Source organism: Suncus etruscus, chromosome 12 (genome assembly GCF_024139225.1).
Source record: "Suncus etruscus isolate mSunEtr1 chromosome 12, mSunEtr1.pri.cur, whole genome shotgun sequence".
In the NCBI taxonomy this organism is placed as follows: domain Eukaryota; kingdom Metazoa; phylum Chordata; class Mammalia; order Eulipotyphla; family Soricidae; genus Suncus; species Suncus etruscus.
Window position 1 is genome coordinate 3,737,659 of NC_064859.1, and position 62,739 is coordinate 3,800,397.

Genomic DNA, 62,739 nt, shown 5'->3' on the forward strand with positions numbered 1-62,739 from the left:
GGAACACCCTTCTTTGGCCCCACAACTCAGCCCTAGGGACAGCATAATCGGTGTCCCAGAGACACAGACTGTCTCTCCTCCATCTGCCATGTCGGCGCGACCTTGCAGCTCTTTTACTCACTACATACAACCAGGCTTCAGCCCAAATGCTCAGCTCTCTCCTCAGGTGACTCTTACCAAGGACTAGGAGGTCGCTCAGATAAGGGAGTCCTTCTTCCTTCTCATCTTGGTCTCACTCTCTTGGCCTTGTCAAGGTTTTCTGCGCTCCTTCCATCAGCAGCTCACCACTTTCCCACTTCAAGGCCACTACCCATTTTGGGGTTTGTTTTCTTTACACCTCAGGCACCTCTTTTTCAGGTTTCTTTGCTGAAACTTGATCCTCTAATGCTACTGTTGTTGCCTAAATGATCTCATTCAATACCAGGGTTTCCATATGTGCATTGAGGCTCAGGGAGATGGTTCAGTGGTAAAGCACTTGTATTGTATTGGTGAGGATATAATCCCAAGCCTCCATTAAAAAAAAAAAAAAAGAGGCACCGAAGAGATAGCATGAAGGTAGGGCATTTGCCTTGCATGCAGCCAATTCAGGATGAACGGTGGTTCAAATCGCAGCATCCTATATGGTTCCCCGAACCTGCCAGGAGCAATTTCTGAGCGTAGAGCCAGGAATAACCCCTGAGCACTGCCAGTGTGACCCAAAAACAACAACAACAACAACAACAACAAAAAGAGATAAAAAAATTGGAGCCAGGGGCCAGAGAGATAATAGGGCAAGTAGGTTGCTTATCTTGCACGTAGCCAACTCAGGTTACACCCCCAACATCCCATGTGTTCCCTCAAACACTATCAGCAGTAGTTCCTGTGTGCAGAGCCCAGAGTAACCCCAGAGTAGTAAACCCAGTGTAGCCCCCTAAAAATGAAAAATAATAAATATATTAAAATATTCTAAAAATTGGAGCAAGAGGTAGGATTACAGCAGGTGGGATGTACATCTTGCACACAATCTACCTGCATTCAATTCCTTGCACCCAATATGGTCCCTCAAGCCCAACCAGGAGTTCTTCCTGAGTGTAGAGGCAAAAGAAAGCCCTGAGTACTGTCAGGTGAGTCCCCCCCATTAAATGTGTTAATTGATAATGAAATAATCACTGCCACAAATGAACTCAAAGTTGAGTAGAAGGTAAACTCATGGAAGTGATTACTCAGGGGCTGGATAGCTCAAGGGTCCGGAGCATGTGCTTCATGCAGGAGGCCAGGATTCAATCCCCAGCACCCACAGAATGGAAGTAAGTCCTGGGCATCGCAGCATGTGGCCCAAAAGAACAAAACAAAAACCCTGAAAGTTCATTTGAACTATTCATGTACATGTTTTAATTTTGGGTTGTTTTTTTTTGTTTGTTTGTTTTTGTGCCATACCCAAACTATACTTAGGGGTTCCTCTAAACTCTATGTTCAGGTAACCCTCTTAGTGCCCAGTGTACCACGTGGTGCAGGAAGAACTCGGGCTCCTGCATGCAGTATATGGCGCTCAGGGGTTACTCCTGACTCTGCACTCAGAAATCACACCTGGTAGGCTCAGGGGACCATATGGGATGCCAGGGATCGAATCCAGGTCAGCTGTATGTAAAGCAAATGCCCTACTTGCTGTGCTATCACTCTGGCCCCAGGAACGCCTGTTTCTGAAACCATTCTAGATGATGCTCTAACATACAAATTAAATCTGGTCCCTTAATTGTCCCTCATCTTCAGTAGCATCTGGTACCTAGGTTTATTGTTGCTTTTTGGGTGGGAGGGGGGGCCCACATCCAGTGGCACTCAGGGGTTACTCCTGGCTCTACATTCAGAAGTCCCTCTTGGCTGGCTCAGTGGACCATATGGGATGACGGGATTCAACCAGGGTCCATCCTATGTTGGCCACCTGCAAGGCAAACACCTTACTGCTGTGCTATCGCTCCACCCCCTCCACCTGATATTAATTTACAAGTCTTTTGTTTGTTTGTTTGTTTTGTTTGTTTGTTTTTGGGCCACACCCAGCATTGCTCAAGGGTTACTCCTGGCTGTCTGCCTCAGAAATAGCTCCTGGCAAGGCACAGGGGACCATATGGGACACCGGGATTCGAACCAATCACCTTTGGTCCTGGATCGGCTGCTTGCAAGGCAAACGCCGCTGTGCTATCTCTCCGGTCCCCTATTTACAAGTCTTTATTAAGTGAAAACACAAAGGCCAGAGAGATAGGCACTTATCTTGCATTCAGTTGGCCCAAATTCGATCCCCCATACTACATATGGTTCCCTGAGATTTCCCAGTTGCAGGCCAAACTCCAAAAACAAGCAAACAAAAAAAACACATAGAAGCCAGAACATAGTGTTTTGTGCAGGGAACTTGCCTTGCTTGTGGCTGACCCAGGGTGCCGAGGTTTGGCCTAAAGTGAACAAGCCTGCAACAGGGACACTGAGAGTATCAAGAAAGAAAAAGCATGGGGTTAGGAGGTTCACAGCCTGTCCTCCACATATAATACTTATTGCTTACAACTAGTAATCATCAGAAGGAGAACAAATTCTTTGGTCAAATACTACCTAACTATCTTTATCTGGACTAGACTTTATACAACATCTCAGCGGCCTTAGTTTATGCTTAAATATCTTTGCAAATGGGGGTTTCTCCAAAGAAAACATTGTTTGACGAGGCCAGAGCGACAGCAACCAGTGGTAGGGTGTCTGCCTTGCATGCGACCGACCCAGGATGGATGGTGGTTTGAATTCCAGCATCCCATATGGTCTCCTGGGCCTGCCAGGAGTGATTTCTGAGTGCAGAGTCAAGAGTAACCCCTGAGGGCCCGGAGAGATAGCACAGCAGCGTTTGCCTTGCAAGCAGCCGATCCAGGACCAAAGGTGGTTGGTTCGAATCCCGGTGTCCCATATGGTCCCCCGTGCCTGCCAGGAGCTATTTCTGAGCAGACAGCCAGGAGTAACCCCTGAGCACCACCGGGTGTGGCCCAAAAACCAAAAAAAAAAAAAAAAAAAAAAAGAAAAAGAAAACATTCTTTGAGAAATCACACATGGAGATGGAACAGTAACAGGACCCCCTCTAGTGCAGCATGTTGCTTCAGTGCCAAATATTCTGGGTGAAAGATTCCATAAGCCTGTCCTTCTCCTTTATCTATCTAGTCCTAACAACCGGATATAGTACTGCTGGTAGTAGGGTGCTTGCCTTGCATGTGGCTGATCCAGGTTCTATTCCTGGCACCCCATCTGGTCTACTGTGCCCCACCAGGAGTGATCCCTGAGCACCACTAGATGTAGCCCCTCCCCCAAAACACGCACACTGAACCTTGTTCAGATATCCAATGAACACTTACTTCAGGCAGAGGCAATTAACAAGTTTTTGTACAAAACATAGAAGTTTATGAGCATAGCTATGATTATCACAAAGATGGGATATAGATTTACCCAGTTAATTCTGGAAGGCGATCACAAGGTAGGATTTCTCCCCGAGAGGACCTGCACTCACTCATGGAAGATACCTGACTCTCATTGCAGTTTTAAACATGGCCAACATCAGCAGAATCAGATACGTAAGCACAGCCTTCTGTACCAACTGTGGCTCATGGGCCACCTTGAGCTGCTAAAAGGGTATTTAGAGCTATTCCTTTTGATAAAACTGCATTACACTGTGTAAATCCAGGAGACTTCTGCAGGTCTGCTAAATAGAATTTGTCAATGCTTCAATAATATGTTTATAACACCCCTTGAGTTCCAGGGAAGGTTAAAAAAATAAAGCAACAGCCAAATAATCATACCAATAAAAAAATTAGGCTTTATGCATCAAGCTTTTAGAGTGAAAGAGATACTGAGCTTTCCCCCATAGAAGTCTCATATAAGCCCTGGTGTCCAAGGGACTCGCAACATACAGTAGCCTAACACATCAACTTAGGTTAGGAATGGCAAAGTAAGCTACAAGGACCTCATTGGCACAGCCCCATGTTCCACAAACCCCAGGAGGCAACTGGCAAACTGTGCCTTGGTGGGTCCATTTGTTCTGTGCAAACAAGGGAGATTGATGATTCCTGTGACCCTCATTTCTTGGGAAAAGAATGAAGAATTGCTACTTGCTGGGAAGGAAAGTCAGTCCAAACCTCAGCACAGGCTCTCTGTTAAACACCCATACTTCCTTTACAGAAGTGTTTCGGGGCCAGAGTGATAGTACAGTCAGAAGGGCATTTGCCTTGCACTTCACAGGCCCAGATTTGTTCCCCAGCACCTCATGTGGTCCCCCAAAAACTGATCCCTGAACACAGAACCATGAGTAAGTCCTGAGCACCACAAGGTATGGCAAACACACACACACACACACACACACACACACACACACACACACACACGAAAACAACAACAATAAAAGAAGAATATCAGAGGGAAACAAAATAGTTTTACTGGGCCAGAGTGGTGGCATGGAGCGGTAAGGCATGCGCCTTGCGGGCGCTAGCCTAGGACGGACCGCAGTTCGGTCCCCTGGTGTCCCATATGGTCCCCCAAGCCAGGATCGATTTCTGAGCACAAAGCTAGTAACCCCTGAGCATCACCAGGTGTCGCCCAAAAAACAAAAACAAATAGTTCTTATTGATTAAAAATTGCAAATATATGAAGGTAAAGAGAGAGGAAGTACATGTTCAAGAGCAGAAAAAAAGTAGCAAAACACACATAGACAAGCAAGCAAAATATGTGTTCAAGTTGGGGCTGGAGAGATAGCACAGCAGCAGGACGTTTGCCTTGCACGCAGCAGATTCAGGGTGGGTGGTGGTTCGAAGCCCGGCATCCCATATGGTCCCCTGTGCCTGCCAGGAGCAATTTCTGAGCACAAAGCCAGGAGTAACCCCTGAGCACCACCAGGTGTGACCAAAAAATAAAACGTGTTCAAGGTAACACAAGATTGAAGAGCAAGCCTCGACTGGCTTTCTTTATTTTATTCCTTCAATTTTGTTGTTCGTTTCAATAATGCAAAAACAAGATAGTTTATTCCAGCATGCTGGGATCCAACATTTCCTTAGACATGAGGACCCTGAGAATGGTTCCAAGGCTTTTTTTGGGGAGTGGGAAGGGTCACACCCGGCCGTGCTCAGGGCTTACTCCTGGCTCTGGGCTCAGAAGTCACTCCTGGCAGGCTTGAGGGACTAAATGGGATGCTGGGAATGCAAGGAAAACGCTTTACCGCTGTGCTATTGCTCTGAGCCCTCGCAGAGCATTTTGAAAGGCTACTGAGGTCTCCGGTCTAGGGGATTCCACCTCTAGTAGTTCTTTAAAATTATTGGTCCTTAGTACGAAGTTGCATCAGCCAAATGTCTAGGATTGGTTGTATTCAAATGCTGCATCAGCCAAACGGTTACAGTGGGCTGCAGGATCTGTGAAGGGCAATCGCACATCTCCACACTGGGGTGCGGTGTCAGACCCTACAGTTTGGGTAGGCTGCTTGCCGTGCATGCTGCCAACATCCCATGGCCACCAGAGTGATCTCTGAGCTCAGAGCCCAGGTACTCCGGAGTAAGCTTTGAGTCCCGCCACACATGAGATCCCCTCCCCAGAATAAAAAGAAATTCAGGTATTAGAAAGCATTTCTTTTTCCTATGAGAAATTTATTTTAGATTAAGTTTAAATTTCTTTATAGGGGGCCAGGGTGATAACGCAGCTGTAGGGCATTTGCCTTGCACGTGACTGACCCAGGATGAACCCGGATTCAATTCCTGGCATGCCATATGGTGCCCAGAACCTGCCAGAAGTGATTTCTGAGCTTGCAGAGCCAAGACTAAACCCTGAGTGCCGCTGGGTATGACCCAAAAGCCAAAAGTAAATACATAAATTTCTTTATAGGCTTAGTAGCCAATTCAGAAACCTATTACCGTATTTGCTGGCGTATAAGACGACCCCCTCATTTTGCAGTTAAAACATAGGTCTAGGCCTCTATTGGCTGTATCAGACAGAACGTTCCTGTGCTGCGACTGTATGGACCACCGTGAGGCGATCCCAACAAGCAAAGGTCCAAAGGTCATACTGTCATAGACTTCCTCTCTGACTCTGGCCCATCTGAGCAGCTTTTGACAGTGTAGATTCAGAACATCGTCTCATTTGCATGCATCCAAAACCTGCTTGGATTGGCTGAGTTAGAGAGGCGGTCCGAGCAGCCTGGCAGTGATTGGTGCAGAACATCGTTTCATTTGCATGCATCCAAAGCCTGCTTGGATTGGCTGAATCAGAGAGGCGGTCCGAGAAGCATTGCAGTGATTGGTGCAGATCATCGTCTAATTTGCATGCATCAAAAGCTTCCTTGGATTGGCTGAGTCAGAGGGGCGGTCCGAGCAGCCTTGCAGTGATTGGTGCAGGATCGAGTTGGAAAATTCGTTTTGTGGCAATATTCAGACAATTTTAGTTTAGCGGCATATTGAAACATTTTTCGGGATAAACTCGGCGCATAAGACGACCCCCGATTTTCGGTTGACATTTTTTTGTTTCAAAAGTCGTTGGGGCCGGGCGGTGGCGCTGGAGGTAAGGTGCCTGCCTTACCTGCGCTAGCCTAGGAGACGGACCGCGGTTCGATCCCCCGGCGTCCCATATGGTCCCCCAAGCCAGGAGCGACTTCTGAGCGCATAGCCAGGAGTAACCCCTGAGCGTTACCGGGTGTGGCCCAAAAACCAAAAAAAAAAAAAATAAGTCGTTTTATACGCCGGAAAATAGGGTAACTTACCTGTGATAACAAGGTCATAGTAAATAAACAAAGCAGGAGAAAGATTTGTTGTGTTTGGGGGCTAAACCCTTAATGCTTAGGAGTTAGTCCAGGCTCCATGCTGAGAGATCACTCCTAGTAGGTTCAGGGGACACAGTCCTGGGGATAGAATGCGGATCAACTGAGTGCAAGGCAAGAAAAGCTTTATCCACATTTCTCTCTCTAGCCCCAAATGCCTAGACTCTTTTTTTCTTTGGTTTTTGGGTCACACTGGCAACACTCAGGGGTTCCTCCTGACTCTACGCTCAGAAATCACGCCTGGCAGGCTCGGGGGATCATCTGGGATGTCTGGATTCAAACCAATGACCTTCTGCATGCAAGGCAAATGCCTTACCTCCATGCTATCTCTCCGGCCCCATATGCCTAGACTTTTCAAATGGTTGGGTTACATTATCAAGCTGATCTTGATCTCTAGTGATTCTGAGCTACATATGGTTCATAGAGCATCACTAGGCATGATTCTGAGCACACAACCAGGAATGAGCTCCCTTAATAATAAGCCTGTTGGATACCCTCTGTTCCCGAGCTTACTGGAAAATCAAATAGTTCAAAAAAAATTTTTTTGGGGGGGGCACACCCAGCGGCACTCAGGAGTTACTCCTAGCAGGCTCAGGGGACCATATGGGATGCCAGGAATTGAACCAGTCAATCCCAGGTCATCTGCATGCAAGGCAAAAGCCCTATAGCTGTGCTACCATTCCACTCCTGTCCCTCAGTATTCTCCTTGAGGCTGAAAGCTTTTGGAGACAGTACAACATATAGGACATCCCTCCCCTGTGATTAGTGACTCTTTTTTTGTGGGGGGGCCCACACCCATTGGCGGTGCTCGGGGTTACTCCTGGCAGGATTGGGGGAATCAGGCCTGTCCTGGGACGACTGTGTGCAAGGCAAACTCCCTATCGCTGTGCTATCTCTCTGGCCCCAGATTCTTGACTCTTAAACAGGCTTGACTCTAGTCTAGGCCATCCCTCCTCCCTCACAGAGAGCTCTGGCTAAAGGAGATAATACCTATCCAAAAGAGGTTGTTCCAGAAGCACTCCTAGACCCCATTCTTCGTGCTTACTTTCTCTCAAGTGCCTCACCTACACCCCTGTTGACCCTATGTCCTGTTGGCCCTTCAGCTACCCTGGTTCCTCTTTTGGCTCTATATAAGCATTGCGGGAAGGGAATAAACTGTTTTTAGTCACCAGCCTGCAACCCATTCTTTCTGTCCTGGAGGTTGACTTTCGCTGGTCGACAGAGCTGTCAGCACACCGCCAATAACAGTAACAATTAATAAAGAGATTCCCCCCAAGAGGTAAGGTGCACACCAGCTGCTAATCTTGCAGGCAGATCTAGCCCTTGTGGGAAGATTCAAAATTGCAAAATACACACCCAGTCCTCAGTCAAAGGTACAAGCCTGTGCTGCTGGGAACATGAACTTTGGCACAAAAAGCAAAACTGAATCAGTTTTTAGACTAAAAACAGCTAGACTGGAGAAATCTACTGCCTGTTTGCATAGACTGTGGCCCAGGGGAAGAAACTCCATTCTTTCCAAGCAGAGAGTTGGCAGGAATAGGGGGACAGGAGTGATTTACAGAGAACCAAGAACAGCATAAATCTCCCTCTTAACTGTTCCCCATCCTTCATCCTCAAAGCTGACACAGAGTGATCTGTCCATTGAGGTTTTCCATCTCCTTATCACCCTTTCCCTTTCTGTCATTGCCATACAAAGGACAATTCTAAAGCTAAAGTCACATCATGGGGGCTGGAGAGCTAGTACAGTGGTAGGGCGTTTGCCTTGTATGTGGTGACCCTAGATGGACCCAGATTCGATCTCCGGCATCCCATATGGTCTCCTGAGCCTGCCAGCAGCAATTTCTGAGCACAGAGCCAGGAGTAACGCCTGAGTGCTGCCAGGTGTGGCCCAAAAAAACAAAAACAAAATCAAACGAAAAACAAATAAAGTCACATCAAAACTCCACAGTCAGGTTTCTTGAGACTTGAACAGAAACCTTACAGGCTAAAGACTGACATATTCATACTGCTAAAAGGCTAACCTTAGTGAGAATATGGATCTCTCTCAAGATGGAAGAGATAGTTCAAGTAGTTGAGTGCATGTTATACATGAAAAAGGCTCCTGTTTACTACCTGGCACCACACAGTCCCTTGAGAATCGCCAGGTGTAACCCCAGAACACCAAGCTGGGAATAGTTCCCAAGAAGTGTGGCCACAAAACACAAAAAGGACAAATAGGGACTAGAAAAATAGGGGCATCCCATATGGGTCCCCAAAATGTGTATCCTAGGCAGAGAGTCAGGAGCAAACCCTGAACACCACCAGGTGTGCCCTCACACCAAAAGGACGGAGGGAAAAGAAGTAATGAAGTTTTCACCACCAGACCAGCCTTACTGTACAAGAAATGAAGAAAAAAATTCCTCTACATACAAATAAGAAAGATGGTGGGCCCGGAGAGATAGCACAGCAGCGTTTGCCTTGCAAGCAGCCAATCCAGGACCAAAGGTGGTTGGTTCAAATCCCGGTGTCCCATATGGTCCCCCGTGCCTGCCAGGATCTATTTCTTAGCAGACAGCAGGAGTAACCCCTGAGCACCACTGGGTGTGACCCAAAAACCAAAAAAAAAAAAAAAAAAAAAAGAAAGAAAGATGGCAAAGTCATGAGTAAGGGATAAGTGCTAACATAGAAACAGAAACTAACACTAGAGTGATATAACAACAAAAAGATAAGAAGGACAGAAATGGATAGAACTTTATATTTTTATTTTTATTTTGGATCACACTCGGCAAAGCTCAGGGGTTACTCCTGGCTCTATACTCAGAAATCACCCCTGGCAGGCTCAGGGGACCATATGGGATGCCGGGATTCTAACCAATGACCTGCTGCGTTGAAAGGCAAACACCTGGGGCCCGGAGAGATAGCACAGCAGCGTTTGCTTTGCAAGCAGCAGATCCAGGACCAAAGGTGGTTGGTTCGAATCCCGGTGTCCCATATGGTCCCCTGTGCCTGCCAGGACCTATTTCTGAGCAGACAGCCAGGAGAAACCCCTGAGCATCGCCGGGTGTGTCCCAAAAACCAAAAAAAAAAAAAAAAAGAAAGGCAAAAAACTCCATGCTATCTCTCCAGCCCCTGGATAAAACTTTTTGTTTTTGTTTTTGTTTTGTTTTGTTTGGGTCACACCCGTTTGATGCTCAGAAATTGCCCCTGGCTTGGGGGGACCATATGGGACGCTGGGAGATCGAACTGTGGTCCTTCCTTGGCTAGCGCTTACAAAGCAGACACCTTACCTCTAGTGCCACCTCACCAGCCCTTGGATAGAACTTTTTTCGGACTCGAGATCCATTCCACAGAGAACAGAGGAGACAAGCAGTCTACAAACATGTAAGGAAGAATTTTATTCCAGCATGTTGGGGTTGTCCCTTGTTAGGCAATGACCCCTTACTGAGCTCTCAGGCTCCTTAAATAGGGTTACAGAGGCTTCAAACCTCTTACAGTGGGGCCGGGTGGTGGCGCTCGAGGTAAGGTGCCTGCCTTACCTGCGCTAGCCTAGGAGACGGACCGCGGTTCGATCCCCCGGCGTCCCATATGGTCCCCCAAGCCAGGAGCGACTTCTGAGCGCATAGCCAGGAGTAACCCCTGAGCGTCACCGGGTGTGGCCCAAAAACCAAAAAAAAAAAAAAAAAAACCTCTTACAGTTACCTTCACAGTTCACCTTACAGTTACCTTACAGTTCACCTTTAAATTGATTGGCTATGTCTAGGGTGCTTCCTTTTATGGCTAGATATCTGTAGTGGAATATTGTGGTTTATAGGGCCTTGGGGTCTGCATCAGCTGAGCTGAAGTTGTAGAGGAGGAGCTAGAGTGCCCATGATCTTGGCATGCAGTTTAGGTTTATCGTCCAAAGGCCTCTGGGTGTTACAAGTTTATCTAACTGTCCCTCGAAGTTCCTGGAACTGGCTGTTCTGGCCTAGTCCCTTCTGTCACATATCTGAGGCCTGTCATGGCAGTCTTTATGTCTAAATCAAAGCCAGGGTCACAGAAGTAGAATTAGCTCTTAATTCTAAACTTACACTTCTTTCTAGCTTCTAACAAACTGATATATCTATCTATCTATCTATCTATCTATCTATCTATCTATCTATCTATCTATCATCTATCTATCTATCTATATGTTATATACGTTATATATATTGGTTTTTGGGTAACACCCAGAGATGCTCAGGGGTTACTCCTAGCTCTGTACTCAGAAATCGCCCCTGGCAGGCACGGGGGACCATATGGGATGCTGGGATTCGAACTACTGTCTGCCCTGGATCATCTGCATGCAAGGCAACCACCTTACCACTATGCTATCTCTCCAGCCCCCAAACTGATGTATTTAAGCTAAAAAAAAAAAAAAGCCAATACGAGCACACACAAGAAGACTTTTACATTTCAGGGGGGAGGGGTGTTAGATTATACCTATTTTATCCAAAATAAAGATGATCCTGGTTTCTTTTTTTTTTTTTTTTTGGTTTTTTTTTTGTTTTTTTTTTTTTTTTTGGTTTTTGGGCCACACCCGGTAACGCTCAGGGGTTACTCCTGGCTATGATCTCAGAAGTCACTCCTGGCTTGGGGGACCATATGGGATGCCGGGGGATCGAACCTCGGTCCGTCCAAGGCTAGCGCAGGCAAGGCAGGCACCTTACCTCTAGCGCCACCGCCCGGCCCCAATCCTGGTTTCTTTGTATCCGTTTGTTTACAACTGTGTTTCACCAAGAACAAAGATCATCCCTGTTCCTTTCTATTTGTTTACAACTCGGTTTTCTCGAAAATTGTCTTACATGTAAACCTGGGCCGACTGGCTCAGAATAGCCTGTGCTATCTGTCCTTACTCTGTCCTTACCACCTAGGGGTGGTCTCTATAATCAATACAAACAACTCGTTCTGAATACAAGGTAGAAGATTGTCAGAATACCTGTGTTTCACCCTCAGCCTGGTCTGGATGATTTTGTGCAGTGATTCTGCTATAGACTCATTCACCTGGAGTTGGAGATACGCTGCGTGGGGTGATTTTATAGAGGGGGGGATTCCCAAGTGGTGCTCAGGAAACCCAGAGTCCCCTCAGATGAAGGACCCTGAGGTGCCTAGTAATCTCTGGGCCACCTCTGCAGTGCTCAGTAGGCCCCAAGACTGCCGTAGGTGTGCTTGGAGCTTCTAGGGCTGCACCCATGATGCTCAGGGAGCCTCATAGTGTTAAGTCCAGGAGAACGATGTGCCGTTCAAAGACACCAAGACCACAGTCTCATGCAAAAGCAGGGGTTTATTTTCTTACAAGCATATGCAGGGGCTGTGCTAGAATCCAGCATAAGCCAGAAACTGCCAGCCCCGAGCCATGAGCTTACAAGCTGTATATAGCATTTCAAACAATAGAAAGGTACAGTAGATTGATTTGCTTTAGGAAGTACAGTACATGGCATTTTCATTTTTAAGGTTTTTGCAGGTGCAAGCTTACAGGGTTAACATGACCAGGTTAGAACCATGTCAGAACAGAAAGAAGTTAACTGTAACTGGGTCTACAAGTTCCCACAATTGTGAAGTGGGGTAGGTGATCAGGGCAGTCGGGGAACTCAGGGGAAATTTTTCCTTTACATCCCCCCCTTTTCTTTTGTTTGATCTCTAATCCTAGAGATCTTGGGCTATTTGATTAAGTGCCTCATATTGCTGCCTAATAATCATTAATTTTACTGCTTCCACTTGTTCTTGAATAAAAGCAACTAAACGATTAATGATGCAAGGTTCTATAGTCAGTAATAGCAGCAGGAGCACAAGCGGGCCTGTAATGGCAGACATTAGAATTGTTAGCCAGGGGGGACTGCTTGAACCAGGACCCGGGATTTTTGTTCCCTTTTGTCTAGCCTTTCTTTAAGTATGTTCATGGATGCCTGTACGACCCCAGTGTCTTTGAGGGCCATGCATAGCCCACTTTCCTGTTCAAAGAGGAGATTTAACCCCCTTCTATTCTGGAGCACAACTTCTGACAGGGAAGTTAGCGAGTCTTTGAGAGTTTGAACTGAGGTTTTTATTTCTTTTAGGTCTTGCCTGACGGCTGTTTCAAGCTTACTGATTTGATCGGCCCCCCTTAAGAGCGCAGTTGTTCCTGTTTTAATTTCAGCAGCTAACCCCATCCCTAGGATGACTGCCAGGGTGAGGGGAACCAGTTCTTGAGGGTAGTGGAGTAGCTACTAAACCTTGCCTTAAAGGAATCAGAATTATAATATAGCACTCTGGGCAGCTTCTGAATTAGCACACAATAATGGGAGGCCAGATTAAAAACTTCAAGGGCAATGCAAGGCATTTCTTTTTATGCCCCCTTCCCCAGCTACTTTTCAAAAAGTGTGATTCACTACTAATCTGGTGATTACGATTCAGTCCCAACTGGAAGGGAGCTTCCAGTATGCCTGACCGGTGGTTTTACAGTCCCATGCTGTCATCTGGTACATTAGGTGATCTTCATTTTGCCCGGTCCAGGAAGTTGAGTCAGATGGATATGCAGGGGGGGTCCTTTGAGGTTACCAGATAGTCTCCAGGCCACTGACCACCCGGCTGTGGGCTTCTGAGAAGTATCTGAAAAAGACTTATGAAGAGGTTCCGGGGGGTTTCTTACTTGTTCTGTATCTAAGAGAACCGTCTCTTACACCTGGTGTAACAATTAGTGATAACACAAGTTAAACAACAGAAATCAAAGCATCATAGCATTATTAACAAACAGCTCTGAATTATTTTTAGTTAGACTAATGCTTGCATTTATAATTTATGATCTGTTCCAGTACAATTAATGAGAATGCTTTCACACATAGGTTACTTTACTTTAATTATAAAAATTATTTTTCTCTCCACCTCCACCCTGCACCTTACCAGATATTTGAAAAAATTTTGGCTCTTTCCTTTGCATAAACACAATACTACTGGAGAAATCTCCATTTGGGGCACCCCCAATACTCACAGAGAATTTTTGAGGATAGGGTGGGGACACAGCAGGTTTGTCACGGTCACTTAGGCTAGGCTGATGTAAGAACGAGTTGGTTCGAGGATGGCTGTTGCCTTCTCACCCACTGCAGGATTTTCCTAGAGGTAGCCTGTTCCACTCCTCTTCAGGGTTGGAAAAGACTCTGACCTCAAGTCCTTTCTTCTTGAGACTGAGGGTGGAAGGTGAGAGTGGCCGTGGCCAGTTAGTGCAGGTCCAGAAACTCTAGGAAATCTTCCCATTTCCTTTTTCAGGCCATTCATCTTGATGTCTTCCTGGTTTTGTTAGCCAGATGCCTAAAGGTGCCTGCTTGTCACACCACCTCAAGCCTGATTATTTCCCAAAAGAGGGCTTTGGGGTCCCCTTACTAATTTTAAGATTCCTGTTTGCACGGGGATTACTCCTCATGCAGAGAGGAAATTTATGTTTGTATTTTATGCAAAGCAAACTGATGCCATGACATAAAATGGATATAAAAGTGCTAAGGAGGAAGAAAAAAAGCAAATGTTACTTAATTTTGCACAGAAAATTAAACCTGATTATTGTCTGAGGCTTTTACAATAAGATTTTCCATATTTTTAATTCTTTAAACCATGACTAATTCACAAAGTTCCTTGTGATACACTTATTAATATTCTTAGCAGCAAATAAATTTACATACAGAGAGTAGAAGTTTGCTTATTCTTCTGGACTCAGTTAAAGCAGAAAACATATTAGACACCAGCAATTTATATTTTACAAAATTTTCTGGCAGACTTTAGACTTTTAAAAAATTTACAATTAACAATCACTATATTTTTAAACACCTTTAAACTGAACCTCAATATTTTAAATTCTTGATTATTTTCTTTTAAAACCTTTATATATATTTTAGGTGTTTATAATACCTCATTATTATTCATTTTTACCCAACAACATATGAACACTATAACATGGTTTAAAACATTCAAACTTTTTTACAAAACATTGGCTAATTCCTGAGTTAGAGGCATTTTAATAATAATAATAATAATAATAATAATCGACTTAATCTGATAGTTTCTTTCTTAGTACACCTCTTAGTTTTTTTTTACACATTTTTAAATTTTTTTCTTTCTAAATTCACTTTACAAATTTTTTCAGTTTTACCAACTGGCTACTTTTTTCAGAGTTTTTTTTTTTTTCAGTATTAAATTTATATCTTTTCATTTTGCATAACCATATATTTTCCTACATAAATAATATTTGATAAGACTTTTAATTAAAACATTAAACAAATTTTTAAAAGCTATGCTTTCATATGTATTTCTTTTTTTTTTTTTTGGTTTTTGGGTCACACCCGGCAGTGCTCAGGGGTTACTCCTGGCTATCTGCTCAGAAATAGCTCCTGGCAGGCACGGGGGACCATATGGACACCGGGATTCGAACCAACCACCTTTGGTCCTGGATCGGCTGCTTGCAAGGCAAACACCGCTGTGCTATCTCTCCGGGCCCTCTTTCATATGTATTTCATGTTAAAATTCCTATATGCCAGATTTGATAAAATTTTTAGACCAAAGCAAAACATAAATTTTCTTAAAAATATTTTAAATTTACAATCTAGAGGAGTTATAGTTCTTGAAGTCTGATCTTTTCACTTAATTTTAATTACTTTACTTTTTTGAACAACTTAGTACATTATCCAAAATGGTTCTTTGTCTTTAACTATTTTCAAACATAGCATTTTGCAGTTTTTTTTTATTATAATATAATTTTATTTTGATCATAGTGGCTTACATATTGTTGACAATAATATTTTAGGTACATATTTACATAAAATCAGGAGGGATTCCCATCCATCACCGAATTGTTCTCCCTACCCGTCCGTTTTTGTCTTCCCTCCCATTTCTTCTTCCCTCACCCCCAGGGTGGCTAGAATATGTGGTTCCCTCTGTATCTAACCTATTACTTAGTAGTCTTGCACCTGTTTGGTCTTGAGGCCTCCCTTATTTCCCCCTCTAACTGGAGGCAAGACCAGCTATTTCAAGTTACGTGGTTTTGCCTGAAAAAGAAAAAAGTAATAAATTGGGGTAAGAGTCTAATACCCCGAAAATGGGCGGAATCCTTCTAGTGGCTCTCATCATCGATTTGGGAGGTGAAGGAGAAAGAGAAGGTGAAACACTCCACCAGTACCAAAAGAAGTGTCAAATATCCATTGAGGACTCCAGCTATATCGATAAGCACCACAAAAAACAAACAAAAAACAAAACAAACAAAAAACCAATAAAAACAAGCACACAAACAAAAAACACACCATGGTCTTGAAAAAAGAAACATGGCATAGCACATAACGAAAGAAAAGAGAGGAAGAGAAAAAATAAGTATAACTGGGGACAACAATTTCAATAATCACACCCAAAGAGAGAAATCGACCAAAATAGATAGGTAAATAAAAATAATAATAATAATAACTGAAGGTAAAAAAAAATATATATATATATATATAAATAACCAAGGTTTTGTGCTTTTTGTATTTTTGTTTTTTCCCTCCTGCCCTGGCACAGTAAATATTGGGGTCATTTGAAAAGAAATTCACTTGGCCTAAAAAATATGGGGTTTCTCCGTCCTTGGAGTATACTGTCATGGGATCAACTCTAGACTTCGCTCAGGATCATTTACTCTCCCGGTGGCGTTTTTGTGGTTGGTAGACTTCTGCTCTGTCCAGGGTGATACAATCAGAGCTCTGTGTTTAGAGGTCTCAGTATCTGCACAGATCCTGAGATGGGATTTATGATGAAGTCAGTCTTTGTGATTCTAGAGGTTCTGTTACCTCAGTGTCATTTTAATCCATCTTCTGTGGTTGGTGATCTTGGGCTTTGCACTGAGCCTAGGATGACACCTAGGTTATCGTCTTTCTTTGTGCTTCCAGAAGCCCCATTCCGTTACAATTGTCTCTGCAGGACCTTTGGGACTTATTGTGCTTATTGTGCTTATTGTGCAGGTCATAGTTCAAACCCTAAACTAGGGCTTTTTTATTGGTCCCAAGATGTGTACAGTCTGGTCGTGGTTCTATCAGCCAGTCATCTGTAAATCGCGATCTTGGCTTTTGGATCTACCAAAGGGTGCCAAGTCTTCTGGTTTTGTCTTGTCGTTAGCTGGTAAGGTAGGCTAATCTGCTCTAAGGTCAAATTGTTCACATTTTCCTCGTTGTCAGGATATCATGTTAGAGCTGGCCCTTGTTGTTGACCCCGCAGTATTAAGGCTGTCCCGGATGGGATTTGTTTCCTGCAGCTGTTGTGAAGAGCTGTGCCGTTTCTATGTCTGGGATCCAGGGTTCAAGGCTGGATGAATGGTATCTAATCACCTGAGGTCTAAGTTGATTCCACATGACATATTTTCCAGGTAGGAGATATCCCTGTATTATTAACAACTGTGAGTTCCTATCTCTATTAGATAAGAGCTCTTTTTTATATGTAAGATTTCCCCTTTATTTAGTGTGCCTTTGCAGGGAGAAATGGTGCTACATTATATTGTTGGTGTATTTGGGGGTGGACAGAGGGGATAACAGAAACAGGTCACATACCCAAAAATGATAAAAAATAAAAAAAATTAAAAATGAAATAAAATAAAATAAAAATAAAAATAAAAATAAATAAATAAAAAAGAAAGGGAATGAAAATGTATATGCTCACAAATGTATATGTAGGACAGGCATTTGAAAAAATAAATTAAAAAAATAAATAAATAAAAGAAAAAGAAATAAAATGAGTTAGCGAGGGCCCGGAGAGATAGCACAGCGGCATTTGCCTTGCAAGCAGCCGATCCAGGACCAAAGGTGGTTGGTTCGAATCCCGGTGTCCCATAAGGTCCCCCGTGCCTGCCAGGAGCTATTTCTGAGCAGACAGCCAGGAGTAACCCCTGAGCACCGCCGGGTGTGGCCCAAAAACCAAAAAAAAAAAAAAATGAGTTAGCGAAGCTTTTAAAGGACCAAAGTGGTGCAAAAAACTACCTTACATTTGGGGGAAAGCCGGTAAAGATGTGGTGTATTACAGGTCTTATGCCTATGTTGGAAGTACAGTTTTTCCCATTGCCTTTTGGGTTTTTCTTGTGGTGTGTGGGTTCCCAGGCATCTTTCTATCACACCCCCTGGCCTTCTTCAGTTTGGTAAAAATTTGTGGTAGGGAGGTCATTTTGCAGTTTTTAAAAAAATTTATTTTACAATTTCTTTTTCTGCTTTATAACTTATCATAGGTCCAAATGAGTTTACTACAAATATACCCTGTTTATTGATCAAAATGCCAAATTTATGAGTGTCCAGACATGTTATATCTTAAATTCCAGTTACCAAGTTACTTAAGCTTTACAAGATGCAACTTCAGCAAATGAGAGGTAGGTATTGTAACCATTCAAGCACTACAGTATAACTTAAGTTATAAAAACCTTAGAGATATTTAATATGACTAATTTTACTTCAATTTTAAAAGGTCTGCACTTTATACAAATACCTAAAACTTTTATTTCTTTTATTTTTCCCAATTAGAAAACAAATTGCTAGAATTACTTTTATCTGACAGGACCAAGTTTTTCTCTATTACACTTAGTAAAGACAATCTAGGCATTTTTACATTAAGACCTTAAAACCGGGGGCCGGGCGGTGGCGCTGGAGGTAAGGTGCCTGCCTTGCCTGCACTAGCCTAGGACGGACCGCGGTTCGATCCCCCGGCGTCCCATATGGTCCCCCAAGAAGCCAGGAGCAACTTCTGAGCACATAGCCAGGAGTAACCCCTGAGCGTCACAGGGTGTGGCCCAAAAACCAAAAAAAAAAAAAAAAAAAAAAAAAAAAAAAAAAAAGACCTTAAAACCACATTAAATTTCATATTGTTATCTAGATTTAGTTATCTCAACAATATTTAAGCGTTCACAAGATTAACAATATTATCAAAATGCTAACCACAACATTTTTCATACAGTTTTGGCCTCTTAAAATTAATATTATTTTTAACAGAAATAGAAATATAAAAATTTGTATTATTCCCACATTACAATGCTGTTGGAACCTGTCTCTGAACTGATTGATAATTTCTTAGAGTTGGTGAAATTCCTTATGGCAGGTGGCATTTTTCAGTCTATATTAGAACTCAGTTTTATCAGAAAAGTTAATTACAATAATTTGCAACATTTCCCACCAAATTATTCATTCTAAGAAACCTTTAAGTCAGAGGAATTTCTCAAAGAGATTTAAAGACCCAATTTTTCCTTCTGGACTTCCAGCCACTCCGAATTTCTTCTTCAATATGTAAACCAGGGGGGGAGTTAGTTAAGTTTCCCTTTCTTGGATAAGCTCCAGTAAAGAATTTTTTAACTGACTAATTTCTTAGCTTCCCAGCCAGAAGCAACAAGACGGCAGCTCTCAAGATTTTTCTGAAATTTTTTTACCTTTTTGGCTGAGGTGTTTAGTCACAAAGTCCAGCCCCTCCAGGACAAATTTAAGTCCTGCTGGCCAGCAAAGAGGCAGAGTTTGCGACCACCACCTTGCCCTGTCCCTAACAGCCTGCCTTGAAATACAAAAACACAATGAAACAGAAAATAACAAGGAAGTATAGAAATTGCCAATTAACACAATTTTTGCACCTCTGGGAAGTTTGCCAGCAAGAGACCTTGGACTGAGCAGTCTGAGCCTGCTCCATGGTTGACTGAGAAAAGGCAATAGATAATAATAGTCAAGAAATCAGTTATCGGGGCCGGGTGGTGGCGCTAAAGGTAAGGTGCCTGCCTTGCCTGCGCTAGCCTTGGACGGACCGCGGTTCGATCCCCCAGTGTCCCATATGGTCCCCCAAGCCAGGAGCAACTTCTGAGCACATAGCCAGGAGTAACCCCTGAGCATTACCGGGTGTGGCCCAAAAACCAAAAAAAAAAAAAAAAAAAAAAAAAAAGAAATCAGTTATCACACAAATTCCCCACACATTCTGCCAAGCACTTCACCACTTACACTGACCGGTCTTCACTCTCACTTTAAACTTTTACAAATATCTTTTGCTCTCTGGGCCATGCCCAATGAACTCCACACCTCTCCAGGACTGGGAGGGATTTTTCCCTCACTGAGTAACTTCCAGTTTGAAGAGAAAGAGACAGGAGAAAATGAACCAGAGAAGTGGAAAGCCAAAAAATAAAACCAAAACTAAAAAATGAGATCAAAATGAAATCAAACCAACCTGAAAGGCTCTGCGAAGGGCTCATGCCCAATTTGGAAAGCCCGGCCAGGACTTGCATTGATCCTTGGAGCTCAGTGGAGTCTCCTTCTTTGGAGCCAAGATTCCTGTTCCCTGCTGAGGAGGCCTCGCCCGACCTCCTCCCTGATGAGAAGGGCCCCTCTGGCCACTTCTTCCTAGGGCTCCTCAATAAAAGCAAGTCACACAAGACAAGGAGAAACAACTCACACAAAACAGTAACAGACAGACAGACAAAGTCTGACCTAGGTCCTAATTCTTGGGCAGTTTACAGATGTATACCACACTTACTTACAGAAGGGGCTTCGAGCGTCCTTGGAATCCCCAAGCCTCACTGAGGCGTCCCTCAGATCAGTGACCTGCGGCCCTCTAGACACGTCTGTCAGCCGCCACCGAGAACCCTCACAGGCCCTTATGGCAGTCACAATGCCCACACCAAGTGCAAATTTTACCTCCTAGGCGCCGGTTTTCTCAGAACCCCGAGGTGAGGCGTTTATGTCCCTGAACAGGCGTGAATATCTCGGTGGGACCTCCAATGTTAAGTCCAGGAGAACAATGCGCCGTTCAAAGACACCAAGACCACAGTCTCATGCAAAAGCAGGGGGTTTATTTTCTTACAAGCATATGCAGGGGCTGTGCTAGAATCCAGCATAAGCCAGAAGCTGCCAGCCCCGAGCCATGAGCTTACAAGCTGTATATAGTATTTCAAACAAAAGAAAGGTACAGTAGATTGATTTGCCTTAGGAAGTACATGACATCTGACATTTGCTCAATCACATTTTTGCAAGGTGCAGGTGCAAGCTTACAGGGTTAACATGACCAGGTTAGAACCATGTCAGAACAGAAAGAAAGTTGAACTGTAACTGGGTCTACAAGTTCCCACAATTGTGAAGTGGGGTAGGTGATCAGGGCAGTCGGGGAACTCAGGGGAAATTTTTCCTTTACAATAGTACTGGGCTAAAACCCAGGGCTGCCTCTTGAAAGAACTCCAAGCTTTGGAGCCACCTCCCTGGCCAATGTTTTCCCAAGTTAAAGGTTTCCCCTGGTAAGCTCAGGGACCATATGGGATGCCAAAGATCAAACCCAAGTAGGCCGCATGGAAAAGCGAAAGCGCTATGCACTATGCTTTTGTTCTGGCCCTTGAAAGTGCTAATTTGAGTCACTCAACAGTTGTCATTCCTCTTCTAATTTCCAATGTCTAAAATGTCCAATATCTAATACTTCTGTGTTAGCTTAGGATGCCAATGATAAAAAAAAAAAAATCCTGTGTCTACAGAGTGAACACCATCAGTCTTCCAAAATCCTGAGTATCTTTCCCTTTTTTCTTTTCTTTTTGGTCTTGGGGCCACACGCAGTGGCTTCAAGGGCCTACTCCTGGCGTGGTGCTTAGAGGTTGATATGGTCAGGCTCCAGGACGTAGGAGGTGAAGAGGGGTCAAACTTGAAGCCTCCATCTAGCCCTGTAAGCTATCTTCCCAGAATCTTTTGACTGAGGAAGCTTTTAATATCATCTAAACTTCTCTAGTGTGTGTGTATGTATATATGGCACCAAAGGTGGAACCTAGGACCTCATACCATATAGCCCTGGTATTTTAGTTCAGGAAAAACCCTGTTGAGGTTCCATTAATCTTGATTCTTTTCCCTCATGCATCAAGGAAACACACAGGAGTTCTGTCTCTTCCCATCTAGTTCTCTGAGCCCTTCAGGAATGATTCCTGAGTGCAAAGCCAGGAGTCATCGCAGTGCCCAGCCAGCCAAAACAAACAGCAACAATAACAAAACTAATCTTACGTTTGGCTTCCAATACTGCTATTGGACTTTTATTTTAATCTCTATACTCTGTATACTCTACATTTTATCTGTTTACTTTCCTCCCATCTTTCAGTTCCTTCTGGAGAAAATCCTCCCTCCCCGCCCCCATAACAGGTCTTTTAGGTTTAATGGTACTTGTTAGGGTCAGGTGAGGCAATAAATAAGAGGAGATAATAGTGAAGAAGTGTGTTTGTAGGCTTTGATGTATTTGAGAATCAGCTTCTGTTAAAACAGAAGTTTGCTTTTGAGCTGAGTTTCAAATGTAAGATTGCTGCCACTGGTGTCACATAAGACTTTGTCATGATCATTATAATTATCATTTGTACTCCTTTTTATTTCAGATCAGAATGAAGTTGTATTTCAAATATCTGGGTTTGACTTTGGTGTCCCACGTGGCCCTCCAGAGCACTGCCAGGAGTAATTCCTGGGTGCAGAGCCAGGAATCCTCAATCATCTGAACCATTAGCTTCTGTGGCCATTTCAGAAGTTCTGACTTTTTCTGTGGAGTTATTTTATTACATTTGCCGCCAAATCTAAAATGTTCGTTCTTGCCTTGGGATTTCACCAATCTGTCCACTTCTCTGTTGTTCATCTAATTTGCTACTTCCCACCCAACCTTACCTTTGAGGTCCACCCTGACAGCCCGGATCCCTAAATTAAGCCAGGTTTCTCGGTCCTCTGTCATCACACAGTGTGCTTTTGTCCCCTAGTTTTCCTGTCTCCCACCCACTGAGTGTGACTTCTCAGAGCCCCGCACGTGCAAAGCAGAGCTGCTGCACGGCTGAGTTACATCGCCCCGTCTTCCCTTTCACAGCTTCATTCCACTTGGTTCGCAGGGTTTGTTTTGTTTCGTTTATTTGCCTCAGGGCCACGCCGGCAGACACGTGTCTCAGGAATGAGGAGCCGCTTGTGTGGGTTTGGGACTGGCCTGGGTTGCGAGGAGGCGCCGGGCACACGGTTGCGGGTCTTAGTCCCGCAGTTCAGTGATGCCCGTGCGAGCTGGCTGACTGGTCCAAGTCGATGGTCAGCAGATGGTGTCCTGGGTCGTGACCCGGCCAAGTGCAAGACGACTCGCACAGGCGGTGGGCTGGGCCGCTGGCAGCGAGCGCGCGCGCGCCTAAGTCGCGGGGCCTGAAGAGACGCGCCGCGCGGGGGCCTCGAGCGCTCGCCTCGCCCCGCCCGGGCCTGGCCGAAGCCCGGAGCCAGCCGGGCTCCGTACAGCATGGCCGCCCCCGCGCGGCGCCGGGCTCCGTACAGCATGGCCGGCCCCGCCCCGGCTCTTCCGCCGCCGGGCTTCCGGGCGGGGGCGGCGCCTGCGAGCTTCGAACTGCGCGGCGGCCGCGCGGCGTAACGGTCCTCGCGGCTCGGCAGCGGCCGCCGCCCGCGTCCTGTGCGGTGGGTGAGCGGGCCGGCGAGGGGCGGGGCGGGGCGGGCGGGACGGACGTGGCCCGGCCCCAGGCTCGGGGAGGCGAACGGAGGCCGGGGCGGCCTCAGGGCCGAGGGTGTTGGGGGCCCCGGGGCGGCAGGAGCCCGGCTTCCGGCTTCCGGCTTCCGGCTTCCGGCTTCCGGCTTCCCTTCGCGCCGTGAGCTCAGCGCCCGCCCAGTGGAGCCGCAGGGCCGGGCCGGGCCGGGCCGGGCCGGGCCGGGCCGGGCCGGGCCTTGGCGGGCCGACGAGACGAGGCCGAGCCTGGGAGCGAGAGCGGCTGCCGCGGGGCGGGGCGGGGCGGGGAGGGCGGACGGCCCGCTCGCTCGGCCCCTGAGCACCTGGAGGCGACGCGAACACAGCCCCACCGGGAAAGAAGAGGCGGCGTGTCGCTAGAGCCGGGGCCGTGCTCGGGGACGGCAGGTGGGCCTCGCAGGACCCTTCCCCTCCCCTGGACCAGCGGGAGCGTCCCGGCACGCGGAGCCAGGAAGAAGCAGCCCGGCCCCAAACAAAAGCGTCATTTGGGCTTGCTGGGACCAAAGTCCCCCTGTAGCCTCGTGTTTTCCGCCCACCCTGCCCCTTGGCTCTGTAGGATTCACGCCGGGAAACTGTTCTCGGGTTGCCTAATGGAGAGATGAGGAGTTGGGGCTGGAGACTAGCACAGCGGTGCGGGGCTTGCCTTGCAAGGGCCCGACCCAGGACCAAAGGTGGTTCGAATCCCTGCGCCCCACAGGTCCCCGGGCCTGCCTGCAGCGATTTCTGAGCGCAGAGCCTCGAGGAACCCAAAACTAAACGAAAACCTTAAGGACGATACTGTGATTAATTTATGTAATAGGCTATTTTAGTTTCTGTTCTACGGCAAGCATTCCAACAAAGGATTTGAATATAGTTTATTTTTAACAACCATGCTGTTTGATAATCTGATCATGACTGAATAAATGTCTTTTTTTTTATAATCTGTTGTGTAATTAGTCTACTCTGAAGCCAACTTAGTTAACCAGTGGAGTGCAATTTACATCTATGATTTTGGGTACATATATGCGATATATCTAACTTGAACTATGGTACCAGATAAAATTATGATTGGGAATTAAATTTGTGTATCCATTATCATGTGTAATCAGTAAATGATTTATTAACCTCTTGAATTAAAAATCACACCTGTTGTGAATCTCAACATCTGCAGGCAGTGTGCTGAGAGGAGGGTGATAGGTGGCGATGCCACTGCAATCATTTCACCTTTTATTTTTTGGTTTTTGGTCTTTGGTTCACACCTGGTGGCACTCAGGGGTTACTCCTGGTTCTTTCAGAAATCACTCCTGGCAGACCGGGGGTTGGGGGGGGCTGCAGTGGGATGTCCCGGGTCAGCTTCGTGCAAAGCAAACACCCTACTGCTATCACTCCATCCTTTGTTTCGTTTTGGTTTTCTGGCCACACCAGGCAGCACTCGGCTTACTTCTGGTTCTTTGCTCAGAAATCGTGCCTGGCTTGGGGGACCACATGGGATGCCAGGGATCGAACCCGGGTCCATCCCGGATCAGCAGCATGCAAGGCAAACACCCTGCCGCTGAGTTATTGTTCCAGCCCCTTAAGTGGTTATTCCTGGACCTGCACTCAGGATCCTCTCCTGCTGGGCTCAGGGGAACCATATGGGAAGCCAGGGATTGAACCTAAATTGGCCTCCTGCATGACCTGTGCCCTACCCACTTTGGCCACCATTTTGATTTTTTGCTTCTGAGATAGTTTAATCCTAATTTAGGGACAGGAGTTGGTTTTAGTGTTTTGAATGTACATTAACAAATAACGTGGCCTAGGTAGGGGTGAAGAATCCAGGGATAGAAGAAAATATTCTGTGAAAACGGTTCCCTTCTCAACACTAGCAACTCAATGCCTCTCTTTAATGTCTCTCATTTATATACATATATATATATATATATATATATATATATATATATATATTTTTTTTTTTTTTTTTTTGGTCACACCCGGCAGCACTTAGGGGTTACTCCTGGATCTATGCTCAGATATCGCTCCTGGCAGGCTCGGGGGACCATATGGGATGCCAGCATTCAAACCACCGACCTTCTGCATGCAAGGCAAACGCCCTATTGCTGTGCTATCTCTCTGGCCCCATTTATTCTTTTTTTTAAAAAACTTTATTATTTATTGATTGATTGGTTTTTGGGCCACACCTGGTGGCGCTCAAGGGTTCCTCCTGGCTCTACGCTCAGAAATCACCCCTGGCAGGCATGGGGGACCAGATGGAATGCAGGATTCAAACTACCTTTCTGTCCTGGGTCAGCTGCTTGCAAGGCAAACGTCCTACTGCTGTGCTATCTCCCTGGCCCCTAAATGTCACTCATTTAAAGGACACAGTCTTAAGTTCTGCTAAAATTTTTCCCACAGTTCAAGTCTTAGCTTCCTAAAAAAATTCATTATTAGAATCAATGATTGAGCAGGAAGATAAATATATTCCTAAGGTTACCTTCTCAGATACCTCAGAAGAATCCTGTTTGCTGCAGATAAAACTCACCAGAGCAACACTTGCTTTCTATGGAGGAGGCCCAGAAGTCACTTAGGCCAAGCCAAATGGGACAGGCCTCAATTCACAGTGAAGACAGTGAAAGTCGGTCTGAGCAGAACAGTACATGTGTGTGCTGAGCTGCAGTAGAAATTACTTAAATTTGCTCTGGAATATAGTGTGTGGGGGGGGGAAGATTGGCATGAGGGTGAATGGGACAGTTCTCTCTCCTTTGGAAAGGAAAGAAACCTTGTCAGAAGTAGGTTTTTTTTTTGTTGTTGTTTTGTTTTGTTTTGTATTTTTGTTTTTCTTTGGTTCTTTGGGTCACACCTGGCAGCACTCGGGTTATTCCAGGGTCTGCGCTCAGAAATTGCTCCTGGCAGCCACGGGGACCGTTTGGGATGCTGGGACTCAAACCACTATCTGTCCTGAATCGGCTGCATGCAAGGCAAATGGCCTACCGCTGTGCTCTCTCTCAGGCCCCAGAGTAGTTCTTTGGATCTGGCAGAAGCCTGCCAAGGAGATCAGCATGGAATGCTACACAGGCTCCTCTAACTCCACTGAGTTAAAGGGCACATGCTCAAGACAGCATAGAGGAGAGAGAGATTATCAAAGGAGCTTGGATATGCTCTGTGAAATGACCCTCAAAGAGTAGGAAAGTGCCACATAGCCAATAAACAAATCCTGGCACCAGTGTGCCAGATCACTGAGGACATGAAGATGCCTAACACGAAGGAAAAAGTTAAAATAGGAAGAGGGAGGTCAAGACAACTAAGGAACAGTGAAAAGAAAAAGCTCAGGTGCTGGAGCAGTGGCACTAGTGGTAAGGTGTCTGCTTTGTAAGCGCTAGCCTAGAATGGACCGCGGTTCAATCCCCACAGCGTCCCATATGGTCCCCCAAGCCAGGAGTGACTTCTGAGCTCATAGCCAGGAGTAACCCCTGAGCGTCACCGGGTGTGGCCCAAAAACCAAAAAAAAAAAAAAAAAAGAATTTTAGTTTCAGGCCCGGAGAGATAGCACTGCAGCGTTTGCCTTGCAAGCAGCCGATCCAGGACCAAAGGTGGTTGGTTCGAATCCTGATGTCCCATATGGTCCCCCGTGCCTGCCAGGAGCTATTTCTGAGCAGACAGACAGGAATAACCCCTGAGCACTGCCGGATGTGGCCCAAAAACCAAAAAAAAAAAAAAGAATTTTAGTTTCGGAGGCTGGAGCAATTGGAGCAACTGTACTGTGGGATAGATTGTTTGCTTTATATGCAGATGATGTGGGTTCAATCCTTGCCACCTCATCTTGTCCCTCAAGTACCACCAGAACTGATGATCTCTGAGTGTAAAACCAGGAGTAAGACCTGATCGCCCTCAGAGATATTCCCCCAATTTTTTGTTTCTGTCTCTACCTCCCCATTTCTCTGGAATCCTATCTTCTGAGTTAATCTTCACTTGACATAATGGAAATACAGGTTCATCTCCTTTCTCCCTAGGTAACTTGACCTTACCTGCAAGACCCCACCCATTCCTGGGAGGGATCTTGGAAAAGGTAGATAAGCCTTTGACCCAGGGGATTAGGCCTTTGCCTCTTTTGGTCTTTTTTTTTTTGGTTTTTGGGCCACACCCGGTAACGCTCAGGGGTTACTCCTTGGCTATGCGCTCAGAAGTCGCTCCTGGCTTGGGGGACCATATGGGACACCGGGGGATCGAACCGGGGTCCGTCCAAGGCTAGCGCAGGCAAGGCAAGGCAGGCACCTTACCTCTTGCGCCACCGCCCGGCCCGCCTCTTTTGGTCTTTGACCAGCATGGAGGTCAAAGGGAGATGGCTGAAAGGAGTTAAGACGCAGGGCTAGTGAAGAATGGCTGTGCTTGAAAGGTTATGATATAGGCCACACATGTGGTGGATAGGGCATGAATAAAGCTGATGCTTCCTGATGCCTGCCTGTGAGTGAGTTCAATACCCATCGCTTTCCTGGACCCCAGACCCGCCGGTTAATGGGGGATGAGCCACGTGGCCGGGGCCTAAGGACAAAGGCCTCCTTCACCATCCACCTCCATCCTTCACCATCCAGCTCCATCATTAATTATTTAATACAACAGTTCATGATATCTTTGAATGACCAATTTCTACTAGTTATAAATGTTATAGCTATGTCTATGTCACTCTCCTTGTTTCCACAGACATGAAAGCTCGAGCCACTTCTAAGAGCCTCTTACCTGTTAAATCCAAAGAAGTTGATGCTTCCAAACCTCTTTCTTTAGGGGCTTCAGAGAGTGATGTCACAAGAAACATCAGACAGAAACGAGAAACAGGGTGAGTCAGGGTGATTGGATACTAAGGGTGAGTCCTTAGTATTTAATTAGAACATCCTGCTAGAAGTAGCCCCATACAAAGCTTTGGAAAGTGGGAGTGGGCAGGGGTGGATGGGTGAACACAGGCATCCAAACATCTGTCATGGACTCACCTATGCAGCCTTGCTGAAAGCATTTATCAGAACCCCAGACTAGTGTCTGGGAAGACAGCTCAGTGGGCTTGGCTTTCACTCCTGCTTTGTATGAGGAGGGGCTGGGGGGCCCTGGGTTCAATCCCTGACACCACATGGTTCTCAAGCACCGAGCCAGGAATAATCCTTGATGATCACCAGCTATAACTCAAACCCAGAACAAAACAAAATGCTCTATCTTCTACCGAGGAGACACAACCAGAATTATAAGTGGTGGTCCTTCCTCTCCCAGCACTCTGGGCTGTAAACAGCCACACAGTAGGCAAACACCAACCATGGGCAATAGCCCAGAATGGGGTGGGGTGGGGTGGGGTATGTGGTGTGGGTATATATGTGCTCGGTTCCTTCTTGTGAGGTTGAACGAGATCACCTTGCCATTTAAAGCAGTGGGAGTTCTGTCTAGTGTTGGGGTGGATAGAAAGGGGAGCCCCTTGTCTTTTTCAGTAGTCTGGGCTAAAGTACAAGAGAATGGGTTTGGTTTTTCACACTGAAGTTCTGTATCATCTCTGATTATTGGGTTTTGGTTATTTTTTGTAATTAATGGTGGTCGTTCTTTTGGGGGGGTGTTTGGGCCACACCCAGCTGTGCTTCGGGATCATTCTTGGCAGGGATTGAACCAGCTTCAGCTGTGTGCTAGTACCCATGCTTACTACCTCTCTGCCCCATCTCTGGTTCTTTTTCAGCAAACTCAGTCTCAGCATGTGTCTGAATGATCCTGTGAGTCTCTTAATTCATGATTTCTTTTTGCTTCTCCAGTCAGGTGAAAGCCGTGGATACTGCTGTCAAGAGAAACATCAAAAAGGGGTAAATAGCATACACTTGGCTTGTGCATCATGGTTGGGATCTCATTCCTGGTTTTGCATCATTGTGCATTCTGAGTGGAACCCCAGATATGGGATGGAATTTTCAGGGACAGAGTGCAGCCTGGTTTGAGAACCTGCCAGGAGCTTTTGATACTCTATACCAGGATTTGAAATCAGGCCCAGCTATGACCCATTAACCACAGTGTCAGGCCTTGTGATATATGAGATGGAAAGGAATGTCATGCTACTGAACTTAGAAAATGGTCCTTCTCAATAGTTCATATCCCAGCATCCCGTATGGTCCCCCGAGCCTGCCAGCAGTAACCCCTAAGTGCTGCCAGGTGTGACACAAAAGATAAAAAAGAAATAGCTTCTGGCTTGGGGAACCATATGGGATGCCAGGGATCGAACCCAGGTCTGTCCTGGGTCAGCCGCATGCAAGGCAAATGCCCCACCACTGCACTATTGCTCCGGCCTCTACAAATACCTTTGTAGTGAAGCCAGGATTCAAACTCTGGGTAATTCCACTGCCTGTACACTTAACCCCTTCTTCTTTCCTCTTGTAAATTCAGTCATCATTGCAGGTGCAAACCAGAGGGTAAGCAGAAGTCAGAGGAAGAACTCCCAGATAAAACCCAGGTCTCAGAGATCATCAATAAGCAATTGCACCAGAAATTGACTGAAATCCAGGTAAGGGTTTATCTGCTCTCTGCCTGTGGAATCCTAAGGAATGGCCTGACAGGAATCTGCCCAGGTGTCCTCGGAGCCTGGGAGAAAGACTGCTCTGTGCAGTGGTGGCCCCAAAGTGAGCTCAGTAAAGGATCCTCCTGAGGATTGTGTAGACCTGATATGTATATGTGGGTTATATTCTCCTCAGGGAGAACTGAAGAAACTAACCCAAAGGGTGGAGCTGCTGGAGAAGTTTCAAGAGAATTGTTTGGCAATTTTGGAGTGCAAAAGCAATGACTCAGGTAAGGGCATACTGGCTCCCAGCAAGCAAAGTTTGAGCACTTCCTGACAAGCTGGGGATTGAACATGTGTTGGCCTCATCAGAGCAGTGCTAGTTGTAAAGCCCTCTAGGCTGGGATTGGAACAGTTGTACAGTGGTATTACCTTGCAGGTGACTAACCCAAGTTCAATTCCCATCATCATATATGGTCCCCCAAGCACCACAGAAGTACTGTACCATATTTTTCAGCTGAAGCCTGATTGCAGGGGACTTTTTTTTTTTTATTAACAAAGTATTTTAATTTTGTTTGTTTGTTTTTGGATCACACGCAGCAGTGCTCAGGGGGTTACTCCTGGCTCTGCACTGAGAAGTTGCTCCTGGCAGGCACGAGGAACCATATGGGATGCCAGGATTTGAACCACTGTCTGTTCAAATCAGCTGTGTGCAAGGCAAATGCCTTACCGCTGTGCTATCTCTCCAGCTCCTAAAAAATGGTTTGTTTGGGGTTTTTTGGGTCACACCCGGTGGTGCTCAGGGGTTACTCCTGGCTCTGTGCCCAGAAATCACCACTGGCAGGCTCAGGGGACCATATGGGATACTGGGATTCGAACCGCTGTCTGTCCTGTGTTGGTTGCATGCAAGGCAAACGCCTTACTGCTGTGCTATCGCTCTGGCCCTTTTTTTTATTTTCTGATATAAAAAATAGTTAGATAAATGTGTTTAACCAGCTGTGGACCAGCATATTGTAAATATACTTCGGCCTCACAGACTGGTGGTTTCCAGTTGCCGTCTCCTGGCGTCTCTTGTTTTCCTCTTCTAAAAACTATGTGTGGCTTATGGTCAGGTGTGTCTTATAGAGCGAAAAATATGTTAATTCCTGGGCCATGAGTAAACCCTGAGCATCACCTAAACCCCTTTCAACCCATCCCCCCCAAATAAAGACTGGGGCCTTATTCTCTTGTTTCTCTTGTGTCATCAAGTGTCTGACCAACAGAATTTCCATTGGTCTGCAGCTAGAGGGTCATCTGAACACTAATTTAGGTTACATATAGATATATCATGGTTTTAGACTCTATCCAGGGCCCAAAAGTAAGCTTAGAGCTTAACTCGTGTCTGCATCAAGAATCACTACTGACAGTGTTTGGGAGACCATTTGTGGTGCTGGGGATTAAGCCCATATTAGCCCTGCCCTCCTATCTCTTCGGTCCCCAAACCAATCATTTATGATTCCTGAAGTGTTCTTTCAGGTTTTGTTTTTTTTTTTTTTTTTTTTTTTTTTTTTTTTTTTGGGCCACACCCGTTTGATGCTCAGGGGTTACTCCTGGCTGTGTGCTCAGAAATCGCCCCTGGCTTGGGGGGACCATATGGGACGCCGGGGGGATCGAACCGCGGTCCTTCCTTGGCTAGCGCTTGCAAGGCAGACACCTTACCTCCAGCGCCACCTACCCGGCCCCTCTTTCAGGTTTTGTATGTTATAAACAGAATCCAGAAATTCAGCCTATGCCTTTCCTTTTAACATGTTTTCTGCTGGATGAAGTAGGCTGAATTTGAGGTCACTGCCAAACAAGGAAGAAAGGCAGTGACAAGTTAGGAGGACAGGCGAGCGAGCCTCCAAGAAGAAGCTGAGGGGAGGCAGGGAAGAGACAGACGGTTTCCTCCTGAGTCCTCCCGGCCTTGTTTTCTTTTACTGACTGAAGCTCACTGTGTTTCCATTGTAGACTGTGCGACTCTGACAGCACAGCAGGACTCCACCACGGATCATATGGACTCAATGGTGAGGACTGGGAGGGAGCGAGCAAGGCCCAGGGCAGTGGACTCTGCAATATTCTCTCAGCATCATGCAGCCCTGGTTAACTTTTCCCTAGTGGCAGAGATAAGGACCTTGTACCCAAACAGCATGTTTCATGGAAGATGACTTTGTGTGTACAAATATGAATGAGTCTGGCACTGCAGATGTGGCCCTAGTGGTAAATCACATTGGGCCCTGGCTTGAATCCCTGCTCATACCCTACACAAACACAGCAGGATGCAGTGTGACCCTGATGTCCCCTTTCTCCAGCCTGAGCACTGTGGGTGTGGTTCACACAGCAACAGCAATGGGCACAAAAACAAGTGAGCTAAATCTCAGTTAAAAACGTACTACAGGGGCCGGAGAGATAGCATGGAGGTAAGGCATTTGCTTTGCATGCAGAAAGTCGGTGGTTCCAACCCTGGCATCCCATATGGTCCCCCTGAGCCTGTCAGGAGTGATTTCTGAGCATAGAACCAGGAGTAACCCCTGAGCACTGCCGGGTGTGAAACAAAAACCAAAAACCAAAAAAAAAAAGAAAAGAAAAAGAAAACGTACTACTATAAAACAGTTATAAGGCACTTGCTTTGCATGAGTCAACTCTGGTTCCATGCCCAGCAACCCATATGGAGCCCCAAGTCCTACCAGGAGGGAACACAGAATCAGGAGTCAGCCCTGAGCACCACTTGGTGTGACACCCCCCCCCCCCAAAATCAAACTAAATTCCCAACACTGATGCATTGTGAGAGGCGGGCTCCAGGAGGGGCAGTGGTTCTGTCCTGGGGGTCGAATGGAAAGGACATCAGCATTCAGGACCTTCAACTCTAGTGAGAACATTTTCATGTCTTAACAAAGACGTACTTCTTTTCACTTCCCTTTTAGTTGCTGTTAGAAACTTTGCAAGATGAACTGAAGCTCTTTAATGAAACAGCCAGAAAGCAGATGGAGGACTTACAGGTGAGAGAGCAGGCTTCATCCCCAGAAAAGACTACTTACTATCTGGGGGCTGAGCGGTAGTACATTAGGGAGTGAGCTTGCTTTGCCTATGGCTGACCCAAGTTCAAGATTCCCTGCTTCCCATACAATCCCCCACGTCCCACCAAGAATTATTTCAGTCAGTGGAAGGCAGCTGGAAGGCCGCAGTTGCCGAGTTACTGTCCTCGCAACAGCACAAGGGGGGCACGCACTTGTTCTTGGGATTCCTATGGGATGCAGCTGCTGGTGTGGAGCTGAGGGATGGCCCCTGGCAGGAGAGCTCACCTGGCAATAGGCACGGCAAGGCTGAGGGCTGAAAAAAAAAAAAATGATTTCAGTAGCCCCTGAGCACCACTGGGTATGGCCCCAAAACAAGCAAAAAATTCTATCATTCCTAGCACTATAGATAGATTTTGGAAAGATTTTATTTATCTTTATTTTGATCATTTTTGTAATAAAATACCAGCATCAAGGCCAGCAAATAGTACAGTGAGCAAAGTGCTTGCCTTGCATGCAGCTGACCTAGGTTCAGTCTCTTCTATCGCATATAGTCCCCTGAGCACTACAAAGAGTGACTGCTGAGTGTAGAGGCAGAAATTAATTCTGGGGCCAGAGCGATAGCATAGTGGCAGAGTGTTTGCCTTGCACGCAGCTGGCCCAGGGTGAACCTGGGTTCGATTTCCGGCATCCCATATGGTCTCCTGAGTTTGCCAGGAGTGATTTCTGAGCACAGAGCTGGAATAACCCCTGAGCGCTGCCAGGTGTGGCCCAAACCCCCACCCCCCAAAAAATTTAATACTGAGCACTCCAAAAAAAAAAAAGAAGAAGATGCTAACATTGAGAGCCAGGGAGATAGTACAGGGGTAAGCTGCCTAACGTGGATACAAGTGACCTGGGTTTGATTCTTGGTACAACATATTGTTCTCAGTACTTACCAGAATGACCCCTGTGCACAGAGCCAGGAGTAAGTGCTAGGACCATAAGGTATGGTCTGCCAAAAAAGAAAGACTAACTTTCAAACACTGATGCAGTTTTCGGAGGTAAGTTTCAAATCGTTCTGCAGCTGAATTTCTGGGGGGAATTATGGGCTATTTATCGCACAACTACCTAGAGGGTGGCATTGTGCATTTAGACTGAAATCATTGGTAGAGAGGGAGCAGTTCAGAAACCAGTGCAAGTTAAAGAGTCTACGACAATATGCAGTGCTTTCTAGTAGTTTCTCCTCAGGGGTACAAAAGCATTATGTGCTGCTGTGGTATATGCTCTTCCTTGTGAAACTAAGTTTCATGGCTTTTTGAATGTCCTGTACTGCAGGCCTTAAAAGTCAAGTTAAAGATGAAAGAAGAGGCGAGAGCCCAGTTCTTGGAGCAGCAGACCCTATGTCACAGTCAAATAAGTGATTTCACAGCAGTGCTTGAAGAAATAGAGCAGATACTAGAAATGTGATCAAAAGTGAGTGGCCACATGGCTCCTCTTGAAGGTGGATTCTCAGAGGGAGCTGCTTGGGGTGTGTGCTTCCTGGCCACCGGTAAGACTAAGGACAGGGAGTGCTGCACAGGCAGTTCCTCCTTTGCATCAGCGCTCCCCGCCTTCAGACCATCAGCTCTCCTGAACCTCACACAAATTTCGAAGACCTAAAGGATGCGGATCTGGAAACTAAAGCAGCCACAGCCAGAGCAGCCAACGTATCACACCAGACGTGCAGGAATAAAACCAGAATTGTACAGTGGAGCACAGGAGATTTCATTGAAGTGTCACACTGCCCCTTTCTCGTGTGGGACACACACACACCATCTTTTCTGGTTTGGGCTTGTGAAATTCTAAATCAGTCTCCATCTTGTCTCCAACTGCCACGGAGCCTGGCTCGGCTCCCTGTCTGGGACTGAGAAACATCTTCCCATTACCTATCATTCCATGTCTCTAAGTGCTGTTTCTTATGTTTTAAAATGTGGTATTCTTGCTCTTCTAATTTATGAAAAATGCATAATTAAATACATTTTAGTATCTATAAAAATAAAAGCATCTTCCCACTGACTGTTTTCCCTCCAGTTATGCAAGATGGTCTTGTCTTTTTGTCTACTGATGATTATGAGAGACTTCTGAGAGGGCCACCTCTGCTGATGGTTACATGATCCTACACTGAAACATTCTGTGTTACTATATGATTTTAAAAAACAACCTAACTTAGTTAACTCTTCATTAATCTTTAAATCACCCTGAGCCCTATCCTGGGTAGTATACACATTTGGACTGCATACAGAATAGGATTCCTTTTCCCAAATAAACAATTTTTATAACTCGCCATTGCTAAGTCAGCATGCTCTACCTCGCTATAAATTTATGAACTGAGGTTAACTGGAAATGGCTTAAGAGGGCCAGAGAGATAGTGCAGGGGTGCAGGATTTACCTTGTACATGGCCTCCCCCTGTTTAATCCCCAACACCACATATAATTCCCCTGAGTAATGCCAGAAGTGATCCCTGAGTGCTGCTAGTTATGGCCCAACAAACCAGAAGAATTGGATTACATGAGATGAAGGTATAAATTATAATAACAGAACTTGGGGCTTTTCCCCCCCAATGTTTGGATCTCTGTGTTTGGGGTTCTCTTTCAGTGGTACTTGGGACCATGCACTGTCAGGCCAGGTTCCTGCCAGACTTACATACAGTCTCAAACTGTCTCCCAGCACACCTTGGAGTTGCCTTTTCCAAAAATGGAGCCAAGGTTGATTCATAACCCTGTAGGAAATGGGGCAGAGTAGGTTGTCTGCCTTGTAAGTAGGCAATCCTGGTTCGATCCCCAGCATCCCATGTAGTCACCTGAACACCAGGAATAATTCCTGGCACACTGTCGGGTGCACCCTCCCCCAAGAAATTTGTAGGAAATACAACTTTTCAAATGAGTTGCCACACCACACCTATTAACAAGCAAGACTTAAAAGAAGTATATCTGGGGGCTGGAGAGAGCATGGAGGTAAGGCGTTTGCCTTGCATGCAGAAGGTCATCAGTTCGAATCCAGCTTCCCATATGGTCCCCCGTGCCTGCCAGGAACAATTTCTCTGAGCATGGAGCCAGGAGTTTCCCCTGAGCACTGCTGGGTGTGACCCTAAAACCACACACACACACACACACACAGTATATCTGTTAACTATTTTGCAAGAAAGAAATGAATAGGCTTTTTGGTTTTGTGTTGGGGCCACACATGGCAGTGCTCTTGTGTTCAAGAATTATTCCTGCCAGTGCACAGGGGACCCAGGACAGCTTTGTGCAAGGCAAATTACCTGCGGTCCTGTTGCTCTGATACCTGATTAGGTTTTGTTTTGTTTTTCGGTTTTTGGGTCACACCCTGCAGTGCTCAGGTGTTCCTCCTGGCTCTACGCTCAAAAATCGCCCCTGGCAGGCATGGGGGACCATATGGGATGCTGGGATTTGAACCACCGTCCTTCTGGATGCAAGGCAAACACCTTACCTCCATGCTATCGCTCCAGCCCCATGGTGAACATAATTAGATTAAAAAAACTAATCAGGGCCGGAGAGATAGCATGGAGGTAAGGCGTTTGCCTTGCATGCAGAAGGTCGGTGGTTCAAATCCTGGCATCCCATATGGTCCCCTGAGCCTGCCAGGAGCGATTTCTGAGCGTAGAGCTAGGAGGAACCCCTGAGGGCTGCAGGGTGTGACCCCCCAAAAAAATAAAATATATATATGTATGTATGTATATATATATGTATATGTTCACCTATAACTGTAGAAATAATTCAGTTAATAAATTGAAAATTGGGGCTGGAGTGATAGCACAGCAGTAGGGCATTTACCTTGCATGCGGCTGACCCAGGATGGACCCAGGTTTGATCCCCGGCATCCCGGCTTGATTCCCCAAGCCAGGAGAAACCCTGGAGCATCAGTCACCAGATGTGGCCTAAAAACAAAAGGTGGGCGGGGGGGGGGGGACGGGGGGACAGACATAGTGTTAGGTTCAAGTTGACACCCAGCCCTGAGAGTCAAAGACCACCTCGGATAATGCAAGGTGCAAAGGGGAGTTTATGTGGTTAACCAAGGTCCGAACCTCATCCCACTAGGGGAGCCTTGGCAAGGACCCCAAGTCCAATCTTCAAGCAGTAACAGTATAATCATTTCATTGTTTACATGTCTTAACTAATCACTGATTTCTTTGGTTGTCTAGAGGTATTCCTGGTCGTGGGGGTGGGGGGGAATCTCTGATACAGAACCTGGTTGTCAGGGTCAGGGGGATCCCCTGGTTGTCAGGGGGATAATCTGATTTTAGACCCCAGCTGTCAAGGGTTACTCTGATTCAAACCTTTGGTTGTTCAGGGAGCCTTTTCCCAAGCTCAGTCAACCCCTACTTCCTTATTCCTGGAGGGCACCAACTTTGGTTTGATTTCTGAGTTAACTCTTTCTCTGCTTTCAGCTAGGAGAGGAAAATACTCTTTGCTGGGGTTTGGGCTTGTCTTAGTCTAGAGTTCCTTATCATGGACTTAGAGAGAATCTTTTTTTTTTTTTTTTTTTTTTGGTTTTTGGTTTTTGGATCACATTGGCAGCGCTCAGGGGTCGCTCTACGCTCAGAAATCGCTCCTGGCAGGCTGACAGGCTCAGGGGATCATATGGGATGCCGGGATTCGAACCACAGTCCTTCTGCATGCAAGGCAAACACCTTACCTCCGTGCTATCTCACTGGCCCCAGGGGGAGAATCTTGGACCTTCCAGGAGTTGAAAGGAATTAAGGTTGAATGACAGGAGCATTAATAAGTGGTACTGTTACTCTGCTTACTCTGCTCGATAGCGAACCTATTGCGAACGAAGGCCTTGCAGCTGGCACGCGGGAAGGGGTCCACAATTAAGATCTGCGACGCGGCGGGAGGCAAGTGTGCCGGTGTCTGCTTTGCAGCTGGCAACAGGGCCGGACTGGCCATTGGGAGGACCAGGCATGGAGCAGCAGTTTGGGCACTCGGGCTCAAAAAGGTCAGCCAGCACTGCCTCAGGGCGACTGTAAAGACAATAGGCCTAGGAAGTCGGTGATCAGCTAGATCTGTGTCAGCGGGCCAAGCCAGCAAAGTTCGGGGGACAGAACCTCTCCCAACCCTGGAGGGGGTGTGGACAGGATCCCTCCAGAACCCCCAGGAAGTCAGACTCTCTCCCAAACCTGGAGGGGGGTGGGACAGGCTCAGGACACTCTTGCAGGAATTAGAAGACCAAGACCATTCCCTGGCTTACTGTGTTGATCTAACTGCTGTCTCTAGACCTCACCTTTAGATCAACCCAACTGCAGAACCCTGATGTGGCATGGAAGCATTAATGTCTTTACTGGTAAATCACTGCTCCGTCTTTAACCAATCCCCAAAAACTCTCTTTAAGTAACGGTGTGTTGTGTATGTAATATTTTTGGAATTATTATGTTACTGACCCTACTCTAAACAAACGGGGAATTGTTGTGTATGTAAATATTTTAGGGGATTATTATGTTACTGACCCTACCCTGATCGGTGATTGTGCCCTACCCTAGGGTGTGACCTGGCATTCTGCCCCCACCCTAGGGTGGTACCCGATTCTGCTTCCACCATTGGGTGGTATCTGATCCCACCATTGGGTGGTACCTGATTCTGGGGGATAAAAACAAGGGTCTGTGGAAGGCGAGAGGCGTTTGGCTGGAACTTATGCTGAGTCTTTGGACTTCAGTCTTGTCCACTGAATAAAGCTAATATTTCCACAAGCCTGATTGTCTGCGAGCTGTTTACCCGCTGTTTCACCTCAGAACCGTCGGCTAGACAGGGTGGCAGATGCATGCTCCGAGCTGGAGGGGAAAGACCTCATCCTCCATCCGTCTATCAGTCAACCTCTTCAGGGGCTGACTTGCGACAATGGTGTACCCCAAATGGAGATTTCTCCATGTTTATTCAAGGAACAAGCCAAAAATAGTTTATTCAGTTACCTGGCAAGGTTTAAGGTGAAGGTGGAGAGAAAAACTATTCTTTTTTTTGTAATTACATGCATTCTAGTGGGCCTAACTCTAAGCCCATTTCTCTGAAGGTAACTTATGTGAAAGTGTGCTTACTGGTTGAAAATAGACCGGGATATAAAGAACTGCAATCACCAGTCTGACTAAGGAAAACTCGACCTAAATAGAAAACATAAAGGAGAAGTAACTCAGAGCTGTGTTTATTGCTGTCTTCTCCAGGCAACCTTTGTAACACTAGGGAGCATATTCTGAAGGCTTGTAGCGTAACCACACAGATGCCAAAAAGATTGGGAAAATGATAACTCCCCTGCCTAATTAATCTAATCCTTTTTCAGATGTTAGAACTGCAGAACCCAATCTACCAATTGCCTCTTAACAGCTAGGGTAGCACGAGGTAGGGCCTTGCCAGCTTGAAGAAGTTACTGAAGATGGACCTTCGCCCACTCTCCCTTTTAAAAGCTTCTAGGGGAATAAAGGCAAAGAAGGGCCATGGGCGTTCAATGAGCTAAAGTCATTGACATCAATTAAAAATTATGTCTATCGGGCCGGAGAGATAGCAGAGCAGCGTTTGCCTTGCAAGCAGCCGATCCAGGACCAAAGGTGGTTGGTTCGAATCCTGGTGTCCCATATGGTCCCCCGTGCCTGCCAGGAGCTATTTCTGAGCAGGCAGCCAGGAGTAACCCCTGAGCAACACCGGGTGTGGCCCAAAAACCAAAAAAAAAAAAAAAAAAAAAAAAATTATGTCTATCCAAGAGGTTCGGGCAAGAATCAAGAATCAACGGGACACTGACATTTAAAGAGAATGGGTGGTATAAGGAAAGAAGGAGCAAAGATTGTGGCTTCTCCTAAAACTCTTAAACACCAGGTGTAGGAGTCCATTCTCTTGGATCCAGATCTTAAAAAGTCCTCAAACTAACATCTATTTGTTACAGAAATCTTCTTTCCAAAGGAACCTCCCCTCTCCTCAAGGTGAAGAATTCTAAGGACCCCCCTGCACATCCATATGACTCAATTTCCAGGACCAGGGCAGAATGAAGATCATTCTAATGTACCAGATGACAGCGGTGGCTGTAGGACTGCTGGCAAGAATGAACATCTGATTTATTTTTGGACTGTACTTGAACTATTACTCAGACTGTGGATGGAAAATTTGTGGGTCAAAATGTCACCCTGGGGACCCCTCTCCTAAACTTTAGCTTCTGATTGTACTCCACAAGATTTTCTGAGGTGTGAGTATTACCTGAGGTGAAACAAAATAAATGTTGATGTTAGGATATAGTGTGTTTTTGCTTAGCGATGACATTGCTTTGGCTTCTGTATTCTACTTGCTTAAGGAAGTTAATTGCTAAATCCCACAGTTTTGAGATGAAAAATCTAAGCCCAGATAAATAGCAAAATGACATGCACTCCCTAGACCTGGAGATACCTGATCACCTCTCACTGAACTGACAGTCTGCCATTAACTGTTTTTCTAAGCTAGAACCCCTAGACCCTTGTACAGGGTGGATGATTCCTCCTTGTGGCAAAGACAAAGGGGGGAATGTAAGGACCAAGATTCTCCTCCTAATCCATGATAAGGAACTCTAGACTAAGACAAATCCAAACCCCAGCAAAGAGTATTTTCCTCTCCTAGCTGAAAGCAGAGAAAGAGTTAACTCAGAAATCAAACCAAAGTTGGTGCCCTCCAGGAATAAGGAAGTAGGGGTTGACTGAGCTTGGGAAAAGGCTCCCTGAACAACCAAAGGTTTGAATCAGAGTAACCCTTGACAGCTGGGGTCTAAAATCAGATTATCCCCCTGACAAACAGGGGATCCCCCTGACCCTGACAACCAGGTTCTGTATCAGAGATTCCCCCCCACGACCAGGAATACCTCTAGAAACCAAAGAAATCAGTGATTAGTTAAACAATGTAAACAATGAAATGATTATACTGTTACTGCTTGAAGATTGGACTTGAGGTCCTTGCCAAGGCTCCCCTAGTGGGATGAGGTTCGGACCTTGGTTAACCACATAAGCTCCCCTTTGCACCTTGCATTATCCGAGGTTGTCTTTGATTCTCAGTGCTGGGTGTTAACTAACAATAGACAAAAGTACCTATTCAGTGGACTATTACATATCAAAGGAAGAGGTTTAAGGAAAAAGGAAGTTGAAGGAAACCCTTTGTCTTGGGCTGGGTGTCATCCTACAGTTTCCCAAACTGCCAGTAGTAATCCTTGAGCATTGCTAAATATGACCCAAAACTTAAAAAGACCAAAAAACAAAAAACAAAACCAAAAACAAAACAAACAAACAAAAAAAAAAACCTATAGAGCCCTTGCCTTGCATATATGAGGCTGTATTTTCAACCCCTAGTGCTGAAAAGATTTTATTTTGGTTTTAAAGAGATGACTCAGGGGCCCAGAGAGATAGCACAGTGGTGTTTGCCTTGCAAGCAGCCGATCCAGGACCAAAGGTGGTTGGTTCAAATCCCAGTGTCCCATATGGTCCTCCGTGCCTGCCAGGAGCTATTTCTGAGCAGACAGCCAGGAGTAACCCCTGAGCACCGCCGGGTGTGGCCCAAAAACAAAACAAAAAAAAAAAAAATAGATGACTCAGGGGCCGGAGAGATAGCATGGAGGTAAGGCGTTTGCCTTTCAGGCAGAAGGAGGGTGGTTCAAATCCCGGATCCCATATGTTCCCCTGCGCTTGCCAGGGGCGATTTCTGAGCATAGAGCCAGGAATAACCCCTGAGCGCTGCTGGATGTGACCCAAAATAAACCAAAAAAAAGGGCTAGAGTACATGCAGGAGCCCAAGATTTGATCCCTGGTACCACAAGACAGAGAAAGTTACAGTTTAAAACAATTTCTGTTGACTTGAAGTTTGGAAAAAGAAAGCAATGATGTCTAAAAACATTGTGAAGGGACTTAATGCCACTGAACTGTAATCACTAAAAGTGACTAGACTGAACCACTTAAAATAGGTATAGTAGTCTGGAGAAGCAGCTCAAAATGCTGAGTGCAAGCTTTGCAGGAGGCTCAGTTTGATCCCTGACACTACATGGTCCTCTAGCACCACTGTGGAGCAAAAGCACAGAATCCAAAGTAGCCCCCAAACCTAAAGGGGGTGGGGAGAAGGTTACAATAGCAAATTGTATGTTATATGTTGTTGGATGCCCTCTGTGACACTATTCTGGAACCACCTAACCAGAAATGGGGATGGACAGCATAAAGAGGGGGTCCCATCCCCCCACTTCTAATTGGGATTGACTTTGGGCCCTCCCACCTCCCTCAAAAAGAGGTATTGTTGGACCCGGAGAGATAGCACAGCGGCGTTTGCCTTGCAAGCAGCTGATCCAGGACCAAAGGTGGTTGGTTCGAATCCCGGTGTCCCATACGGTCCCCCGTGCCTGCCAGGAGCTATTTCTGAGCAGACAGCCAGGAGTAACCCCTGAGCAACGCCATGTGTGGCCCAAAAACCAAAAAAAAAAAAAAAAGGTATTGTTAAAGAAATCAAAGCAGATCGACACTGTGGCTCCAGGGCACTCCTAAACTCCCTGTTTGCTGAACTTCTCTCCAGTACCTCACCTACGCACCCCCGCCCTCAGGCTCTGTCTTGTGATCCTTCAGCTATACCAGTCCCTCCCTCTTTGGGTGTTATATAATCTAAGCATGTTTGAGGGAATAAAGATCCTTGGATCATGAGCACTCAGCTCCATGTCTTCCTGGTCATCAACTGGGGAAACATCCTCAGTCCCCAAATGCAGTAGGTAAACAGAAGGAGACCTTTGCTGGCTGACAGAGTTAGCACTATATATGATTTGTTCCTGGAGATTTTGGGCCATACCCACTGGTCTTAAGGGCCCCTCACAGATTCCCATCTTGTTTCTCAAGGGTCAAGCCTGGTGGTACTGGATGGGGCACTGTCAAATTTGGACCTCCCACGTGCAAAGGGGTGCTCCAGCCTCTTCATCTATTTCCTGGAAGCCCCAGGAAGTTTTTGTTTTTGTTTTTTTGGGCCACACCATTCAAGGGTTACTTCTGACTCTGTGCTCAGAAATCACTCCTGGTGGGCTCAGGGAACTATATGGAATGCCAGAACTCAAACTTGGGTTGGCTACATGCAAAGCAAGAATCCTACCTGCTACTTATCACTCCAACCCACCCACCCCCCAGTAAAATTTGAATTTTTTGGATCACACCCCAAAGTGCATAGGGTTTGCTTGTGACTCTGTGCTCAGAGTTCACTCCTGGCAATGTCAGGGGACTATATACAGTGCCAGGGATCAAACCCAGGCCAACTACCATCCAAGGCAAGTGCCTTATCCACCATATTATCTCTGCCTCAATCAGTACTTTTGTTTTGTTTTGTTTTCGTTTTTGGGTCACACCCGGCCGAGCTCAAGGGTTACTCCTGGCTCTATGCTCAGAAATCACTCCTGGCAGGCTCAGGGGACCATATGGGATACTGGAATTCGAACCACTGACCTGCATGAAAGGCATATGCCTTACCTCCATGCTATCTCTTCGGCCCAATCAGTACAATTTTAAAATAAAAATGTATTGAGGCTTTGTAAAGTGCACTAAGGGGCATGCGAAAGTATATGAAGTAAAGTGATAGAATATGTACCTTGCATGTATGAGGCCTTGGATTCAATCTCCACTATTGCAACAAAGAAAAGAGAAAGAAAACAAACTAACAACACACACACACACACACACACACACACACACACAGTATGGTGTTCCAACATGGAACTCTACTTTGTACCCTTTCTTATTAAAAACAATTTTTTTGTGGTATTTGGATCACGCTGGTGATGCTCAGATCATGCTGGTGATGCTCCTGGCTATGTGCTCAGAAATCGATCGGGGATGGACCCCGGGGATTGAACCCAGGTCTGTCCTGGGTCAGCTGTGTGCAAGGCAACTGCCCTGCCGCTGTTGCTCTGCCCCTAAAAACAATTTTTTGGAAAAAACAATTTTTTGAGGGGCAAAAGCTATTGTATAGCAAATGGGGCATTTGCTTTGAACAGAGCAAATTGGGTTAGATCCCTGGCATCTCATATGGTCCCTGAACCCCACCAGGAGTGATTACTGAAGGCAGAGCCAAGAATAAACCCTGAGCACCAGAAGATGTGGCCCCAAAATTTTTCACAGTATATATTGGGGTTCGAGAAATATCAGTGGGCTGAATGAATACTTTAACACGGAAGCCATGCATCACAAGCACTGCTGTGAATGAACCCCTGAGCACGGGTGGGAAATAAGTCAGATTGTATAAAAGTTTAAGAAGAAATGAAGTATGACCAGAGCTATAGTAAAATGAGAAAAGGGGAGCTTTCCTTGTACACGGCTGCTCCAAATATGATCCCAGGCATCTGTGGTCCCCCAGCATCACCAGGAGTCATTCCTGAGTGCAGAGTCAGAAGTTATCCCTGAGAGCTACTAGATGTGACCTCACAAAAAAGGAGAAATTGCGATAAAAAATTTTTTTTTTTTTTTGGTGTTTGGGCCACACCCGGCGATGCTCAGGGGTTACTCCTGGCTGTCTGCTCAGAAATAGCTCCTGGCAGGCATTGGGGACCATATGGGACACCGGGATTCGAACCAACCACCTTTGGTCCTGGATCGGCTGCTTGCAAGGCAAACGCCGCTGTGCTATCTCTCCGGGCCCAACGATAAAAAATTTTTTTTTAATTTTTTATTTTTAATTATGAGAACAATGATGCAAAGAGGATAAGGTAAAGTTACAGTGGAAGGACAATCACCCATAAACAGAGTTCTCAGAAGAAATCCCCTTGATGATGCCTAAATATTGAACTTACAAAGAACATTAAGAAAAATAAGGCAGAACCCATGTACAATTACTTTGTCCAAAAGTCCCCAAATTGTAGTACATTATAACATTTCTTAGCAGTACACAGAGCAATCTAAAGCCATGAAATTTATGTGATTCCTTAAACATTGAAGGCATAGTATTTTTTTATATTTTCATGCACATGTTTGAGTTAACATCAAAAGTTTAAGAGGTTTTTTTTTTTAAGGGTTAGAGTCAAAGGAGCACAGTAAAAACAGTGTTAGAGTGGCAAATATTGTTTGCATAGGGGGACATGGAAAGGAAAAGCCTTGGTCTAAATATAAGGAGACCCTACCCCTGAAGTTCCTGGCATAAGACCAACTCTAGACTCCAGGCAAACTAGTTTGTTCAATCCAAGTCATTGTCTGTAATGCCAATACAGTTTTATTTTTTACGCAGTCTCTATTGTTGGCATCAGGTTTCTGTATTAAAGATCCTTGAGGGCCCGGAGAGATAGCACAGCGGTGTTTGCCTTGCAAGCAGCCCATCCAGGACCAAAGGTGGTTGGTTCGAATCCCGGTGTCCCATATGGTCCCCCGTGCCTGCCAGGAGCTATTTCTGAGCAGACAGCCAGGAGTAACCCCTGAGCAATGCTGGGTGTGGCCCAAAAACCAAAAAAAAAAAAAAAAAAAAAAAAGATCCTTGAATCTGCACATCCTATATTGAAGTCAGGCTGGTGTGGAGTATCCTCTAGTTTCACCTCACAATTAAGGGGCAATACAGAAAGCCCTGTTCAGTAAGCAGGTCATTGTTGTTGTTAAGTCTTCTCAGTGTTAAGGGAAGTCTCTTTTGAGTAGGTCGATGTCAGAGCAGCTGTAGGGTCTTCCCTGGTAGAGGATTGCCTCCAGGTGATGTTATAGACAACCTTGGATGTTTTGAAGATGTCTTCCTTAGATCAGGGGTGAATGGAGAATGCCCATTCTTCTGAGGCCTGTGCCAGGTTATTATGTCAATGTTCAGGGTGTAAGGTCCCATTGCACTACAAGATTTGTGTGTTCCCATCTCTATTAGATAAGAACTTAATTGTATGTATAGTATTTTCCTGTTTTAGTGTGCCTAAGCAAACAAGAAATAAAGCCACATGATGTTATCAAAGTATATGGGGGCTTAAGAACACGTCCAACAATACCCATGACTTGGTTCAAACATAACCATTAAACTGAGGGATTCTTTCACCAAATTCCCTATTGAACAGTTCACAAAGAGAAGAAAAGATAAAAAAAAAAAAAGGGAAATTATCAGTGTATAAGAAAACACTCAGCAAGAGTTATAGCCATCAAAGAAAACACACATAAAATGTTGAAAAGACATACGTGTACATCTTATGCCTTTTGGAATAGTTGAGGGGGTGCTAACTCCAGGGCACCACTATGGTCTGTGACTTAGGATTCTACAGTACTTAAGTTGAAAAGTTAAGTTAAAAAGGGTAAATGTGGAATAATGATGATAGGGGGTGAGAGAGTTAAGAGAAAAATGATCTTTTGTAGGGATATGCGAAAGGACAGAGTACAAAATGGATATTCTGCATACACAAAAACATAATTCAATGATAGTGAGAGCTATTAATGTACCTTGTGCTTTTGAAAATATAGACTGGTAAAGAGATTACCAGTGACTGCTTTAGTGCAACCCACAAGTAAAGCCTAGGCGGGCAACCTTCAAGCTCCGCTGAGGGACCCACCTCGCTGGCTTGCTCAGGCATGTGGCCCGGGGAAGCTCTGGAGATCTGGAGCAAGGTGGTAGAGGGGTGCTGGGGTCACCCACGTCCTGTACCCCCCCTAGGCCTGGTTAAGAAGGCCTCTGGCATGGCAGAGGCCTGCTGAACCCCATGCTGGTAGATAAAAAATTTTAAATAAGCAATATAAGAATATATATAACAACAAAATAAGTGCTAAAAATTAGTACTAACAATTTATCAAGAAAGAAAGAAGTCACAAGGGGCCAGAGCAATGGCACAGCGGTAGGGCATTTTCCTTGCACACGGCTGACCCAGGACAGACCTGGATTCGATCTCTGGCATCGCATATGGTCACCCAAGCCAGGAGCAATTTCTGAGTGCATAACCAGGAGTAACCCCTGAGCATCACCAGGTGTGGCCCCAAAACAGAACAAAATAAAAATAGGTCACAAATGACTGATATCTTGAATCAAAGAGGACAGCCTTCATATTTTATCAGAATGAAAAGAAAATATATTTGGAGCAATTTTGCCAATACATTGGATGATGAAATGTGCAAATTATATAAAGTTCAAGAAAAAATAATGTAGGGCCGGAAAAATAGCAGGTAGGTAGAATGGTTTGCCTTGCATGCAGAAGGACAGTGGTTTGAATCCCAGCATCCCATAGGGTCCCCCGAGCCTGCCAGGAGCGATTTCTGAGCGTAGAGCCAGGAGTGACCCCTGAGCGCCCGCTTGGTGTGACCCAAAAACAAAAACAAAAAACAATAAAAGATAATGCTCTGATGTTTTGTCAGATTAATACTCAACTCTGGAAGAGGCAAGGAATAGTTTATTTATCAGTCTGTGTCATATACAGTCATTTGACAACATTCGGGCAGGTTGAAAGTTTGTCCTCAAAACAGTTTTAACCTCATGGTCACCAGAAGGGATTTCTATAGGGAAAGAACAGGAAACCAGGAAGTAGGTACAGAAAAGAACCCCATGATTTTACTGGCTACTTCTTTTGTTTTGTTTCTGGATTTCTAGATTTCACCTGCTGGTGCTCAGGGATTACCCCTGGCTCTGTATTCAGGAATCAGTCCTGGCAGTGCTCAGGGGACCATATGGGGTACCAAGGATCAAACTTGAAGTGGCCACTAGCAAAGCAAGTGCGCTCACTGTCTGTTGGACTATTTCACCAGCTCCTAATTTGGTTGTGATTAAAATGATTGTGTGTGTGTGTGTGTGTGTGTGTGTGTGTGTGTGTGTGTGTGTGTGTGTGTGTGTGTGTGAGAGAGAGAGAGAGAGAGAGAGAGAGAGAGAGAGAGAGAGAGAGTAGACGCAGAGCTCCTGCCTTAAAGACAGACAGGCACCTCTGAGTAAAGGAAAACCAAAACCAAAACAACGAAACACTTATTACATAATACTTATAAATCATATAATCCAGCAAAGTTTTGCAAGTCTCCCTAGGGCACAATAAAGCAGATTTTTCAGCATGTTCTATAATCAGCGTGTGGGTGGTACAACACAGCTACTTTCCCAGTCTACTATTTCAGATTTGCTGCTTTAACTGTCTTTTTTTTCAAACACTTTATTTGGGGGGAAAGTTTGCCAGCAGCAGTGTCAACAACTTCTACTTCTCCCAGAATGACAGGCATCTGCAGTTAGGGACTGTCATTTGTAACATCTTTATTTATGTATGTATTTATTTATTAGGGGGCTCCGACTCAGGGGTTCGTCCTGGCTCCTGGCAGGCTGAGGTGGGGGGCGCCAGAGGGGATGCCGGGGTTCCAACCACCGTCCGTCCCGGATGGCCGCGAGCGAGGTAAACGCCCTCCCGCCGCGCTAGCGCTCCGGCCCCTTTAAACAGTACTTTAATATGCAAATCACTTCCGCGACGGACGCGACGCTTCCCCTTCCAAAGTCCGCCAGGGCGAGCCGGGCTGTCAGCTGGTTGGCGGCCGCGCCTTGGAGGCCGGGCTACAGCGGAGCCGATTGGCTGGCGCCGCGAGCAAGGGCAGCGCGGCCTTCAGCGCCGCGCCGGCGCGGATTGGCCGCCGCGGGACCCGCCCCCCGCGCCGATTGGCTCGCGCCGGGGGCGGCGAGGACGGGGGTGGGCGCAGCGGGTGCGGCTCGCCGATCGCCGCGGCGGACCCGGCGAGAGCGGCGGCGAGAGCGATGGCGACGGCGGCGGCGACGGCGGGCTGGCTGCTGGGGCGCCGCGCGGGGGCCTGGAGGCTGCGGCCGCGCGCCGGGCTCGTCCCGCACAGGCGCCACTCGCTCCTGCCCGTGGACGACACGATCAACGGGCTGAGCGAGGAGCAGAAGCAGGTCGGGGGTGCGGAGCGTCGGGGGGTCGCGGGGCGCGAGCGCGCGTGGAGTGGAGGCCGCAGGGAGCCGGAGGGCGGCGGAGGGCGCCGGCGTCGGGAAGGGCGCGGGGCCGGCGCGAAGGGCTCTCGCTCTCGCTCTCGCTCTCTCTCTTTCTCTCGCTCTCTCTCTCGCTCTCGCTCTCGCTCTCTCTCTTTCTCTCGCTCTCTCTCTCGCTCTCGCTCTCGCTCTCTCTCTCTTTCTCTCGCTCTCTCTCTCGCTCTCGCTCTCTCTCTCTTTCTCTCGCTCTCTCTCTCTTTCTCTCGCTCTCTCTCTCTTTCTCTCGCTCTCTCTCTCGCTCTCGCTCTCGCCCCGAGACGGGAGTGCTTGTCGGCGCGCGTCTGGAGTGCCCTCGCTCGCTGTGCAGCGCCCGGCCGCGTCGGACGCCCCGGGCCGGGCGAGGGGCGCCGAGCGACTCGGACGCGTCCGCCAAGAGCCGCCTCGCTTACATAACACGCGCGGCCTCGCCGGCTGCAGGAAAAGCGCCCCCCGCAGCCGCTCGCCCGCCCCGCCCCGCCCCGCGCCGCGCCGTCCACGGGCCCCGCACTTCCGCGCTCGCGGGGGCGCCGTCTCTTCTGCCCAGACCTGGCCGACGGAGGCCCCGGGGAGCCGGGCCGTGGGGGAAGCTCCGAGGGCCGGAGCTGTCCGAGCCTCCAGCCTCACAGCCCGACGCGTGAGGGACGGGAGCTCTCGAGCAGCAGCGGCGAAAAGGCTTCTGCCAGCCGTTAAGACGAGTCTCACAATGAGGCTTACACGTGGCCACTAATCGGAAGGCCACCCTGGCAGGAGCTGCAGACTGGACCGTGGGCACAGTATTTGCCGGCGTAGAAGACGACCCCTCATTCTGCACTTCAAACACAGGTCTAGGCCTCTATTCGCTGTATCATGCAGAACGTTCCTGTGCTGCGACTGGAGGGGCCACCGTGAGCCGATCCAACGAGCAAAGGTTCCGAGGTTCTGCTGGCAGACTTCCTCTCTGACTCTGGCCCATCTGAGCAGCTTTTGACAGTGTCGGTTCGGGTCCAGAACACTGTCTCGTTGGCATGCATCCAAAGCCTGCGTGGATGGGCTGAGCCAGAGCGGAGGATCCGAGCAGCCTGGCAGTGATTGGTGCCGGATCGAGCTGGAAAATTCGTTTTGTGGCAATGTTCACACAATTTTCGTTGAGCGGCATATTGAAACATTTTTCGGGATATACTCGGCGTATAAGACGACCCCCGATTTTCGGTCGACTATTTTTTTTTGTTTCAAAAGTCGTCTTATACGCCGGAAAATACAGTACTTGCCTGGTGCAAACTCGACTGAGCTGGGTTTGATCCTGATCACCACTAGCTGGCACCCCCAAAACAAAGAAGCAACGAAAGAACCTGGGCCCTTGACAGAGAGGACAGCCCGCAGGGCATTTGCCTTTCAGTTGCTGACCCAGATTGGTACCCTTGTACCCAAGCCCTTAGAAATTACTCCGGAGCAATTACTCAGAGCCAAGAGTAACCCCTGAGCATCACTAGGTGTGACTGAAAATCCAACCAGTGCCCCCCCCCCCCCAAAAAAAAGAAAAGAATCTGGCATGCATAGAACTGAAAGGGATGGCTGGAGCTTGGGGTTTCGAGTGCCTGGACTGAGAGAGGTTGGGAAGCTTTTCCTTTAAGTACAGTGGAAAGCCATGGAATGATTATGTAACAGTGACAGTTTCTCTTCGGAGCCACACCTGATGGTGCTCAGGGTTTACCCCTCTTGCTCTAGGGACCATCTATGATACTAGGGATCAAACAGGAGCAGCAACTTAGAAGGAAGGGCCTTGGCCCTGCACTCTCTTCAGTAACTCAGTAACCTAGAGTGACATTTAAAAACAACTTTAATGGGGCCGGAGCAATAGCACAGCAGTAGGCCATTTGTCTCGCAGGCAGCCGATCCAGGACGGATGGTGGTTCGAATCCCAGCATCCCATATGGTCCCCCAAGCCAAGAGCAGTTTCTGAGCGCAGAGCCAGGAGTAACCATTGAGCACCGCCAGGTGTGCTCCCCCCCACCCCCCCAAAAAAAAAGATGATTTAGAAGGAGGATCATCTCTGAGCAAATTTAGTAGAACCTCCAAATTTTAGCTCTATGCTGCCTGAAGAAGTTCCTTTTCCTGAAATCTTACCCTGACTATGTGTTCAGCAGTGGAGAGGCTGTCGTCAGTGACAATATCGGACCATTACTTCTCTCTTCCAGCTGCGTCAGACTATGGCTAAGTTTTTCCAGGAGCACCTCACCCCCCGGGCACAAGAGATTGATCAGAGCAATGAGTTCAAGAACCTGCGAGTGAGTCCTCAGTTCCATTCTGGGTGGGTGGGATGTGCAGCCCGGTGCTGAGCTGGGGGGATCTGAGAGTGCTCTGCCCCAGGGAAGGGAAGGGCTGCAACAGTCTCAGGGAGTGAGACCTCCCTAACAGTGTAGCCCCTTTCTGGGAGCATTTGGGTTTCGCTGGATGTAACCGGCTGCTGCTGCTTCTTGCTCATCACCCTGCCTCCATTCTGTCTGCAGGAGTTTTGGAAGCAGCTGGGCAACTTGGGAGTCCTGGGCATCACTGCCCCTGGTGCGTAGTTTCTTTTCTTCTTTCCTCCTAAAGAGAACTTCACTTGCATCCTCTTTAACACTCTTCCAAAGGAAGAGGGAAAAGTAGAGAAAGATCGTGCTCAAAGAACCCTAAAAGTTTTCCAAAAGTCTTCCCTTTTGGCTCCTACCAAGCAGTTATTAGCTTGGAGAAGAGTCTGTCCCAGTGTTTGTTTAGGCATCGATCCGGGTGAGAAGGCAAGAGTCAGTATGATTTTCATTTGGGGGGGGGGGCATACCTGGTGACACGCAGGGGTTACTCCTGGCTATGTGCTCAGAAATTGTCCTGGCCATATGGGATGCCAGGGGATCGAACAGGTCCTTCCTAGGTTAGTGCGTGCAAGGCAAACGCCCTACCACTTGCACCTATCATAGAGCCACCACTGGACTCTGGCCCCAGTCTGATTCTCTTGGCTCAGAATCAGAGACTCTTGAAAGTTTATTATCATCCTTAATAACTGGCTTTGAGCCAAAGGTTAGTGCACCTCATGTCCACTTTCCACCACTATCGCCAAGTATGGCAACAAAACAGGTACAACTAAGTGATTTGGAGAGTTTAGAAAACTCTCCAGATGATCAGTTGTCTCAGTACTTTACTTTCTTTCCTGTCTCCCTGAATCCTTAAGATGTGCCCTAATGGGGCCGGAGCGATAGCAGAGCAGTGGGCATTCGCCTTGCACACAGCTGACCCAGGACGGACCTGGGTTCGATCCCCAGCGTCCCATATTGTCCCCTGAGCCAGGAGCAATTTCTGACTGCAGAGCCAGGAGTAGCCCCTGAGCACTGCCAGGTGTGGCCCCCCAATAAAAAACAAAAAAAAGAAAAAAAAAGGTGTGCCCTGTTGATAACAATTAGTCAGGACCACTAAGAGCAGATGTGTCTGTGGTAGCTGCCCGTGTCTTCTACACAGTTTGGCCCAAAGGCTCGTTTGGGAGCAGTTGTGGCTGCGGGGGTGGGGTGGGGGGGTGGGGGGGGGAGAGGCCCGCCTCTCTGTAACCACATTCGATGGCCAGATAAGAGCTGCTGGGCATGGCTTCAGGTGTTGGCCTCTAAAGAACAGGCCCAACCTGGCTCTCTGGGTTCAGGGTACCTGTGCCCCCCTCCACCCACCACACACACACAGTGGGAATGCGGATCTCCTCCAGCCCGGGTGTCAGAGCACATGTAGAACACAGAGTACTTCGTACACCCTCCTTTCCCCTAGGACACTTCCAAGGATTTAAGAATGACCATGAGTCATGATCGGATGAGACCACTTAAGAGTTAAGCCCTTTTGAGGGCCGGAGTGATAGCACAGTGTTTGGGTATTTGCCTTGCATGCAGCCGACCTAGGCGGTTCAATTTGTGGCATCCTGTGTGGTTCCCTCAGCCTGCCAGGAACAATTTCTGAGCTCAGTGCCAGAAGTATTGCTGGGTGTTACACAAAATAAAGGAACAAAAACAAAAAAAAAATCCTCAAGAGTCACCTTATCCCCTTTGTTTGTTTGGTTGGGTTTTGGCCCACACCCGGTGGCTCTGCATCAGGAATCAGGCCCGGGCTGGCCACATGCAAGACAAACACCCAACCGCTGTGACCTTTAATAGTGACTGTTCAGGTGTTTTCCTTTAGCAATGTGAAAGACATAACCAGGAGTTACCAATTTTTTTTTAGAATCACACCTCAGCTGCAGCAGGCAACAGCAGGCAGAATCAGTTGAGCTTGTAAAGGAGAGTCTCCTTGTAATTATGGGGCTCCTTGGGGTTCTCTGCTACCAGGAAGTGTGAGATTTTTGTCAGAGTCCCCTCTGACCAGCCTCCCCTCACCAACTCCCCCCCTGCCTCCCTCACGTTTGCTTCCAGCTCAGTACGGTGGCTCTGGCCTGGGCTACCTGGAGCACGTGTTGGTGATGGAAGAGATGAGCCGAGCTTCTGCATCTGTGGGCCTCAGCTATGGCGCCCACTCCAACCTCTGCATCAATCAACTTGTTCGCAATGCAAATGAGGCCCAGAAAGAGAAATACCTCCCCAAGGTAAGAAATTAGAATAGAGAAACTTGGGGGGGGGGGCACGGAGAGATAGCACAGCAGTAGGGCCTTTGTCTTGCATACAGCCAATCCTGGATGGTCCCATATGGTCCCCTGAGCCTGCCAGGAATGATTTCTGAGTGCAGAGCCAGGAGTAACCCCTGAGCACTGCTGGCCCCATAACCAAAAAATAAATAAATAATAATAGTAAAATAAAATAGGGACAGAATCAGTAGCTCATTACATACTATGTTCAGAGCACTGTAAGAAGCAGAAGATGAGAGAGAGGCCAGGGAGAAAGCTCAGAGAAGTGTAGTATATGCTGAGACCTCAGGTTCGATTCCTGTCACCACAGTTTCCCCTTTCCCCACAGTGGTCCTAGTGATCCTCAGCATTGTTGGGCCTGAACAGCACCAGGGTCAATCTCATAAGAAGTGGGCCTGGGGTCCCCTGAGCACTTACTTTAGAGACCTCTAAAAAAAAAAAAAAAAAAAGCGAGAACCAGCTCCCCTAGGAAGAAAATGAAGGGAGGAGAGATTTTTCACCCTGTGGGTATTGAGCTCCCCTTCTGCAACTCAACCAATCTGCTGGTCTGAGAGAAGTATGAAAGGGGTCATGTGAGCAGTAAACTGAAGTCATAACCAGCTCTTTGGGGTTCTCCTTGCAGCTGATCAGTGGCGAATACATTGGTGCTCTAGCCATGAGTGAGCCGAATGCTGGCTCTGATGTTGTCTCCATGAGACTCAAAGCCGAGAAGAAAGGTGAGGCTCCTCTGCAATGGGACTTAGAGTGAACAGAGGGCAGACCTGGTCAGGGGGAGGCACTCAGGGCTTTCTGGAACTTTCCCAGCTGGGAGCTCTTGCTGAGTGGACTTACGTGGCCCTGGCAGGCCAGCATGGCTGGAGCCAGAGACCAGTTTCCCAATCCTTTAGGAGATTATTATGTTCTGAATGGCAACAAATTCTGGATCACCAATGGCCCGGACGCTGATGTCCTTATTGTCTACGCCAAGACAGACGCAGCTGCTGTACCAGCTTCTCGGGGCATTACAGCCTTCATTGTGGAGAAGGTGAGTGTGGGAAGAGGTAGTGGCGATGATCCCCAGCCAAGGACGGGTGTGGCCAGCATCACATGTTCAGCCCTGGCTCCCTGGGGTGGGGCAGGTTGAGGCAAGCCAGCCAGGCGGGGTCAGAAAGTGGAGCCCCGGGATGGTGAGCCTCATCCCCAGAACGAGGGTATCGGTGGTCTTGGCTACAGCAGCTGCAGACACAGATGTGAGGGAAATGCAAATGGAAACTGGCGGCATCTCCACCCGTTCCTATCCTAGCAGGCAGGGTCTGAGGTAGAGAGTACAAATCAGAATGAGAAATGAGGTGTTTGGGCCAGTACAGCAGGTAGGGCGCTTGCCTTTCATGCAGCTGACCCTGGTTAAGTCCCTGGCACCATATGTGGCCCCTGGGCTACCATAGGAATGATCCATGAGCACAGATCCAGGAGTAGTGCCTGGCTAGTCCTGCCAGACCACCAGTGCCAGGTGTAGCCGAAAAACCAAAAGAGAAAGGGGGCCAAAAGAAGGACGGGAGCGTCTAGGTGTACTTTTCATAATGGGAGAGAACTGAGTTGATTATTGTTTGGTTAAGAGAAAGGAAAGAGGGCCCGGAGAGATAGCACAGCGATGTTTGCCTTGCAAGCAGCCGATCCAGGACCAAAGGTGGTTGGTTCGAATCCCGGTGTCCCATATGGTCCCCCGTGCCTGCCAGGAGCTATTTCTGAGCAGACAGCCGGGAGTAACCCCTGAGCACTGCCGGGTGTAACCCAAAAACCAAAAAAAAAAAAAGAGACCAGGCCCTATGTGGCCTGGGGACCACAGAGGTGGGGGTCCAGAAGAAGCTCCTTGAATGGATGCTGGGAAAGTGGCAGCAACTTCCACAGGGTGAGGAAAGAGTGGCTGAGGTTGGAGGAGTGAAGCATGTGTCCAAAGAGGTGTTGGCACAAATGGGAAATGGCATAAGTAACACATTGCACCATTCACCTGGCTGCAAAGCAATCAGTCGTCTATCAGTCCTGGGACAAGAACACTCCTTGAGGTTTAAAGGGCAGGAACAAGTAAGCCAATTGCTTGAGGATGTGATTTCCCTTGGAGGAAGGGAGCCAAGTCAGAAGGGGCAAAAGGTCTCTAGGCATTTCCTCTGAGAAGTGGGGAGAGCAAGCCAGCTGCAGAGGAGGCTTGGTGCTGGGGCTCAACCTTCCAGAATTGAGCCTCAGTCTCAGAGCAGGGCCCTGTGTCCAAAAACGAGCATCAGTGCTGAAGGGACTTAGTGGTCCCTTCCTGGAGGTTCTGTCTGTAGTAGGTGGTGCAGGTCAGCTACATAATCAGGGCCACCTTCTGTTCCTGTAAAGGGGATGCCCGGCTTCAGCACTGCCAAGAAGCTAGACAAGCTGGGCATGCGAGGTTCAAACACATGTGAACTGGTCTTTGAAGACTGCAAGGTGCCTGGTGAGTTTGGGAACAGGGTCCCCTTGTCCTGACCCTTCTGGCAAGCTGGGACCGCTTGTCTCTGATGTGGGGAGACTTGAGGGATACGAATATATGGGACTCAATCTGTGGGGGCTGTGGGAAAGGGTGTTTTTCTGGTGGGCTGGGCACAGCATGTCTACAATTGACCTTTTGGTACCTGGAATAGAAAGTGAAGACCTTGGGCCAGGGGGTGGAACTCGGTGGTGTAGCACTTGCACTGCATAGATGAGGTCCTAGGTTTGATCCCGAGCTCTAAAAAAGGATCTGGGCTATGCATTTAGTACAGTGATAAGATGCTTGCCTTGCACATCACAACCTGGGTTCAAATCCCAGCACTACATATTGGTCCTCAAAGCCCCTGCAGGAGTGATTCCTGATCATAGAACCTGAGCACCACTAGGTATGGCCACAAACACCCCCCGCAAAATCTCTGTCCATCAGCCTACCTGGTCTGCATTCTGCCCGTTCAGTCTGTGCGAGACTTTCCTTAATGCCACTGAGACCCCTCTAAAGAAACTGATGGATTCAGATTCAGTTCAGTAGGCCACTGAGTATTTTCCTGAGTAAGAATGAGTCTTGGGGCCAGAGAGAAGCACAGCGGTAGGGCGTTTGCCTTGCATGCAGATGGTGGTTCGAATCCTGGCATCCCCGATGGTCCCCCATGCCTGCCAGGAGCAATTTCTGAGTGCAGAGCCAGGCATATAACCCCTGAGCACCACGAGGTGTGACCCAAAACAAAAAACAAACAAAAAAATTAGATATAAAAAGAACTGGGCCATATGACTTTAGACCAAACTAGCTTGACTTCTTCAAGGCAGGCCAAGCAGAGAAGGGGAAGAGCCAGTGACTGGACCTTGGTGTTTGGTCTGGGGAGAGGGGAAGGGGGGGGGTTCCTCTAGCAAATACCCCTTAGTAACTTTCCTTTTTTCTTCATTGGCATGCTTATTGAAAGTCATGTGGGCCCAGAGAGATAGCACAGCAGCGTTTGCCTTGCAAGCAGCCGATCAAGGACCAAAGGTGGTTGGTTCGAATCCCGGTGTCCCATATGGTCCCCCCAGCCTGCCAGGAGCTATTTCTGAGTAGACAGCCAGGAGTAACCCCTGAGCAATGCTGGGTGTGCCCCCCCCCCAAAAAAAAAGGTCATGTGACTTATTTATTTGTTGTTGTTGTTGTTTTTGGATTATATCCAGCAGTGCTCAGTGCCCAGGACTTACTCTAGTTCTGTGCTTGGGGATCACTCTTGTCACGCTTGGGGGACAAGATGTGTGGTTGGCCACGAGCAAGGCAAGCACTTTTCCTGCTGTCCTGTCTCCCAGCCCAAGGTGACTTAGAAAGGACCACACCCCAAACATAAGAGGGATGGTTCAGGGATCGAGACGTTTGCCTTTGTACCTTTCCGACCCTGTAGTTTGAATCCCTGGTACCACTGGTGGTTCCACTTGTATCACCTGGGCTCACTCCTGAGCACAAAATCCAGAAGAGTCCCTGAGTACCACTGATTGTGGCGGGGGGTGGGGGTGGGGTGGGGCGGGGCAAACAAACCAAAGCTAAGAGCATTTATTAAAGCTGAGGTTGCAGATGTTTCCTTGACCACTACCTCTCCTGGCAGCTGCCAACATCCTGGGCCATTTGAGTAAGGGTGTCTACGTGCTGATGAGTGGATTGGATCTAGAGCGGCTCGTGCTGGCTGGTGGACCTATTGGGTGAGTGTGAGGTTCAGGGGCACTGGGTGCTGCTGCTGCAGCCTGGCGTGTTGGGGAACATGACCATATGCAGGAATTCTGGGTTTAATCCCCATCCCTGAGCCAGAAATTGCCTTCATGCACCACTGGTTATAAAACAAACAAATCAACCAGCTAGCGAAGAAGCTCCCCTTCCCTGGTGCCGAAGACAAACACAATGAGGTGGCATTCTAAGCAGTGAACCTCGTACGTAGAGACCAGGTCATGAAACAGGACACTTGGCCCCAACTCAGGCTCTTGCTCCTGGATCAATTTGGGCAGCCTCAGGTGGCTGAGAGGGTGACATGCTCCTAGTGTTCCCTCTCTCCTCTCTGGGATTACAGCTCCTGTCTGCCAACCTATGTCCCCACTTCCTGGCCTGGCCTCACTAGGGACGGGGGCCAGTGAGGCATCACCCCAGTGTCTTTCTCTCTGACAGAATTATGCAGGCAGTACTCGATCACACGATACCCTACCTGCACGTGAGGGAAGCCTTTGGCCAGAAGATCGGCCACTTCCAGGTGAGAGGGTGACTTGGGGCGATCAAGTCCTTCATCGACATCCGCTTTTCTTTATGAAGCAAGAGGAGGGGCTGACACTGAGGGGCACGGCCTTGAGCATATGGAGGCTCCATGCAGTTTCCTTCAGGTGCTGTGGGCTTCACAGGTTCCTCTCTTTGAAAAGGAATGAAGTTGGTAGCAGGTTGTGGGAGGCCTGTGGGAAAAGGGAGCAACTTTATTTTTGGTTTAAAGATGCTGCAGGCGAGGCCAGAGCGATAGCACAGCGGAGGGCATTTGCCTTGCATTTGGCTGACCCAGGGTGGACCTGGGTTTGAGCCCCATCATCCCATATGGTCCCCGGAGCCAGGAGTGATTTCTAAGCGCATAGCCAGAAGTAACTCCTGAGTGTCACCGGGTGTGGCCCCAAAACCAAAAAATAAAGATGCAGCAGGCAGGGGCCGGAGATAAAGTAGAGGGGCTAAGGTGCCTGCTTTGTATGTGGTTAACCTGTGTTCAATCCTTGGCATCACATTCAGTCTCCTGAGCTCTGCAGGAGTGACCCCCTAAGCACGGCTGGTGTTGCCCCCTCCCAAATAAAATAAGTTGCTGCGGGCTGAAAGATAAAATAAAATGTCTAGGGCTGGAATTTTAAGACACATGCCTTGCATGCAGCTAACCCCAGTAAAAGAGTAAAACATTGGGAAAGCGCCTGCCTTGCATGTAATTCATCTGGGCTCATCTACTGCATATGGTTCCCAGAGCCCCACCAGAATAATCCCTGAATATTATCAGGTATGACCCAAGCCCCGAAAACCGTAAAAAAAGGTTAGTGAACGCTGCCGCAGGGCCTCAGTAGAGCTGTAGGAGGTGGAGGGCTTGTCACAGGTGTCCAGTATGGCCTCCACTCTTCCCTTCATTGTGAAACCTGTCTCCTCCATCCTACTCTGAGTGGCTGCCTCAGGGCTCCTCTCCCAGCCCTGTAAGCACCTTTCTGGCTACCCCAGATGTGTTGGTACTTGGGAGGGAGTGTTCTGGAAGGAACATAACTCTGCCCTTTGAATTGTCTTCCTTCCTACTGCCCAGCTGATGCAGGGAAAGATGGCTGATATGTACACCCGTCTCATGGCCTGTCGGCAGTACGTCTACAATGTGGCCAAAGCCTGCGACGAGGGCCACTGCACGCCCAAGGTAAGAACAGGTGGCCGAGGAGGGGGAGTGGGGGCAGGGCCTGCGTCGGAGGGACTAGCGGCAGGATCCTGCTCACCTGGAGCCTCCCCACAGGACTGCGCAGGTGTGATTCTCTATGCAGCAGAATGTGCCACCCAAGTGGCCCTGGATGGCATCCAGTGTTTCGGTGAGTGGCCCCACGCCTCCTCACTTTGTGTTCCCTCAGGCTGCAGCTGAGCCGGTGCCCTTAGGCTCTTCTGCCTTGGGTGCTGGAGGGAGGGGAAGGAGAGACATGCCCAGAGCTATAGAAATAAGTGATAGCCATCCTGATCTGGGCTACACCGTAGTTGAGGCTGACTCTAGGCAATGGCCCAGCTTTTTTTGTTTATTTTTGGGTCACACCCGGCAGCTCTCAGGGGTTCCTCCTGGCTCTATGCTCAGAAATCTCTCCTGGCAGGCTCAGTGGACCATAGGGGATGCCGGGATTCGAACCACTGTCCTTCTGCATGCAAGGCCAATGCCCTACCTCCATACCATCTCTCAGGCCCTTTTTTTGATTGTTTTGTATTTTTTGGGGGGTGTTGGGTCACACCTGGCAGTGCTCAGGTTTTTCCCAGCTCTGCACTCAGAAATTGCTCCTGGCAGGCTTGGGGACCATATGGGATGCCGGGATCCAAACTAAGGCAAATGCCCTACCACTGTGCTATCACTCTGGCCCCATACGGCCTAGCTGGAGTGTCTCACTGGCCCTACTGAAGACTACAAATGCCTTAGCCAGAACATACTCTTTGGTGAGGAATGTAGTACAGGACTTAAGGCACTTAATAGTTCCCTAAACACCACCAAACTAGGTAAAGAATGCTTTGTGGTAACTCGGCCCCCTCCTCCCTGCCTATGTCCTTGGCACTCTGGGTGACTCCCCTCACCCCGCCCTTTAATACTGCTCTTTCCAGTGACCTGTTTCTCGTGCTCTTCCTTCCCTCGTCTCTCACTTTTCCTGGCCCTGACCCCGGCTACAGGTGGCAATGGTTATATCAACGACTTTCCCATGGGCCGCTTTCTTCGAGATGCCAAGTTGTATGAGATTGGGGCAGGGACCAGCGAGGTGAGGCGGCTGGTCATCGGCAGATCTTTCAACTCGGACTTCCACTAACCCGGGGCCGGAGCAATAGCATAGCAGATAGGGCGTTTGCCTTGCACATGGCTGACCCAGGTTTGATATCCGGCATTCTCTAAGGTCCTCTGCGCCTGCCAGGAGTAATTTCTGAATGCAGAGCCAGAAGTAACCCCTGAGAACTGCCGGAAGTGACCCAAAAAATAACCAAAAAAAGAAAAGAAAACGGACTTCTACTAACCTGAGACAACCCAGCCACCACCTCTCTCACCACCTAGAGGCCTTTTATGAGCAGAAGTGGCAGCGCTCCTTCCCTACCCAAGGAAGGCCCACAGCACAGCTCTCCTGCTTCGTCAGCCCTCTGGCCTCCGCAAGAAGTAGATCCCAGCACTGCCACCACCACCCAGCCTGCTCTGCTCTCAGGGTTGTGCCAACCCCCAAGAACAGCATTCCCAGTTCTGAAGACCCACAAGAGCCTCACATCACTCCCGGGCATCTGGGGGGCTTTAGCACCTGTCCTCTCCAGGTCCCAGACCTGGGACCCGGTCTCCAGGAGAGAGAGGAACCTGGGTGCAGACCAGCTCCCACCTTTTTGTTTGGTGACCCTTTGGCTGGGCTGCCTCTGCCCAAGCACACCAGAATTATTACACTCTCCCTTCCTTCAAACTCAGTTCTTCCTGGGGCACTCCAGCCCCCCCCCCCCCAACCTAGCCTTCCTTCCTTGTAAACAGCAATTAATTAGTAAGCAAGCCCGATTTCTTTGACGACCTTTCCCCCACCACTCCCCTAGGATTCCCTTCCACAGCTCACAGGTCCCCGGCTTGGGATGATCCTCTGGAAAGGGGCTTCTCTAACTCTGCTGTGCCCAAGCCCACAGCGCCAAGGCACCCCGTGCTTGTCTGGTGCCAGCCCACAATGTGGCACAGCCCTCTGTAGCAGCACACTCCAGCCCAACACACGACACCCACAGATGCAGGGCAGGCGGGCGACAGGCCTGGCTGGGTTGGCACGGTGCCAGCAGCTTCTGTCCAGGAAACGTTTTCTTCCATCGCCCCGTGGCTGCTTCTGTTACAACTGCACACCTGGCTGCTGCCATTCGATATTAAACAGATTTTGAAGCAAAACTTAACCTGCTGCTGCACTAGTGTGTGGAGGCATGTTGCTGCCCTGCCCACACCCATGTCCTGGGAGAGTTTCTAGGGTGGGACTAAGGGTTCTGCCAAACCCACAAACACATCACCACCACCACCACCACAAGCAACTTTACAACTTGTAAAGGCAAGTTAGTTTGACTCCCCAAGGTCAGAACTGGAGCTGGAGTAGAAGTCAACAGGGCAGGGCGTGGGATACGCCCCCAGCCCAGCCACTGCACAGCCACCTGCGGTCAGAGGAAACATCTCGGTTCCACCCCAGCTGGCTTCCTGGTGCCAACTTGTTTCCTTGGCTGCCAGCCCAGAGGTGCCTATTCTGGCGTTTGGCTCTGGCCTAAAGCCAAATGGCGTTCACAGCCTACGCTTGAGACCAGCCTTGAGGAGCCTTAGTCCAGTTCTGATATAAGTGGAGGACCTGGGCCCCAGGGGACACTGTTGGGCTCCATCAGGGTAGACATGAATGGGGTCAAAAGTGGTGGTCTGGTTGGATTTTGCCACGTATCAGAACCAGTCTAAACAGTATGGCCAGCTGGGATGTTCTGCCCTGTCTACTGGTCACGAAGCTCTGCCACCAACTTGGGGAGAATGTGATTGTTCTCCTGATAGGCTGTATGTGAAATAGAATGTTTAAAAATAGGGGCCAGACGGGCCCAGAGAGAGCACAGCGGTGTTTGCCTTGCAAGCAGCCAATCCAGGACCTAAGGTGGTTGGTTCGAATCCCGGTGTCCCATATGCCCCCCGTGCCTGCCAGGAGCTTTTTCTGAGCAGAGAGCCAAGAGTAACCCCTGAGCACCACCGGGTGTGGCCCAAAAACAAAACAAAAAAATAGGGGCCAGAGCAGTGGCGCTAGAGGTAAGGCGTCTGCCTTGCAAGCGCTTAGCCTAGGACAAATTGTAGTTCAATCCCCTGGTGTCCCCCCAAGCCAGGGGCAATTTCTGAGCACATAGGAGTAGCCCCTGTGTCAACGGGGCCTCCCCACCCAAAAAAAAAAGAATGTTTAAAAATCTAAAGGAAAAAAAACAAACCTTAGTTGTAAATGCAAGAGCCAGACCCTTTTGGCTTGCAGACCTTGTTTACATGTTCATGAGCTCCAGACACCAGCCCCCCCTTCCCAAAACTCCCTCTTCCAACCCCACACCGCAGGGGTGGGTCCCCAATCCTATAGCCTATATTCCTCGTGGACAACGCTTCCATTCTTTGCTTTCCAAGTTTTTCCTGTAGTGTCACAAGGCAGGCGAGGATACACCCCTTCTAGAACTTACCCTACAAAAATGCCAATTCCTAGAGGAGCTAACCCCGCTAACACCCCCATGGGGCCAACAGTGAAACTCAGGGCAACCTATTAGAACTGACTTGGGGCCTAGTGGACATTCCCCCAAGAGACTCCAAGCCTAATTCTAAATTTTACCTTA

The 62,739-nt window shown here is 47.7% G+C and overlaps 2 protein-coding genes across 2 annotated transcripts; both read left to right on the forward strand.

Moving 5' to 3' along the window:
- The first annotated feature begins 27,888 nt into the window (after window positions 1–27,888).
- KNSTRN (kinetochore localized astrin (SPAG5) binding protein) lies at window positions 27,889–34,508 on the forward strand. Its single transcript, XM_049785247.1, has 7 exons — window positions 27,889–28,019; window positions 28,966–29,013; window positions 29,597–29,702; window positions 29,890–29,983; window positions 31,680–31,735; window positions 32,633–32,707; window positions 34,040–34,508. The coding sequence occupies exons 1-7, from the start codon at window positions 27,889–27,891 to the stop codon at window positions 34,169–34,171; spliced, it is 642 nt and encodes a 213-aa protein (XP_049641204.1). The 3' UTR covers window positions 34,172–34,508.
- Window positions 34,509–47,971: 13,463 nt separating this feature from the next.
- Window positions 47,972–60,671, forward strand: IVD (isovaleryl-CoA dehydrogenase). The gene is made up of 13 exons (XM_049785010.1): window positions 47,972–48,017; window positions 48,117–48,523; window positions 50,773–50,862; window positions 51,085–51,136; window positions 52,993–53,162; window positions 53,824–53,917; window positions 54,089–54,225; window positions 55,557–55,653; window positions 57,284–57,377; window positions 57,835–57,916; window positions 58,979–59,083; window positions 59,177–59,249; window positions 60,082–60,671. Exons 1-13 carry the CDS (start codon window positions 47,972–47,974, stop codon window positions 60,213–60,215), a joined length of 1,581 nt encoding a protein of 526 aa, XP_049640967.1. The 3' UTR covers window positions 60,216–60,671.
- The last annotated feature ends 2,068 nt before the right edge of the window (window positions 60,672–62,739 follow it).

Bases quoted from the DNA above. Each gene is read 5' to 3' on its own strand.
- IVD (XM_049785010.1), top strand. From the start codon at position 47,972: ATGCCGGGGTTCCAACCACCGTCCGTCCCGGATGGCCGCGAGCGAG. The intron at 48,018-48,116 runs GTAAACGCCCTC...CCCCTTCCAAAG, and splicing joins CCCGGATGGCCGCGAGCGAG to TCCGCCAGGGCGAGCCGGGC. The intron at 53,163-53,823 runs GTAAGAAATTAG...TTCTCCTTGCAG, and splicing joins AAGAGAAATACCTCCCCAAG to CTGATCAGTGGCGAATACAT.
- KNSTRN (XM_049785247.1), top strand. From the start codon at position 27,889: ATGAAAGCTCGAGCCACTTCTAAGAGCCTCTTACCTGTTAAATCCAAA. The intron at 29,703-29,889 runs GTAAGGGTTTAT...TATTCTCCTCAG, and splicing joins AGAAATTGACTGAAATCCAG to GGAGAACTGAAGAAACTAAC. The intron at 29,984-31,679 runs GTAAGGGCATAC...TTTCCATTGTAG, and splicing joins GTGCAAAAGCAATGACTCAG to ACTGTGCGACTCTGACAGCA.